The sequence below is a fragment of the Perca flavescens genome, chromosome 1 (genome assembly GCF_004354835.1).
Source record: "Perca flavescens isolate YP-PL-M2 chromosome 1, PFLA_1.0, whole genome shotgun sequence".
Classification (NCBI taxonomy): domain Eukaryota; kingdom Metazoa; phylum Chordata; class Actinopteri; order Perciformes; family Percidae; genus Perca; species Perca flavescens.
This window is the reverse complement of record NC_041331.1, coordinates 26,050,635-26,111,582: the sequence shown is the minus strand read 5'-3', so window position 1 is coordinate 26,111,582 and position 60,948 is coordinate 26,050,635. Positions and strand designations below refer to the sequence as shown.

At 39.1% G+C, this 60,948-nt stretch overlaps 3 protein-coding genes across 5 annotated transcripts in view; all 3 read right to left on the bottom strand.

The window, feature by feature from the left end:
- Positions 1–17,442: 17,442 nt before the first annotated feature.
- rhcga (Rh family, C glycoprotein a) lies at positions 17,443–22,800 on the bottom strand. Its single transcript, XM_028572912.1, has 11 exons — positions 22,572–22,800; positions 21,747–21,939; positions 21,046–21,196; positions 20,813–20,960; positions 20,489–20,655; positions 20,258–20,395; positions 19,337–19,473; positions 18,953–19,077; positions 18,418–18,491; positions 18,226–18,299; positions 17,443–18,133 (listed from the first exon to the last, which is right to left on the bottom strand). The coding sequence occupies exons 1-11, from the start codon at positions 22,798–22,800 to the stop codon at positions 18,100–18,102; spliced, it is 1,470 nt and encodes a 489-aa protein (XP_028428713.1). The 3' UTR covers positions 17,443–18,099.
- A 9,092-nt stretch (positions 22,801–31,892) lies between these two features.
- fes (FES proto-oncogene, tyrosine kinase) lies at positions 31,893–49,251 on the bottom strand. Of its 2 annotated transcripts, none has more exons than XM_028585487.1 (18): positions 48,865–49,251; positions 46,406–46,579; positions 44,997–45,093; positions 44,717–44,900; positions 43,516–43,653; positions 43,291–43,410; positions 42,989–43,111; positions 41,592–41,787; positions 40,706–40,786; positions 39,723–39,932; positions 39,189–39,311; positions 38,872–38,925; positions 35,991–36,109; positions 35,760–35,854; positions 35,478–35,601; positions 32,580–32,737; positions 32,330–32,452; positions 31,893–32,152 (listed from the first exon to the last, which is right to left on the bottom strand). In XM_028585487.1, the coding sequence occupies exons 1-18, from the start codon at positions 49,087–49,089 to the stop codon at positions 32,010–32,012; spliced, it is 2,487 nt and encodes an 828-aa protein (XP_028441288.1). In that variant the 5' UTR covers positions 49,090–49,251; the 3' UTR covers positions 31,893–32,009. The 2 variants fall into 2 exon arrangements, with proteins under 2 accessions (XP_028441288.1, XP_028441296.1); XM_028585495.1 differs by lacking the exon at positions 48,865–49,251 and adding an exon at positions 48,772–48,832.
- A 7,404-nt stretch (positions 49,252–56,655) lies between these two features.
- The window catches only part of furina (furin (paired basic amino acid cleaving enzyme) a), a 77,967-nt gene continuing 73,674 nt past the window's right edge, over positions 56,656–60,948 (bottom strand). For both annotated transcript variants that reach the window (XM_028575945.1, XM_028575954.1), the window contains exons 15-16: positions 59,899–60,021; positions 56,656–58,761 (exon numbers count right to left, since the gene is read on the bottom strand). In XM_028575945.1, coding sequence (XP_028431746.1) covers positions 58,175–58,761; positions 59,899–60,021 — 710 coding nt within the window. In that variant the 3' untranslated portion in view covers positions 56,656–58,174. The remainder of the gene's footprint in view (positions 58,762–59,898; positions 60,022–60,948) is intronic.

The window sequence follows — 60,948 nt, the reverse complement described above, 5'->3', positions numbered from 1 at the left end:
AGTCAGTGATACAGTTGCTTATTATTTGCATTGTAGGGCTGTTTAAAACTTCAATAAAAAAGACCTTCGCTACTTTTTAATAAACCCCAGATTATGTATGCGAGAAGTAAGGAAACAATTTTCTTACATTCATCCATCTCTCCCTATAATATCAAAATAAATTAGACCAGTGAAGAGGAAGAAAAATGCCTCAGCTTACATAAAAGACAAAGAGCACAAAATATTAATGATTAAATGAAATCTTTTGAGTCACGCCTTGGTGAATATAATGTGTTCTTCCAAATGGGTTGACAAGACAGTGACGTAACAGCATCTCACCTTACAGGGTTTTTAAGCTTAATTGTGGGCAAAAAGTCAAGTTCTAGTGTGTTGCCCTAACTTGCTCAGATCAGCCAAATTTAGTCGAGTAGAGAATTTGAGTAAAAATGTGATCGTTATAATTTTCTGTGTGTGTGTGTGTGTGTGTGTGTGTGTGTGTGTGTGTGTGTGTGTGTGTGTGTGTGTGTGTGTGTGTGTGTGTGTGTGCTTGTGTGTGTGTGTGTATGTGTGTGTGTGAGAATTTATAGAATAATAATTAAGTAGATAAACAAACAAAATATAAGACTAATTTAAGAATGAATCCAGTCATTTTTACTTCTCTTCTCATGGCATCTAATAATGAAAGAGATTATGTAATCTCACACAATGCTATTATAAACCAACTGAGGTGTTGTAAAGCTCACTATTGATGCAGCCTGTCTGTGGTGTTTAGCTACAGATTAGTAAACGGCCTCCCACAATGTGATGACCTTGTGTCCGAATAGCGGCAGTCAGCTGTTGGACAGAGGGAGTCGTGACCTTTCACTCTCCTGGGACACAACTTGACCCGGCACAAGCCGACAGACACGTGTGTGTTCCTCTGATGACCCATCACACAGATTCAGGTGTTACATCTGACCCGGTGTTGTTAAATAAATAGCATGTAGGTCTATATTTATACTGTCTAATAGAAGAATATTTTATTGCAGTATCTCATAGAATGAGAGAAAGAAAGAATCGTGTTGTGAGAAAAGTGATGTATAAGTGTGTCCCCAGGGCCTCTTAGAGGAGGCAAAGGTCATGCTCAGTTTTGCTCTCTCTTTTTGACTCACAAACGGTCATATACACAAATGCATGTATTCAATATCAGAATTTTTCGAAATGCTATAAACATAAAGAAACATTTCTTGGTGACAGTAACACAAAGAGTTTAACATTTTTAAACCTGTATTAATTATATTCAAACAAATAACATCAGACATTTTTTCATCTATCATCTATTTGATATTTGACATTGATAAATACATTGTATGGCTAAAAATATGTAGTCCACTTTGGACCTATTTTGGCTGTTATTCATGGTTTGGCCAGTTCCAGTTAGAGTAAAGCTTCCTGCAATGTACAGTGATATTTTAGACTATTGCTGGATTCTAACTTCATGGCAAAACATTTTCAGGATGGATCTTTCCTGTTTCAATATCACAATGCATTTACATGCAATTCTGTTTTATTCAAAACACTTTATTTGTCCCTGGGGGGGTCATTTGAAGCATGTAGAGTAGTTACAGTAGGCACAATTTAAATACAAAGTGAATTTTTTTTTAAACGACGTAAAATCCTCAACCCATGGCAGGCCTTATCATCCAGCATCAGTGTTTGACCTCACTGCAAATCCCTTCAGCTAGGATCCAAAATATTGAGAGTGGAGAGTGAAGAGTAAAGGCTGGTATAGGAGCATATTAAAGTCCATGGCTTTGCAATGAGATGTTCAACATTCACATCCGGGTGTCAGGATACTTTTGGTTGTTTAAGGCATCTTCCTTTTTATCACATTTGAGCATCAAAGCCTGATTTGTCTTTCACCGTATAGAAACTCATGAGCTGCTGGCTGCAGGTGTTCTATCTTACGGCACTCAGTAGTGTGTATTCATTCATGAATTCTGCTCAGATTTTCTACTTGTCAACAGATAGAGGTACATGTTCTCTATTGTGGTATGAGTCACCAGAGGTCTCATAACTCACTAAAGCTGAGAAATAAATTTTCAGGCTGCACTTCAAAGAGACAAAGTGCTTTTATGTGGTGTTATTATAAGTAAATAAACTAATCCTTATTATGACATCCCATTCTTTACACTGTTTAAAACTAAAATATGGATTACAGGCAACATTTTCCATGAGACGGGACTGGATTTAATACTTCTTGTTTATCATAGCTTTCATGTGAAATTGCCAAAATGTGGCTCTCAGTAACATCATCATGTCCATTTCATTTTCAGAGTAGAAAGTGACGTTGTCGCTCAACCTCATAAATGACGAGTAGGCAGCTGTAGACCAGGTTGGTGTCTATGGAGGGCTGCAGATGATTATCCAGTCATTTATAACTTCCAACTCAGTGAGCTTTAGGTCTTGTACTCTGCGTTTGCATAAGAATAGAATCAGGTCCTGTGAACTTCCCCAACCTATTGACCCAGCTCCCCAGACATGAATAGCTCTGCTATGAGGCTCCCCAGCCTCTCAAACAGGCTTTAACCATGCCTTAAGTCCCAATCATGGTAATTTAATATATCTTAAGCCCCTGGCTGTTTTGCTGGAGCCCCTCTACAGTTTGTTTTAGGCATTCTCTGCTTCTCACCTCATCAGCACTACTCTTTATTTGACAAATTTAAGGGGCTGCTGTGGCACTACAAGTTCCTTTTCAGCAGTCAAATAAGCCCAGATTCCATATAATTAGAAAAGGGTTTTTCTTATTATTATTCAGTCTTTTGATTTAGAAGAAAGAGGAAAATCTCACCAAGAATATACAGCTGAAGAACAACATGATTAAGACTGAGACTGAAGCTGCCTCAAATGCATCCCTGGCTCACATGTGGCAGCTCTATGTCCACTAATCTGACAGAGTCTGTCATCAGTGAATCTATATTAACAGAACTATATTTACACATCATGTAGAGACAATATGAGGAACGAGTTGAAAGTGCTAATGTGGGTCTGTAAACTGGCTAACTTAGACTATCAATGAAAATGGACAAAAACAAGTTGGGATAAAAATTACTTTACATGTAAATGCATTTTAGTTTTATTTCTGTTGAATTTGATTTAATTTAAAGTGTCTACTCCTCAACATCCCAGTTACCTTTTCAGGAGAGTAGAAACACTATAATAAGACTTTAACTGTGACTATTGACAGGTATGCAGGTGTTATAACATTAGATGCATGGCAAAATCAGTCCAGATCTAAATTTGGCAAGCACAGAAAAGCAAACTTTTACTAGAAAGGTAACCAGGTTTAAGGCCCTTATGCAACACTGGGTACAATGTAGATGTTTAAAGAACTTGTGACTGTATGTTTTACATCCTCAAAAACAATATCTTCATGCGGTTATAGAAGATGCATAGTTAGTGCTTGTATTGTGTCCAATCAAGAATTTTTAAATACTGGAATTTGTAGATTTTCCTTCTGTTCAGTCGCTGAATGACACAAGTTTCTGGTAGTGATAACGCTCATTGGTTTGCTAATTAAAATGCCATTAAACTGACTCATCATTTACTGAAATAGACAATTAAAGTGGTTGTCCAAAACATGTAAGTGGGCTTCTGATACATATTAAAGTTTCGTGAAATTAAAGAGGCGCTATGTAGTTTTGGCCATTCCTTCGCTGTTTCTAGCTTTTGGCTTGCAGGTTTCTCTATAGAGCTCCCCCTACAGCTTCGGATAGATAATTGGCAGCTCCTATGTTTACTTGTGTCTGACTCCTTTCTCAATCAGTCTGCCGTTTCCTCTTTCTCTGTTCATCCGACAATGCTTTCCTAGCTCTTTGCTTCTTTTTTGCCGGCTCAGCCATGACAATAGTGTGAAAAACTCCATCGCTACCTTGTTAGCCAGTTCCTGAAGGGGCGTATGTGTGCAGTGCCTTGAAGCAATTTGTTACATCGCGAGACCTGATATCACGCGATACTTCCTGACGCTGAGGCCAGCTGCTCGCCGGCCGAAAGTTGCAAGGGTGGTTTTTCCACTCACAGGCACTAGGGGAGCGAGACGACCACCATTCAACTCGAAAAAAGTCATATAACCATTCCAATGACTCCGAAGCTGTTCAGTTATGGTAAATTAAGCTTAAAAAACTGCATAGTTTCCCTTTAAGCAACAAAAGTAATTAAACATAAAAGCCATGACAGTACAAACAGTGACAAAGTGCCACTTTGTTTCCACTTATTGTTTCATAGGGAACACTTTCTTCACTGTTGAAGACATTCACTGTGCCTTGTATGCATTTAAGTAAAAAGGTTCAAATTAAATGTTTACACTTGGGTTAGGGTTAGTAAATACAGTGTTTTCCATATATCAGATGGATGGATGGATGGATGGATCTGAAGTCATGAAGTTACACTTTGCTTCTTTTAATCTGTGCTAATAGCCTAAAGCATGAGCATTTTTTAAAATATATTTTAAATTAAACGTCATTATGCTATTTCCATAATGATTAGATTTTCTTTCAGCTCAAGAAGCATGCAATTCCCCATAGGTTAATATGATGTCCATACATTTTTTATCCATAAAACGTGTTGAATTATTTGCAACTGTTCTAATTTAAAGTGAGCGTCCGTTTAATTCATATGACACAAGAGAGCTATTGCTGTGAATTTCTTCAATGTGTGTTTGTCCTAAGTAAAATTTATATACCTTTATATTAGTACAATGAGAACATTTTAATCTATGTATTGAGTAATATTTATATAAAAATACTGGACAGCATAGTTCATTCAAATTTGGCCAGATTTTACTTTCTAGTACATTTTGAAGTGGGCAATATTTTTCCTATATTGCAGGTCGTTGAACTCACAGTTCAAGAAAAAGTACTTTATATTCTGGTACCGAAAAAATCCAAGACAGCAAAAATAACAGTGAGCCCAATTTGTAGTCAGAGTCATGGTGTGGAGTCCACAGGGGAGTCCATTCAGCAACATGAATGAGATGAAGCTTGAGTTGTTTAGTGAGAAAGAGGAAGTGAGACTTCTAACTCCCACTAATACTCCCTGCGAATAGAATATGTACTATAAACCACCAATGTGACCAGTTGCCTCTGAGCAATACATCTCCTGTTTCTCTTTAATATTGTCATAGACAAGAAAACGTGGAGCTGTTCAGTGATGAACTGTGGCTGTAACCACAGCAGAGTGTTGTGAATGGATGGGAGTACAAAGAGCACCATGACAGAAAGACCTTATCCGGATATATATAAAGGAAAAAAAGGGAAGACACACTCATTGTTACTTCTAACAGATAACCTGAATAAATTGAGTGAAATAAAATAAAATAAATTGTGTGTAAAGACATGTGTATGACAGAGTAAATGACCAGCCTGTGTCATTGTGGCACCACCTGCTGGAAGCTTCAAGTTCTTTCACGGCCATCTCACCTGCATTCACCTCCTCACACATTCAGACCACACACACACACACACACACAAACATGCAGCCGACACTAACTCCACATGTTAAGGTTATGTTTGTGTCTGCTTCAATTGAAGCCACAGAACAGAAATATGTTTGTGAAGGATCTTTTGATGTTTCTCTATTAACACACAACTTTATGTCTTAACTTAAAAGTGATAGTAATGAAATATATTTTTGCTTGATTGGTAACACACAAGACGAATATGGATGCATTATGTATTATGAATAAATATATAAGATAATGAAAAGAGACAAATAAAAAAATAATTTTGGTTCACGTAAGGAGATGTGTATCCCTTGTAACCCTTAACCTTTTAATCTTTTCTATCACACAGAGGATGGAATATTTTTTCACCCAGATTGACAGAAGAGTGTTTGAGGATTATGGAAATACATTTGAAAAACAAACAAGTTTCTATATTTTCTAAAGAACACCAGGGATTTATCTTTCAGAAGAATGGGTGCTTAGCTATTTGACTCAAATAGAAAAATAATATATGAAAGGGACAAACTCATTTCTTGTCACATAACATTATTTTGTATATTTTAAAGTCTCGTCAGAACCTTTTAGAAAACAAGATATTGCATCCATGCAAACAGCAAATTATACATATAAGTAATGCACTTTCAACCCTCCACCTCATGTCTTCAATACAGTGCATTGTTTCAGTTAACTGGGATGACTGATGAGCTTGGAGGATAGGGCACACATGGATATTTTCTCAAATACTGGGATGGGACTGGTCACAGGACCTCATCAAAGTTTGGGACACAAAAACCTACCAGCTCTGCAGATACATAAACCCCTGAGAGAAGAAATGTGTACAAGACAACAAAGCACACATTTGTTTCTCTTCTCTTCACATCCCAATCAAAGCTTCTAATTAACACAGTGTCTTTTCAGATAGTGGAGTTTAAATAGTAGCAATTATCTGTGCAAACTTTGATGAGGTGGAATCCCATGCGTTCATGGCTGCACATTCGACAATAATCTTGGCCCACGGCCTGGTTCACTGCACAACCAGAGCTCAGTGAGGCCCATTCTGCAACAAAACTAATGATCTCTAATGAAGGTCCATACAATGATCTATGCCGTGCCAAAAAACACACACACACACACACACACACACACACACACACACACACACACACACACACACACTTTGGATTCAGTTATCACTGTGATTTTTAATATTCACTAGGTTAGAGAAAATAAAAGATGTATACAGCAACCTACACTCTGTAGCAGGATGTTTGGAGAGTTGTGTTTTTTCACTTGAAATGCAGAATTGTACCGTTCTCTGCTCTCCCGTTTCAACAACCAAGCCACATCTCTGCTGTATTTCAGCCAAACCAGAAAAAAGCCACTCAGGATGGTCATCTCTGTGCTTTAGAAAAGTCGTTGGTCGGTCCAACCCGTTGGATCCAGACTGAAATCTCTCAACAACTATTTTATGGCTTGCCACGACATTTTGAACGGACATTCATGGTTCCCAGAGGATGAATCCTACTGCCTTAGGTGATCCCCTGACTTTTCCTCTAGTGCCACCATGAGGTTCACATTTGTAGTTTTGTGTAGACAAACTGAATGAATTTCTATGAAATTTGTTGGACAAAGTCACACAACCCCTCAGGATGAATTGCAATAACTTCTACCTTTATGTCTTATCGCTGCAATAACCAAGGACCTTAAAAATTACCAATTTTAAGATTGTTAATTGTTGTTAATTGTTGATGTTTGTTGTACAAAAAAAAAGCTTACACACATGCAAGATCCACACATACACATGTGGACACACATACACAAAGACACAGAGTGTTAATAAAACCAGGATCCATGTGCCTGTGAGGCTGGGAGGGAAAATACTGAATTTCATCAGGAGAGCACACAATCACAGGGCCACAGTGCATCTCTGTAGCCAGGCAGGGCAATGTGTGCACATCAGGTTTTGTGAGGCCCTGACGAGATGTGACAGCCCAGCTCTCACTCAAAGATCCCCAAATTTGGTCCATTTTTCTGCCTTTTCCATTTACAATGCTTCAGTGGAGATTTCTTTATTTCAGAATGGACAATGGTCTCTTTCTTTCTCATTCCCTACATCTCCCTCTCTCTCTCTCTCTCTCTCTCTCTCTCTCTCTCTCTCTCTCTCTCACACACACACACACACACACACACACACAAAGCTTCGCTGGCAGACACACACACACACACACACACACACACTCACACTTGCTTGCTGTCATGCTCATTTTGATGGTAATTAATGACATCACCACTGTGTGCGGGTGCATGGTGGTGTGTGGTGTGGCGTGGTGTGTGTGTGTGTGTGTGTGTGTGTGTGTGTGGGGGGGGGGGTGCATTTGTTTGTTGAGCAAACCGTGGGAACAGGGAGCTCTCCAGGGTGGCGAGTCAGGGCCTCCAACAATACATATGCTGTTGCTTTTCACCCAAACACCCTCCCTTCCCAAGAGAATAATTCTTCTCCCCTCCTTTCCTGTCTCCATCTTTCCCTCCTTTTTTTCTATGACTTTCCCTGCTTCATTTGCACTTGATTACTGCCCCCTCTCTGTCAGTGGGTCTCATCAGCTTTAACTTGGAGCTGATGGTCTCTATTGAAGATACAGTATTTTAGCTGCAAGTCTTATGTTGTGCCCTTGAAGTGTGTAAATATATTGGCCCCTGGCACACAGTCAACGTGCATGTTGAATTTGGTAAAGAGAGGATTTTGTGCAGCTCGTACAGTCTCTGTATCACATGGAGCAGGAGTGTAAAATAACTATTTACGTCCACTGCATTGCTGTAAAGAGATGTGAGAGATTGTGTACTTTCACTTCCAAAATCAATAATTCTGCTTTCACAATGGTACATTTTTTCTGTTTTAAACATCTCCTTCTTCTTAAGGCTATCTTTGACTAAGCTCTTCTTTACAAAAAATATAACTACTGCAGGCCTACCACATTGCATGCCATCACTCGATGGTAGAAAGATTTGTTGGTGGGATGTATTTATTTTCAGGATTATATATAATTACTGACAGGATGCTACATTGGCCCTTTTTACCCTGAGTCACTTAGAAAAAGAAGAGTGAATAGGCCAAGTACTTAGTCAGTTTCACATACAGTAAGGGAAACTTGAAGATAAATATGTAGGCTAAACATTGCTTACAAAAACATCTTAAATCAAAAATGGTGTATAACCTGACCAATTTAGTGTGTGTATTAACAGTATGTCTGTGTGTGCATGTGTCTGTTCATGCATCTCTGTATGTGTTTGCAAAAGAGCACTAAAGCACATACTGTAAAAGCCCTTTCAATCACAAATTCCAAGAGGATGGCAATGCTGATAAACTTACTACATGCACTTTTTTTTTAAAGATTATTTTTTGGGCATTTTTAGGCCTTTATTGACAGGTGAAGAAATGAAAGGGGAGAGAGAGGGGGGAATGACATGCAGCAAAAGGCCGCAGGTTGGAGTCAAACCCAGGCCCGCTGCTTCGAGGAGTGAACCTCTATATATGGGCCCCAACTGAGCCAACTGAGCTATCCGGGCACCCTACTACATGCACTTTTCAGCACACTGTCTTGCCTAGCGACCAACCTGCAGTGAGACACCAGCAGCAACATAGTAATGAGAATGCCTTAAAACTTTGTCAAAGCAGTCCAGTATAGGCCTTTCTGTGTCCAGATGACAACATACTTTTGCGTCAAATTCATCGGATATTCCTGAGAAAATAAACAAATAACCCTAAGTGTCTGTCTCTGTTCTAATTATACCAAAAAGAGACAAATACAAAGGAGAGCATGTGTTTCTGAGGCATGTGTTAGTGGTTCTATTGAAAGGACAGACCCAAAAAGTGTAATAATTTGTTGTACCTGCTCACACCTGATGGTAGAGGATTTCTCTGAGCAGGTTTCCATAAGAGTCCTACTTCTTATTGTCTCTTTTAATTAAATTCAGATGATTTCAAAGGGGCTTCATTAGCATGAAAGTTTCAACAAAAAAGTTTCCAAAGCATCAAAAAACAATTTGTCCAAATATTCAGACAGAACACAATAAACAGTATTATGAGCATTAACATAACATAACATAACATCATCTCTCTCTCTCTCTCTCTCTCTCTCTCTCTCTCTCTCTCTCTCTCTCTCTCTCTCTCTCTCTTATTGTGGCCTGTCTTTATTTTTACTTTATGTTATTTCCATTACTATTCAACCCATCTCTTTTCTTATTAGCCTCTGTCAGTACCATAACATGTTTTAAGGTTCACCAGGGCACTGGTACAAAGGATATAAAATGTCCCTCTTTTGGGACAAAATTATTACCGTTAGAGTGAAAACTCTGGCATTCAAGTTTACAGCAGTTGTAGAGTAAACTTCATGGGCCAGAAACAGAGATTCCAATTTCAAACCGGGTTTAATATTTCCCCTTCCCAGAATCATGTGTCTCTTTACACTGAGCTAAAACACAGCAGACTGTCAATTTGCTGCTATTTTGCATGTGAACCATTAAGCAAAGAAAATGTGAAATGTTACAGTCGTGTTTAATTGTATGAAAATATTGGCAATAAGCAATTAACAAGCAGTTTTTATTTATTTTATAATAATCAGATACTATTTCTTAAGCACTAATTAGGGCTCGAGGGCAGGTGGAGCTGCTAATTAGCTAAACCATTCAGTTTGAAATCCTTGCACATGTTTTAATGCAGCTCTGATTTCTACTTCTTTCAATTAAGGCGGGGAACTAGTGGCCTTTGTGCCCGAATCAAAGCACTCCCCTGCTATGAATAGTGATTTTTCTGCTTCTCCTGCTCACTAGTGCTGGCAGAGAGGTCTTCCCCCCTGAGACTTTCCCCTTTGACCCAGACAAATGGACTCTTGTCAACTGAATAAAAAAAAATAATGACTGGCCTTTAGTTATGCCTGTTGTTCGGGCAATGGACGTTTGATGAGTAATTACAATGACAGAAAGGATCCTACAGAGAGATTGGTGGAGTTCTGCACTCAGTGGAATATCTTGTGATAGGACATCGCCAGTGAGGGGGATAATGCTAATGGTTAGAATTAAGGGTTTTATTGCATCAACAACAAACTTCCCCTTCAGCCTTGTGTGTTTCAAATGAGATAACACAATGAAATAGTCTGAGAGAGAGCATGGAGATGTCACTAATGATTGTCAAGATCATGTGGCAGTTAGGTATTATGTAGTCTCACTTTGCCAGACCATCCTCCAAGGTGCCGGCTAGTCCACACAGCATTCCAGGATGGGAGAAAAACGTGCTTTGGTTTATTGGCATTTCTTTAAACAAACCACAATCGTCATGGGCAACACTAAACCCCGCACGGAGCCGCTGCAAAATAGCCTTGGGAAGGAACTTGTTTTGGTGGAACGTGTACGTTCAAAAAGTTGTTTTAGTCATGCAAGAGAAAACTCAGATTGGACAGATAGTCTAGCTAGCTGTCTCAATTTACCCTGCAGAGATATGAGGAGCAGTTAACCATAGTCCTCATAAATCCACCAGAGTTTAAAATTCCAACACAAAGAAAGCGGAAGGAAACAGACATTGGCGAAAAAACATGCATCCGGCAGAATTTCCTGCTGCACTGGAGCAATCCTTGAAGTAGTACGTTGTGGATATAGACTAGGTATTATGGACCTTTAGAAGGGCAGGAGCTTTTCAGGAGTGTGCTGATGAGCTTCATTTAGACCACAATCCTGCCCTTGATCTCTCGCTGAGTGGCCCGGTGAGACCGCCTGGCGAGGACAGTGAGAAAATGTAGGTTTGTACGTCCATCTAAAAGCCCAGATGGACTCTGCAGCCTGCTCCAATCAGCTCACAAAGGTGATATAATTGCAAGGGCAGGATGGGACAAGGCCACCGCCTTTGGAGTTCTTCAGTCTCCTCCTTTTCCCATTGCACCTATTCTCCCCCACTCTATACTCACTGATTATACTCCCCTCCCTCATTGTCCCATTATCCCCCTCCAACAACAGGCCAATTTGTCCCTCCAGCTTGGCTCCCGCCTCCCCTCCTGCTGCGTTATTTAGCCCCTCTTCTGCACTTCAATGGCAGGTACTGAATCGAGAACTTCCACGACCTCTTCACTATTCCTCAAAAATCCCTCCTCCCTTTCCCAGCAACCTTTAATCTGATTACAGGCTTTCTGCAGCTTTTCAAAGGAGGCCAGTCCCAGGAGGACAATAGCAGACCAAGTGGTTTCACAAACACTCTCCCCAGGGTCATATGATTCACAAGACAAGCTGCATCCACTCTCCTCTGGCATCAGGTCGCTGCAAGGCCTGTTTGCACAGTGATTTAAGAGAAACATCTCTGTTACAATGGTTCTATTGCTATCTCTATTTAAAAGAAAACTTCCACATTTCCTGAAAAGACTGGATTTGTTTATTTTATAAAGGGTAATATATAGATTTGATTACACAGATTGATTTGTAGCCTTTGCAGCCTTGACAGTGCAAGCAAAAAAACATCTTGAAACAACTGAGTCTTTGTCAGAGTCACATTCTGATCATTTTGGTTTTTGAGTGAAAGGACTTTGATGAAGGTACAGCTGTGCCAAACGTAGTTCTTGTAATAATGTAAAATGTAAAAGTACCAGAGATATTGTCTTTTTTATTTTGCTCATTCTACTTCCTTGTCAAAATCTTGCACATTACCAACAATACAACTTAACCACCCAGGAGATTTGGGTGTGTTATGGTCGGACGTGTATAAAGTACTAGAGACCCATACTTGAGTAAAAGTACAAGTGCTCTATTAAAAAAGTGACTTGAGTAAAAGTAGGAGTGCTCTTTAAGCACCACACTTAAGTAGAAGTACTAAAGTGTTCAACATTTTTTGTACTTCAGTATTGCAAGTAGTTTATTTTAAAATGTACTACTCAAGTACTGAAAGTAAAAGTAGAAGTATTGTGTTATTTAGTTATTAAAGAAAGCAGTCAAAAGTTTGAATATATTGTTTATATTATGTCAAATGTTTACCCTACACTTACATTGTCTCTGACGCGATCTCGGGGATTTCTTACGTAAATTAGCGTACGTAACTAACGTACACACACTGTGACCTACACAGTCTCCGTAGCGTGAGGAATATACAACAGTAACAGTAACGATGCAGCACATAAAAAATGTATTGGAGTAAAAGTATTTCATTCATCAAAAATATGTACTCAAGTAAAAGTGGAAGTAGGAGAAAAAAATAATACTCCAGTAGAGTACAGATACAGCCTTTTAGTACTTAAGTACTTATGCAGCTGCTCGAGTCCTCACTAACACAAGGAAAGCGGATCACATCACTCCAATTTTAAAGTCTCTACATTGGCTTCCTATGCCCCAAAAAATAGATTTTAAAATTCTTCTGCTGGTTTATAAGTCGCTAAATGGTTTAGGGCCAAATTACCTTTCGGACCTACTTGTGAACTATGAACCGCAGAGGCCTCTAAGATCATCTGGGACAGGTTTGCTTGCTATCCCCAGAATCAGAACAAAAAAGGGGGAAGCAGCATTCAGTTTCTATGCACCAGGTATCTGGAACAAACTTCCAGTAAACTGTAGATTGGCACCCACGCTCAGCTCTTTTAAATCAAGGCTGAAGACCTTTCTTTTTGATACTGCCTGTGTTTAATTCTTTGCACTGCACTGTATTGGGAATTTTATTTTTTTGTTTCTGTATTTAATCTATTTTTAATTAATTGTTTTAATTTTGTATGAATTGTTTTAATTCTGTATTAACTATTTCTTATTCTGTATTTATTTTAATTAATTTCTAACTGTGTTTTAATGTTTTATGTAAAGCACATTGAGTTGCACCGCTGCTGAAATGTGCTATACAAATAAAATTGCCTTGCCTTGCCTTAAGTAGAGTAGGGAAGTAGTTCTACTTTGTTACTATACAGCTCTGGTTATGGTAGTTGTGGCTAATGTCGCCTTGAGCCACTGTCCTCAAGGGGACTACAGAGGTCTGGTAAAGTCATTTCTTTTTAACTGTAAACCCCCAGATGTTTCATTTTCAAACTTGAAATCTTCAGCCCCTTTTTTAACTTCTCTGTAAAGCTCCTTGAACCTACCTCTATGTACTAAACGTGCTTTATAAATAAAACTGCCTTGCTTCTGTGTGTCAGTATTCGTTTCATGAATCTATTAGTGGTTATGCAATACAAGTTCAAGAAGACTGAACAGACAGAAGACAACCACACAAGCTGGTACACCGCTGTTGCTACCAATCAGAAGTTTGGTGGTTCGATTCCTGGCCCTGCAGTCAGTCAAAGTGTCCTTGGGCAAGACACTGAACCTCCAATTGCTCCTGAATGCCATCGGTGTGTGAATGAGTGTAAATGTATTGGAAGTCGCTTTGAATAAAAGCGTCAGCTAAATGTAATCATAATGTAATTATAAAGACGTGAATCTTTAAAACAGATCCGTAGATGGTCAAAAGCAGTGCATCTATAGTAAGGTACATGTCTGAAACAACGTAATTGTTGTGTTTGATTGTACTAACAACACAGACTCTGAGGTATTGGACCCCAGCAGTGTTATAACAGTTAACTTGTTTAACCCCATCAGGCCTTTTTAGAGACCTTCACTCAATAAAGCTTCTACCACCAGCCAAACTGACAAGACTAGCACAAAGCATATGTCCACCCTGTGTATTTAGAGTTCATTAATGGCACAGTGAATGGTCAGGAAATGACCCTATTGACCGGCCTGTCCAAGCCTCATTACCATCAGAATAAAGGGAGCAGAGGGACCAGAGCCCTGGAGGCAACAAACAAGCCCACAATGACCTGAAGGAGCCAGACGTCCACTTCCTCTGGCTCCTGGTTTAGACTCTCCACACTTATGCCTTCAGTCAAAATGAAGCTGTAGACAGCTGTCATACAGATGAGGATTTTTCTCCACTCATTCAAGCAGCATCAGTTCACAGACATTTAAATCTGATGCTACTTGAGTCCTTGAGTTGTCAGAGTCACATGAATTATAAGTTGTCACTATTGAAACTGTGCTGGAAACAGTGTCAGAATTCACAAAGGGTTATAGGTAAATCATTTTTCCAATTTAAGTTTATCTAAATAAAAAAATAAAAAAGATTTACAATTATCGGCTGGGTATTTACCAAAATAAGCACTGTGGTAATGAAAGGTTAATTAAGGCAAATTTTAGAGAATTATTGTTTAGTAATTTAGTATATATTTTACTGTCATGCCAGGTGGTAATTTGATTTGTGTTGTTGTAAAAAATTCATACAAACAATTAGTACAAACAGTAAATTGTTTATTATGAAATGTTAGAATTGTCTTTTGCTAATACTGCAACATAACTGTAAGTGTAGATGAGTCCAGTAGGTGTCCTCATGAGAACAAAAAATAGAAACTCGCTGGCACCCAGCTGGAGAGAAATATTCATGTGTACTGCTGAAACAAAATATATCCATCACAGTTTTTGTAGACTGCATGCAACTTATCTTGTTTGTTCTATTAAAGGAACACACCGACTTATTGGGAATTTAGCTTATTCACAGTAACCCCCAGAGTAAAACAAGTCGATACATACCCTTCTCATCTCCGTGCGTGCTGTAACGCTGTCTGACGGTTCCAGCATTAGCTTAGCCTAGCACAGATCCTGGAGGTAACTGGTTCCAACTAGCCTACTGCTCCAAATTGTGACAAAAGTGACAAAATAACGCCAACATGTTCGTATTAACTTGTTGTGATTTGTATAGTCACAGCGTGTACAAAAAACAACGTAACATGAGACACAGCTATCTTCTAACAGTAAACAAACCGGGAACTATATTCTCAGACAGGCTTGCTGCGAGCATATCACTACGCCCAAGTACCAGTGTTGGGAGTAACGCGTTACAAAAGTAACACAATTACAGTAATGTATTCCTTTTTGCTGTAACGCAGTAATATAACGCATTACTAATTAAATTTCGGTAATATTATTACCCGTTACAATCTCAGTAACTAAAATTTAAAAAACCGCGAAGCATTTGTTCACAGGAAAAAAAAAGCTGTGAGTAGCCTATTTCAGGTGCGTCAGCTCAGACAGCAGTGTGTCCGAGCCGCTGACAGATAGGCTTGCTTACACGTAAATCATTGCAGTTTATCAGCCGTGGAGAGTAACTCTGTAGTGGAATGGCTTGGCGGCCAAAAACGCTTGTCCTCTACTGTGACCATTTACTGTTCAATATGTTTCTGTCATGAACGGTAATAATTATTACAGTTGCAGTTTTACAAACAAGAAAGTGAGCAACTTAACTTGACGGACATGTTGCATCCATAGGTTGCATCCATAGACAGTATTTGTTGCATCAACAACATGCATAACAGTTACATCAGCCATTTTATTTATTTTACAAACAGCCATGAAAAGCAACGTTGGTAGGCAGGGCATGAATTTTGACGGTGACCAGGTGCCTCTTCAGTTTAGCCTTATTCTGCCCCTCAAAAAAAAAACACGCTGATTTTGCTGTTTAGTCATCTGCCTCTTTCCTGTCAATACAGTTTTTGGACAATTGTCGTTTGTCGAGATTCTGATTTCTTGTTGGGTAACACTGTGAAGTGAAACCCTGAGCACATAAGTTGAATTCATACTACGACTACTAAGTAGTCCAACCAGATCTTGCCTCAATCTGTCAATCTCTCTTAGCCAATCATATCCTTGTTGTCAAACTTCCAAATCCTGTCTCCTCTTTGCTGCTGTCATTTGTCACTTCAGTACGAGCGGATGCGACCCTCATTCACCTTCACCTCCAGTCTTCATCATATCAACGCCCAGTCCTGCTCCAGATTCCAGATTCATCCACCTTCATCCAGGTTTTTGGCAACTCTCTTCACCACCACCAGTGTCTAGACCCCGGAGGGAACTATCCTCAGCTAATTACGGCATCGCTACCCTCCTAAATATACCATGTCACGATGGGGTCTAATCGTCTAAGACTTTTCTCAAATTGTTTTTATCATGCACTTCAATAAATGTATTGTTTACAATTAATGAAGTCTCTCCTTATTGACATTTTTTTTTCAGTCAATAAATGTTCACTTGATGACAACATGTCAGTCTTCAGTAATTAGGTATACTTTATAATTCTTCTTATGCTTCATTAGAAAGTGGTACCAAAGAGTGACATAATACATAATAAATAGACACAGGTGGCACAGTGATTAGTTGCTCTCGTGCAGGTCTGCATGTGTGATGTATTTTTGAGTTAAAACTAACCAACGTCATTCAACTTAGGTCAAACAAACAAGTCAATTCAAACAATATTTTACTGTGTGCAAACTGTGTTCTTGAGGTTGGTTCAATTGGTTTGTGGTAATGTCTTAAGTTGCATTTTTGTCAATACTGCATGCACCACACTAAAGCTTGTTGTAAACTAATGTTTACAGAATTTAAACTAATGTTTACAATTGCATTCACATCGGCAGAGGAGAGATGGTGGGGAGATATGAAAGTGCATGAAACTGACCAACAATGCCAGAATGTGTCGAGGGGGATATTGTGGGACACTGAGGGGAATATGATTGACCAACTAAACTAAACTTAATGCTTTTTATGCAGGCCTGTTCATTTTTTAGGCTACTTTTGTATGCATAGAGGAAAATTCTCACATCATGATTGTTATTTATTCTAGTTAAAGGCACATGAGGGCGGCTATCACAGTTGTGGCAGTAATATCAGTATTGTAATAATTTTACTATGATATTATTGCATTTTCATCATAAGTACTTGAACAAATGTGGTGTAAAGACAATAATATAACTTTATTGTTTAATTTCAGTTACGTGATTTAATGAATGTGCACATCTGAAAATATGTCAATAACAAAACAAGCTGATTATCACATAAAATCACATATGTATTGGAAAATACTTGTATTGGAAAATACAAACATTGGAAATTGTATCATAGTTACAGTAGTTACTCAAAACTTCCAAACAAATAATGGGGTTAAAATACGTACATGCAGCTTACAAAGACCTATACATTATTTGAAAGAAATAACTAAGTAAGACATACAATAAAAAAAATTGCCTAATTTGGCTGCACAAAAAACATTGATTATTCACTTAACGCCTTCTTATTTGCATGCACAACTAAATAAACTGTATGTTAATAGACTTTTCATTTATAACAAATAAAATGGCAAACATTATCAATAAAAATGTAATAATACATTAAATTATCCTTAAAGATAAAAGATGTACAATAAGATATCTACAAACTTTTCTCAGTTCTTCTGTGCATTATAACCAGTTGACTTCTCATGATATCATTATGCATCTGCAAATAATATAACGTTTCAATCAAAGTGAAAGAGAAAGCAAATATAGTTTAAAATTTCCTTCTAAAATAATAACAGTTTTGATTCAGGATAACTTTTCGATTAATGAGATATTTGGTCTCCATCGTTGTAACATTAAGCTTCCAATCAATGGCAAAGGTGTTAGACAAATGTATCATGTGTAAATGGTGCAAGACGAGTGGCAGAGGACCTGTGTGTCAAAAATATTGTTCCTTTCTTGTAAAATTGAATTTCAGCGTTGCTCCTTCATGAATTAGTGTTGTATAACAGTTGTATTAAGTTCCATGTGATATGAGGGTGTTGACCTTTAACTTTGCTCCACAGAGAAGTTTGACTCAGATCTGTCAAACAAAAAGAATAAATCACATTTAATGTAATGAGAATTCAAGAGAGCAAGTAGTAAATGAGGATGTGTAAGTGTGAGTTAGCTTACATGTCTTGGTGCTTGTGTATCATGTGGTTGTTGTACTCCAAAACAGGAGGGATGGTCTCCTCATCCTCAGGAACCTGAAACAGATACATGGGATCAGATCATGAGCCAGAAATCCATTGGAATAATTTAATAGTGTGCTCACTCTTAAAAAAGGGGCAAGAACACCATCTAGTGGTTGAAAAGCACTCTTACCTCCCAGTAAACTTCATCATCATAGCAGTTGTCATCAGCAGGGTCACCCCAAATGGGGAACTTCAGAATTAAACCTTTGAAGAGAGAAGGAAACGGCATTAAGCAAGACTTCTCACTTCAGTTTCAATACCTTTTTCTTGGCCATGATGCAGTTAAAACCTATTTTGCACTTAAAATAATATAATCAAATAACTTTTAATCCTCAGGGTAGTCAGTGCTAAAATCTCAGGAAACTTGTATTTGATTATTCCTGGGCTGCTAAACAAGCAATTTGGGACTCAAGGAATATGTTTTTTTTTTTTTTTAAAGACATCATCAATAAATAACTAAATGTTACCTAACTGTAACACACAGAAACACTGACATTGAAATATACTATTTTACTGTAAGTGACATCCCACTACATGTGGAGAGAAATAAACATTGCCATGCCTCTGGATCTCTTTATCATAATTATTGAAACAGACTGCTTTATATTGAACTGTTTCCCTGCGTGTTTTATTACTGTAATACACAAAACATTTTACAAACTCACCAACAACTGCTCCTCCAACAAGTCCAAATGCAATAGCCACACATGTGCCAGCAGCCTGGAAGCCTCCCTGGGTTAACACAGATCTGGTTGCAAAATCGCCTTCAAAGCCAAATGTATCGATCAACCTAGGAACAAAAAATAACTTTTAATCCGAGCAATCAGCGCTTAATCTGCACAACCAGAAATTTGGGTGTGTGCTTCCATGTCAGTGAGTGCTTTCATTCACTATGTCAGAGTTAACAAAAAGGGAAGGTCAGTTCTTTCAAGCTGTGTGTGTGTGTGTGTGTGTGTGTGTGTGTGTGTGTGTGTGTGTGTGTGTGTGTGTGTGTGTGTGTGTGTGTGTCTATGTGTGTGTGTGTGTGTGTGTGTGTGCCAGTGCCTCACCCCTGTTTGCCATAGACCTCTACACTGGCGGCTGCAGCAACAATGGCACCTGTAAATCCGCCGAGCATCCCTGGCATAGCATGCAGGTTGTGGACACCACATGTATCATGGATCTTGAGGTATTTCTCCAAAAAGGGCTGAGAATGAGAAAAAACATGATGTGTTGTAGTGATGTAGTTGTAGTTGTAGTCACCAATTAAAAAATACAGAGGTCATGATTATTCTTGACCATTGCAAAAAAACTGTAATTTCTCATATTGTTTCTTGTTTCTTCAAAGTTTATATTTTCACTTAACTGTTCAAATTAAATATGCTATACGTTATATATCACCATCATGGACTGCATGTATTTAGAAATCCTTCTCCACAATGGCATAGGAACATAATTGTGGTATAGAAATTCTTTTAATTTCATCCAAGTTACTGACTCTAAAACATCAGAATAAGCCTTTAAAAACTCAAAACATGTAATTTGTATGTACTTATGGCATGTAAAATCCTCATCAGGTTTTTAAAACCACAGAATCAATATTTAATTTTTTTAATTAAAATTTAATTTGGGTCATGTTTTAAATACATTTAATGTGAAGTGTCTCATTACAAAATCCATTTGAAAACACAGACATGTCTCCTCTAACTAAATAATGGTCGAAAGTCATCAGTACTGCCACTAACTTTTTGAAGTGTGCCACAACACCTTGCATCAGTTCATTGGACTTTTTCTATCTTATATTTAATTGTAGTGCCTTCTCCTAAACTGAGTCATTACTTCTTATAATCCTGTTATTTTCCTGTAATACAACCCACAACTGATGGCTTCATTTTACTTTTTTATTATGCCTCTTTTTTTAAAGTTTCCATTTCCAGTATTCAAGTGTTCTCTCAGATTAAAAGTTAGGAAGTGAAAGATTGCATTCTCACCGTGATAAATATGTAGCCAAAGGTGGAGATGATGCCACAGCAGAAACCCACGATTAGTGAACCATAAGGCGTGATCATGAACTCTCCTGATGTTCCCATGGCAACACCACCTGCCAGAGTGGCATTTTGGATATGCTCCTGTCAGGTACAACAGCATGTTAGTCATGAGAAAATGAGAAATAAATAGATGATTGGTTGTAGATTTGTTGTTTTTCAGTGACATGGCATTACCATGTCCAGTTTTCCTCTTTTCTGAGACATGCTAGAGATGGCCACTGCAGTGAGAACAGAGGCAGCGAGGGAGAGGTAAGTGTTGATGACTGTTCTGAGCTGTCCGTCGCCATGGTGTGTGATGGCCGAGTTGAAACTGGGCCAGAACATCCACAGAAACAGTGTACCTGTGAGACAAAGTCAATCAAACCACAGTTAGATTAGCACATTTACAACCAAGTGAGCAGGTTTAAGAATGATGAATATAAATTATTATATATGCCAAATGAACTAAAGAAAACACTGACATGTGAGGTTTAAAACTGTCAAATATAAATCACTCACCTATCATGGCAAAGACATCAGAGTGGTAGACCGATCCATTGAGGCGTTTGCTTTGGTGTAGGTTTGGTCGGTAGAGGACCCTGGAGATGGCCAAACCATAGTACCCTCCGAAGGCGTGAATGGTCATGGAGCCACCAGCATCTCTGCACTGTAGGAATAAGCAGCATAAAAAAGATCTAGATAAATAACGTTTGAAAGTTTCCTGTGGGATGATTGTGTTTGGTGAGACTCACATGAAGAAGGTCGAGGATGATGTATTCCTCCACAGCAAATAGCGTGACGCCAAATAAGGTGACAACCATCAGCTGGACGGGGCTTACTTTTCCCAGGATGGCACCGTAGGCAATCAGAGAGCTGGCGACGCAGAAGTCTGCGTTAATCAGACTATGGGGGACAAGGAAAAGAACAAGGTCAGAATGAGTGGAAACATTAATGACCAAACAAGCAATAAATTATGCACCGAATTATTGTGAGGAGTCAAAGCAAGGTTGGATTACCAACTGGGCAAAGTGGACAACTACCCTTCGGTCCCAGACCCGCATGGCCCCCAAAAGTCTAAGGTTCAGTGCATGTCAGATGGTTTTGGTAATTTGATTTGAATCACAAATTTGTTAGGGATTTGGCACCACTAAACTACAATATCAGTGAATTCATTATTACCTAATGATGTGGCCCTGTCTTGTAGAGAGAGTGTATTCCTATATTAGGTTGTGTTCACACCAGTTTGTTCTCTGGGTGAGTGTATAATAAAGCTGCCATGTTTTATCTGCTGTGTTCACTGTATTTAAAAGAGTACTCCACAGATTTAGCATTGCACTTCTATACCATAGTTTGCACGATACACAGTTTATAAAAAAAAGGCCCCTAAAAGTGAATTAAGGGTCTCCAAACAAGTGAATGTACTGTACATATATAATATGCAGTAAAAATTTACCTTTCTATTCCGATATAGATTTTCCCGGTGTTGGGGTCAAGCGTGTGGAACCAGCCTTGCATGAGAAGAGCCCACTGCACACCAAAGGCAGCGATCAGGAAGTTGAAGCCCACAGCACTGAAGCTGTAGCGTTTCAGGAAGGTCATGAGGAAACCAAATCCAACAAAGATCATGACGTGGACGTCCTGAAAGCCTGGAGAGAAGAAAGTTGACATATTTGTGTAATTGCATTCAATGAGAAAAAGAAACAGAAATATTTTTCTCTCTAGCACTTTCATTTTCTACTTCACATTAATTAACATAGGGTAATTATAGACTGAATTTAAGTTTCTAATAGACATATAATTATAGATTTGCAATAAATGTTGCATGTTGAGATTGCAACCATTTCGTTTAAACTGAATGCTGTCTTGAAGATATCTTTGCAAATGGAGAATTTCATGACAAGGTTACAACATATTGGGAATACAATTGCTGCCAAATTGCCAGAGTGTCACAAGCCAAGAAAAGTGATATTCTAATATTTTAATCTTAGATGCAAGTAGAAGAGAGGGCCTGTGTCAATATCTTGCAATGAACACAAAACAAAGACAGAGACAGGAGAGTGAAATTAAAACTGTTGCAGCTTTAAGAAATATGTTAAATTTGAAAATTTATATTTTTGAAATGGCTAAGAAGGCAATCATAGCCAACCATTCGCCATCAGTGGAAAAAAAAAAAAAAACATTGTTGGTCCATGGCCAACATCACAGGATCACTGTAACAACACCTACATTTAACTTTTATTACAAGGTGAATTTCTTTACAGTCTTATGTTGTACTTACTGGGATATCTGAAGTAGAAGTCATTTTCAATATCGCTGGTGATGTTGTGACTTTGTTTGTACGCTATCCATTTCTGTACATCTGACTCATGATCATACCGGACGAAAACTCCAAATAGTATAATCATAGCAATCTGCCAGATGAAGCAGACTGCCGGCAGACGAACACGAATATTGGTGTTCTTTTGACGGCCAAAAAAATTTCCTACGCCTTCACAACAGTTCTCCATGTTGACAACTCTTTGCTGATGATGCTCTTATCACATTTCTCAGCCAGGCTGCCTGCTCAGCTGTGACTGCCAGCTTCTCAGCAGGTATTTATATGTATGGACCAATGGAGGTGGTGTGCTCCAATTCTCCATTCACACACAGGGGGTGGACACGCCTTACCTGTTAGCAGGAAAACCACTCCTTTCTGTACAACACTCCTCCTGAAAAGGTATGTACACACCACAGGGAATAATGTAATCACTGCCGAAATGTGTGATAGAAATGATTCAGTACAGATTGAGTTGATACGCCATCATTTTGTGATGTGGCAACTTCTAGCCATAATTACAAATTGACCAGGCCAGAAGGTCAACGTAATACATTTCAGGCCTTAGTGTAATGGTAAATATATCCAACACCTGTAACTGCAGGTGACATAATGACTTGTTAAGACTGTTCACTCAATTGGAAATGATTTTTGAGAATCAGCCATCTGCTCTGGGAAAACATTAAATTGGTCCTGGGTAAACACACCTGTCAGTCAGGCTTACATAACATCACCAGAGTTGTCAACTAATTATAGGTGTGTGTTACTTTAAACTTTATCTGTATCTGTCTCAGTCTGATTCTCTCTTTGTGTTGTGCATGTATGTATGTAACAACAATAAATAATAAACTAAGTGGGAAGACAGAGAAAAGGAGCGCTTCTTTTTGGTGGTGGTTGAAAAAACAAGGTGCTCTTTGATGCAGGGGTAATCCAATAGTACCAGAACAACTTGAAAACCAAGGCACTCCTGTTGAAAAAATATTAAAAATTCTTCATTGATGCGGCTAATGCATAGCAAAAGGTAAAGAATACGCACCAACCCATTGCGGCACACAGGTACTAAATAATTAACTAACTTTAATGTTTTACACTGCTGCTAACCACTGATAGTACAGCAGAGGTCTACTAAGCAACTAACTAAGAAGTTGGCCCCTCCTTTTTGGGTTGCTTGAGAACACAATGCAAATGATGGATCACAAGCATAAGACACTTCGCTATCTTGAGAACACAAATCCAGGACCAAAAGAAAAAGCAGATTACTGTTAAACACTCAACCACCACAAAACATTTAGCAGTTTCCAAGGAAAAGTTAAAGCAAAAGAACATATCCAGGGCTCCATTGCTGTATTCAATGTGTGACTTTCTGAAAGTTGAAAAAAGGTTTAAGGTCATTTGAAAGTCATCGAATGTCAAATTCAAAATGCCTCCACACTGGAAAATAATCCCTATGGAGATGCACTTGTAGAAATGTCATGCATCTTTTACAAGATTGGTACTATCGGTCTCTCCACCGGAGAAGCTGGGGGTAAAGTGCCTTGTTTAGGGACCCTTTAAGAACATGTACTGGGGAATCCAGTTTCATAAGCAATTAAAAAGCATACCATCAATATCAGTACCATTCACATAGTCACTTCTGTTCTACCCTTCAGGTCGCTCTCTTTATTTAGTCCACCACTGCCTGAAGATGAAAAAAGGCGTGATATCAGTCAGTGACAGACAATAAATATCAGTATGACTCAAAATGAGTGATGGCTCAATAGAAACAAATCTGTATTTATTATTTTGTTTTATTAAAGCACACCGAGCTCTGCATCTCTATAATGTACAACGAACAAAGAAATGATGTCTACTAGGCGCATGACTTGCCCACTGGTTATTCATGTTCTCCTTCTACAGCTCATGTGTACTTTGTGTTCTGGTTGTTTATTCCAAACTCGATACTTATCTGACAGATTAGATTCCAGTTTAAGGGTTCATCACATGTGTCACTACAGTTAAGAACATTCCAGATGAGATCTGCTTGCCTTCTTCAAGTCATTCAACTTCTTTAACTCATTATGTAACACAATGTGTAGGCTATAACTGACGAGATTCTGCTCTTTGTAAATAATGCAGCGTGTGCTCCAGAGTCAAACAATGATTTACAATATTTACTCCAGCTCTACTTTAATAGACAATTTTTCTTTGTAATGGTTTATTGTATTTGTAAGTATTTCCCAAATATCATATGCAATGTATCACTGGATTTAACAGGTTTTACAAGCCCACATGATGAAGAGTGGGTCTGCAAAGAAAAATACAAAAGAGGTTGAAGCTTATTTGAGTTACTTATATTACCCTAGTATTACCTTGGGTTTAATCATAAATCCTAATAATAAATTAATGCAAAAGCATTTTATGACAGACTGACTTCTGGTGTTGTGTTTTCAGGATGTTTGCACTTTATTATGTTGTACTGCATAGTCTTGTGTAGTTTAGCCACGGATTCACTGCTGTAACCAGTAAAAGTCTAGAACACCAGCAATGAGTAAACTAAACAAGTGGTCTATAAACAATCACCTTGATGAATAAAACAAAAATGTAGGCTAAATGAGTATAACGTGATTCTACGTAACTATCATAAGGGACAATGGTGGTGTAACAGTAAATGCTAAAATGTAGTGGCACAAATAAGGTCAGTAATAGAAATGGTTGCAGAAACAAGATACAATATCTATATAAAGGTTCTTAACTATTTTGCCTGAGACTCCTTTTCACTGGTTACATACCTGTATAGAATGTGGTCTAGACCTACTCTATTTAAAGTATCCTGAAATAACTTTAAAAATAAAAATTGAATTGAGCAGTTGTCACCAGTTTAACTGAAAAATATTTGTTTTTTTTGTATTCAAATAATGTTAAGAGAAGAAGAAAAAAGAGCACAAATTGGAGGCGGAAAAATGAGCATGACTTTGCGTGAAAGAAATGTGCTTTTTTTTCTTTTTCCTCCTCTTTAAATTAACTTGCAGCACTTTCAATGTATCTTGTGAACCCTTCTGTGGGTCCCAACTGCCAGACTGAGTACTGACTAATGTACTGAACTATGCAACAGAGCATTTTATTGTGTGCCAATTCAAGTTTTTATTTTAATGTTAACAGTATTTCCTTCTAAATCCTGCCCCTAATGTGTACAGTGTAACAAATTTTGTTGTGGATCAGGGTAGTTTGTTTTCTGGTATCATACAACAGCAATAATCCTGTGATGCGTATTGACAATGAAGACCCTTAGTTCGTCATTACACATCATCTATCAGCTACAGTACATGTAAAATAGAATTAGGGATCAGTTTTGCCTTTCTCAGATGATGTAAAACATGTCAAAGCTTCTGATACACCGAGCCTCGGCAGCAGGGTGGCATCGAGAGGAGGAAGAGTGTTGTTCAATCACGAGGTCACGTTTACTGCATTGTCACATGAGGCATCCGCTCTGAGCAAAAAGAGATTCTGTCGTTGGGGAATATCTAACAAATGGTCATAGATCAATGCTGCAGAGAGTACAGCAGGAAGTAAGCTTCTGTATCATGCTGTTTTGTTGTCATTTCCAAAATATGTTTTATAACAAGTTGGGGCAGTTGAAATGTTTATCATTCAACTTAACCGCTGTTGTCCTTAAACATCTCAGCCCTGGATTGGTCAAACATGTGACTGAGGGACTGTATGAAAATTTCAGATTGTATCTGTTGAAGGCATTACAGTTATGTTCCGTGTCACATGCTTAGCCGCAGAAAGCCCTGGAATGATGCCGAGAGATTATAAGTACCTGTCAATCTACAGGTAAGTGAGACACATATCATTGCCAAGCTTATCTTTATTTAAGCCTAAGTTACTGTGGCATCCTATCAAGCCTGTCAATTGGCATCACTTGCAACTAAAAGGTTTACAAAAGCAGGCACATTCAGAGAAATGAATGCTAGGTGCTGGACAGAAGAACATTTCAAAGACGGAAAATGGAGTCTGCACACTATGAACATATAGGCCTATTGAATTACCACCAAGTAATGTTTCAAACTGTTGATTGTAAAAACTCTATGTGCATATTTTTTTTTCGCATTATGTGCACAGTTTTAGTCGCTTTGTCACAAACATCCACACACACAAGCTGTTGACCACTTCTATCAGAGTGTGCAAATATTGTGACACCAACAACTTCTAACGCTCAAAAAGTGAGAAGGCATCAAATGATTGCTTCCTTTCATGAGATGCATTATCGTTCCAGCAAAACAAGACTTATTATTATAATAGATACCTTGTATTCATTCCAGGAAATCAAATGGCATTAATGCATTTTGCGCTTTGATATGATCTGTGTGGGAGTGTGACTAACCAGAGAAGAATTTCAGAGAACAAAATAGCACGCGCTGCCAGATGTCACACAGATATGAGAGCGTCAGGGAGTCGGCTGTTTCTTGGTGACAGAAAACTCCTTTACACTCTACGATCTGACACTCAGATAACCCCCAGCTATAGTGTTATGATTTGTAGAGGAGACACAAGTTTACATTGTCAGACAACATCTTTGTCTCTCACATGGTCTATTACACAACTTTACCCACATGCAAATTGCCTCGTGTGCCTCAGTCAGTTGCACAGGCGACAATGGACACATGTAACTGGTGTAAACAGCCATTTTCATCTGTTATTCTTCTTATTCTTATTCTTTTAATTTTAATTATGCTTAATGAATGTGTAATTTCTTTTGTAAAATGTTATGTACATTTTTGTATTTTAGCTTATTTTGTTTGTATTTTGTGCATTACTGAAAAGAATACTTACAACCTTGGAATTATCTTTTTATCCAAAATTAAGTCTAAGTTTAATTTGAAAAACAAGCTGTTACAAAACAACTAAGCTTCTTATACAATCATAAGATGAAGACGTAGTGCTTTGGTATAATTAACTGAACTCTTAATGCAGCAATTGTGACATCACAGATCTTTTAATCCTTAATATCCCGTTTTCTTGAATTCCCCTTAAAGCAGATTTTATTCCACACTCTCTGACAATATTACACGTATATGTTCCTTATATATTCTTTATTATCTTGATCCAGCTCCTGACTGAAACCATATGATATTTACATTTAGTTAAATATTGTATCATTCCATTGAAGTAAAATCTTTTATCACACCTTTCCCCAAATTCGGCCTGACATATTTTGTATTTTTGATGATGTTATGATTCATTGCCTGAGTTCCCTTGGCAGGTTTCTACTGTTTTCATTTAGGGTTTGAAATTACATGTTTAAGGAGCCCAGGGCGGTCTAAATTGTGTGGTGGCAAATTTTATTTTAACCATTTGTTTAATGATATTAACCATTTGTTTAAAGATTGTTTTTATAACGCCACAAGATTTAGCTTCTTCATGTGTTGATTCAAAAGACTCCAAGTGAAATAGTTGGTAACCGTGAACAATAGCCTAGAGAGTTATTTGGTTTTACTAGCTTGGAGCTCCTCACATTGTTGTCTTTTTGCTTAGATAGAAGTGGAGAAGGCCGAAAACTGTTTACGACAGTGAGAACTACGTAGGTTTCTGTCTCCTGAGATAAAACTGTTGTTTAGGCTAATGTTAAGAACAGAGAGCAGAGGGGAAGGTGAGACAATGGTTTGACTGTTAATAATGTCCTCTTTTCAACTATGAGCATGCTAAAGACATTTAGAGGGGTAGCTTAACAGAGGTCTTCACTATATGATGTTTTGATGTTTAGATTTTAGGTTAGAAAGACAGTTTCAGTTGTGCTGCGTGTACCTTTGAAACTGTTTTCTCCATTTGCAAATGTAAATAAATACTCAAAGACCAAACTTTGGTTTAATTCTCAAACAGTCGTTATTCGTTTTGATTTTATCATGAATATCACTAACGCTGCTGCTTCAAGGAAAACTTCCACCACAATTGTATAATCATCAATTTAATAATAATAATTTAGTAATCAAAACATCATATTCATCTCATTTCTCTTCGCACAGCAGCTGGCCTGTCGAAGCTCCTGTTGCTGTCCTGTTAGTTAGACCTCATTTAATTTTATAGATGGCACACTTCTGACATATCTTTATATGAAGGAAAGTTGTCAAATTAAATCAATAATGGAAACCAATAATGTCAAAGCATCAAATTAATTGTGACATTTGGGATACTTTTTTCAGTAGTTTTTGCCATTTTATTTTTAAATTGAATCATTAATTCATCATTTATGATACAATAAGGAAGTAGAAGAATTTAAATTTTTGTTTTCTTTTAGTTTTTTTGATTAAAAAAAGTAAATTCAAGTTAAATCAACCAATTCATATTTGTGTTTTTTCAATGTGTCAACTTGTTAATTTGAAACACTGTAAGAAATATAGAATTATTTAAGTTGCACACTCTAGACTCCATACTACTATTACTAATACTAGTTTTTATCTCTATTGCGTCACTGCACAGGAACAAAAGTAGAAGCAGCTCACAGCAAGCGATATCGGGAAACTATGAAGCAAAAACAAGGCTAAAATCATAACTACAGTTTTGAAAACACTGTTTTACCATTTTTCTTTGAGTTCCTTTAACTTTCCTAGTATTGTGAGGTCCTTGGGAGCTCTAATCAGAGTCAGTTGTGTTTGTGTGTTGAAGATGTGGGTGAAATAAATGCATAGACTACACACACTTCATATGACACTTGACAGGTAAAATTGTGTCACAGTCTGTAAACTACTGAATGAATTACAATTGCATCAACAACAGATACTCAACATCTGACAGTTAAAAGACAATGCATATGTAGGTAAAATAAATATTGTGGTCAGTATGTATCCAGAATGCGACTCAAATTCAATATTAATTGGGGTTGAATTACTTTCCAAATCAGCCCATTAATTGGTCAAATTCTCCAACTAAAATTAAAATTAGTTTCTTTTAGGTACATCTATTCTTTATGCAATGTCTCCAATATATAAATCTGTATGATTTGTTACCTTGGAGCTAAATAAACACAAATGCTGGCCTCAACGTCAGGTGACAACTAAAAGCTACAGAACATGCTCGACCGGTGCAGGCGTTTTAGTTACAAAACAGTTGAGCTCTTACTTTCAGAAAATACAAAAAATGAATCACTCATGCCAGTCATACCTTTAACAACATGTGTGATGAGTTATAGGCGCCACACCTTCCTCACTGCAGGAATTTCTCATTTTAGAAAAGACTGTGAGGCCTCATCAAAGCCTTACTGGGTGTGTCTGACATATTTATTTGACATGTTTCACTTTGGTAGGTTGTTGTGCCGTGCCGTCTAATCTTCAATTTCTTCGGTCAGTCCCACAATGGCTGAGGCAGCTGCTGATACATTCAACTTGCAAGAACACTGTACATAGGTGATCAGTCCATGGAGACGTTGTTAATGCACTACGCTGCCTTTTTTGTATGTAGTTCTGAAGAAACTTTTATTTGGTGAACTTTAATACAGAAGTTAAGCAACTTGTTACTGCAATATGAAAAGGATTATCCGTGCTAATGATACTAATCCATTTCAAGTTAGGCTTGAATGACTGCAAAACATTTCAAGAACAATTATAATAATCTCCCAGCACAACTGACACTGAGTCAATGATATTCAGGCCCAGACAGTAGCTCCAGGCTGCAACATAGAGATGTGTATCAATTCACTGTAACCTCTCCATGACATCACACACCCTCACAGACATCATGAGACATGTCAGTGTCATTAAACAATGTCATCTGCCTTGTCTCAACTGAAGCCCGAGACTCAAGATTAGCGTCAGGGTTTATTGTTCTCTTGCCACGGTTGTAAAAAATAAGAGAGAATTAAGTTTTCGTCAAATGACCAAACAAGACTTTTTTGCCAGATTTTATCTATTTCTAGTCCAGTCATGGCCTCTTCCAGTTTTCATTTTATTTTAATACTACTACTACTAACACAAGCTAAGAGATGTAGCAAGGGCTGTTTATCTTATTATATTAAGTCTGGCAACCCAAATGAGTCCCCATTAGCAGCCTTTTTTTTTGGGTGGGTTCTGCCTTTAATTTTTTAACAGTACAGCTAGGTGAGAAAGGGGAAAGAGAGGAGGAAGACATGCAGGAAATTGTCACAGGTCAGATTCAAACCATGACCTCTGTGTTGAGGCATAAACCTCTCAGTACATGTGCGCCTGCTCTACCCACTGAGCCATCCTGAACAACTGAACAATCCTTGTGATCTAACCAAAGAGGCTTTTTACTGAACTGTTAACCAGATGAACAGCAATTCCTGGACGGGTATAATATCCTTATTTTGTATTTGTGAAGTCTGACAAAATAAACATAATTACAGGTAAAACAAGTGCTGTGTAATGGGCTATTCTGACGTTTAAAGCAGAACAGTCCCAGGAGAATAAACAGTCCAGCATTCCCATTCCATATTCCCCCGTAAAACCACAACTTTAAATCAAAGAAATTAGATATAAGGTGTTAATTAATGAGCTTTTAAGGTGCTCGTAGGTGGATTTTGTTTCCTTCAGACAGAGCCAGGCTAGCTGTTTCTGCCTGTTTCCAGTCTTTATGCCAAGCTAAGCTAACCAGCTGCTTATGAGAAAGAGTGGTACCAATCTTCTCCTCTTACTCCTGGGAAGAAAACAAATATGCATATTTCCCAACATGAACTATTACAGTAAAATGGTCACAGAGGTGACAGTAAGCTTTGTAAATGTACTGACACAAATCCCTCGACCAGGCTTACATCAACACAACACTAAAACATGCTAGCAGAATGTTAAGATTGATCCCCACTAGCAGCTTTCAGTTAACGTCCTGTGAAAAAAAGATTTAAAAGGACTTAAACAGGCCTGCACTTTTATTTTAGATATTTTTGTGTAATCAAAGGTAGTCATGTTACACCTACATGCTTCCCATTGACTTTGGGACGTCTGCAGTTGGATCCTAAAAACCCAACAGGCGACACAAACGCCTACAAGGCTGTGTTGATTTAAACCAAAGAATTTCTAATATTGTTTAAACCTTATTGTCCCTATGACAGTGATGGCAGCCTCTAGGAGGAAGTGTCAGTTTGTCTCTGTGGTGTCTTTCAGACAAACCACATGTTTACACACAACAACAGTTACAGTAATAATATACAGCACAGTGGTACGTTGTGTTCATAGCACACATTTGTGTTATCTCAGAAGAGACAGATGTGTTGCAGACTTCTGTTCTTAAGAGGAGGAATTAAAAAACAGACACACAAGGCAAGAAGTTAAGAAACAAGAATGCTGCCATCCACTGGTCGACTGATATTTTACAAGTCAGAAACACAATTCCAAGTTTATTTCCACAACAAAAGGGGTCCAATATTAGTTATTGTTCACTTTGTTTCTATTTGCATGTCAAATAATCAGGCTTGTATTATGTTATTTTGTTGTATATGGCACTAAGCTCAGCCCGAAGTTTCTTGAAAGACGGTCTATTTCTGGGGTTGTACTGCCAGCAGCTGTTCATAATCCTGGAGATTTCCACAGGGCAGCCGTGTGGAGCGGGCATACGGTATCCTGCAACATAACAAAGACAGGTATTGACATCATCTTAGCACACTGTACACATTTTTTAAACATGGAGTTCAGAAAAGGCATCAGTGTCAGAATCATCGAAGGAGCAGGGGTTTTCCTCAATGGCATCTGAACACAAACACATTGGCACTTGGCTTATTTAGCCTGATGAGTCTTTACCTTTCTCCACCTCGTCTCGAGTCTGTTGGTTAGTCATGCTCGTGTAGGGCGTCATTCCCATGGAGAAGATCTCCCACAGTAAGACTCCAAAGCTCCAGACGTCACTCTCTTTGGTATAACGACCTAAAAACACCACCAGGGGGCAACATTAGCAAAGGCATGTCTGTCAGGTTTTAATTGAGTACTGGCAGAGAGGAACAGGAGACATGTTTCTGGTTGTGACTGCAGGGCAGAAAAAGTTGTGGCGTACCATAGTTCAGGGCCTCAGGAGCCGTCCATTTGACAGGGATCTGTCTCAGGCTGCCCTCTGCAGAGTAGACACCATCATCTTGCTGACGGGACATCCCAAAGTCGCTGATCTTCACCACATTTTGCTCTGCAACCAGACAGTTTCTTGCTGCCAGGTCCCTTAAAAAAAGACAACAAGACAGAGGGATAAAGATGTACGTGGCATGTATGCATGAAAAATGGATATGAATAGACACAAAGTCATCATGCTCTGTATGTAAAAAATGAGAAACAGCAAGAGAACAGACTAAAAGGAGTGAGAGAACAGGCATTCTTCTCATGTCTCTAGTGTTGCGTGAGGCAGTTTGACATGCAGCGTTAGAGGCTGAGCATCTGCCAGCAGTCTGCTCTCTAATCGGTCCCCGCTGGGCAAATCGCACAGTGCTCCTGTAATGAGCCGGGTGTCACAACCTCATGTCTTCCCCGGAACACAGACATCCTCCACTGATGCCTTATCTAAAGTACCGCAATTGCTCCCACTCACTGATCCCTTAAAACTTCCACGTTCCATTTGAGGTTGCATCATTTCAAATGCACAGCATATTCTTGATCTCCGCTTTTCCCCACTTTTTACTTTTAATAATATTTTGAAAGCAAGACTTTATGTTTGTAGATTACGTACAAAACCACGTTTGATCTTTATAATCAGTTCCTGCTCACTTTGAGATCCACATTCTTTAGAAGTTGTGAACCAGTTTTCCTCTGGGCTCGAACAAAATGTTCAAAATGAATCATCACAGCCATGTCAGCATCCTTGCATTTCCTCCTTTATAGTTGATTTTAAAATCATATTAGGCAAGGCAAGGCAAGGCTTGTATTACCGGTAAACAAGAATGTACGAGGCTCTAAATGGGTTTACCCCTTCATATTAAGTTGACTGTCTCTTCTACCATTATACTACCAACAGTTAGGACAAAAAAGTATAGAGGCACAGCCTGTTCTTGTTATGGACCTGTGGAATAACATATATTATCATATTACTAGGACAGTCAAGGTGTTTTAAGCCCCTAATGTCTCCTTCCAGGCAGCGCTGCTTGAAAGGCACTAGGATTAGGCAATGGTTATGGTTAGGGTTAGGGTTAGGGTTAAGGTTAAGATTAGGGTTAGGTGCCTTGAAGTCAACGGTCGCAGCGCTGCCTGGAAGGAGACGTCGGGGGCCTAAAACACCATCGAGCGTCAAGGTGCTTTTCTGTGGACTAAAATCCAACAGAAGTCAGGACAGCAGTCACTACTCATCTTCCACCACACATTGGCGCTTATTAAGCTATGTCTAATATTTTTTTATAGTGTTTTTTAAACACAACTGCGCCGTAGCTCTCTGAACATGCTATAAGGTAATGTTATGCGCTGCTAAACTAATGGTTGTTCTGTCTTTGTTATTCAAGTGGAAAAAAATTGAAGGTCAGCCAGGAGAGCATGTTTTCTGCTTCCTCTTCAAGGACACAACAGCTATCAATTAATCAAGAAAACGTTTAATTCCTTACTTTAAATTGACTGTTTAGCTGCTAAATCAACATGTAGTGCTGCGGGAAAAGTGCAGGTGGATAACAACAATGTTAGGGAAGTAAATTATGTTCCGTATTATGTAGGCCTACCATAAATGCTTTAATATCCATCTGCCTGCAGCTTGATTCACATTTGTTCTTGTGGAAATTACATCATACTTTATGTAACATGAACATGTTTATACATGCAACTAATGCATTTTACACACTGCTCTGCTGTGCTTTATGTTGTCTTTCCTGCGTGTTATATTCTTGGTGGCTTCACCACATAGTTAAGACATAAAGTACACTGTTCTCTGATCTAACGATGCTTCTATGTGTTAGTTTGTATGTTGGTTTTGTTATAAATATCTTTGTTATGTATTAGATTGTATAATACATTTTCAATATTGAGCATTGTGTTAGTTCAAGTGAAGCACTGAAATTGTGATCAGCATTACTTGTTTCAATCATGCTTCGCCATCTGTGGCTCATTCATTCGCTGTTTAGCTACCAGTTAATAACGTACAATCATAGTCATTCAGACAGTCCAGAACCAGAAACTCCCCACTTTAAAGCATCAGTCACACCAAAAACTGACATTAGCTCGTCCACAAAACATTGGTGGGGCTGGTGACATAGTGACTATTTGCAGGGATAGTTTGTAAGTTGCTGGGGCTGGTGAGCCAACTGTTAACCCGCTAGCCAGCCCAGCCGGGCTAGCGCTAGTGGGTCACAATCTCTATCTATGTTTTACTGTTGTGTTTTCTTCCCGCTGGCATTTTGTTTATTGCACACCATTTTGTTCAATAAAAAGTAATCAGGAGGGCAAGAATAAAAATAAAGCTCTTCAAGCGAACAAGACTGTGTAGGTCTATCTCTGACTGTAGGTGCACAGTACTTCAGGACATGCCTACTACATGATACACCCTTGAAACGGTCGCAGTTTGGTTAGGTTTAGGCACCAAAACTACTTGGTTAGGTTAAGGAAAAGATCATGGTTTGGGTTAAAATAACGTATTAATCGAGGAAGTTATACTTTAGTGTATATTTTTGGTGAACTTTGGAGAAGAATGCAGGACATTCATATGGATTAATTTAGCTGGGTGGGGATCCTTGTTGCTGCTCTGACTCAGATCTTTCAGTTGCCAAATCTAACTGCACAACCGTAACACTATAAATGGTGAAAACCTTGATGTGTCTCTGACTTAAATTATACAAAGTCACAATATTACCTGTTCCTAATTTAATGATTATACCTTAACACAAATGCAATATTATACAAGGCCAATATTTTATACAACTATTATATTTGTATGAAATATTGTATAAAATCATATCATATTGTACAAATATTGATTAACGGATTGACAAACCTGTGGATGCATTTGTTGCTCTCCAGGAACTCCATGCCAGATGCTACATTTTCTGTCATTTTGACCATCATCTTAGGCTTCAGATTGTGACCCTCATGCCGTAAGAAGGATAGAAAATCCCCACCTTATGAAATGTGCACACACACGCACAAATACATACATATAAAGAGAGTGATGATAGAGAAACAAAGCAGGGAAACAATAATAGTAGAATAACGCTTGAAGGTGTTGGGTAAACAAGCTGAGAGATATAAAGCTAGAGTCTAACAGGATCATATTTACCTTGAACGAGCTCCATGATGATGTAGATGGGCTGTTTCTGAGTGCACACTCCTATCAGCTTCACAATGTTAGGATGGTCATATTGCTTCAGGATCCTGGACAGCATAGGAGAAGTATGTGTGTGTGTGTGTGTGTGTGTGTGTGTGTGTGTGTGTGTGTGTGTGTGTGTGTGTGTGTGTGTGTGTGTGTGTGTGTGTGCGTGCGCACGTGCGTCTGTGGGTGTGTACTTACCTGGCTTCCATCAGGAACTTACTCTTGTGCTCTGGGGCCAGGTTCTCTTTACAGGATTTCACTGCTACAGGAGTGTTATCAGAGCGTAAACGACCACTGTACACTTCTCCAAAATTACCCTGTGTAGTACGAACGTGATTAGTTACAGTTTTTTTTTTAACACTCTTTTCTAATCCAAAGTTAACAATTTTTCTTGACGAATTGTTACCATATGTGCACAATTTTATGACAATTTAAGATGAAAGAGGAGATAAACGTGTACATCAATTATAACTACTTTTATGTAGAAACTTGGCAGGGGGGGGGGAATTTGTAGGATAGGTTAAAAGAAAGGGTTATCAGTTGCTGTAACTGTTCCTCCTGCCCATACCGGACAGGAAGAAAGCCCTCCTTAAAGTGATTTCAATGTGAGTGATGTAGGACTAAATATACAGCTCTCCTTCAGTGGAAAAATTACTTCCTGTTGAGCTTCAGCTAATATAATATATCAGGACTCCTTATTACACAGGATTTCTTCCACAGTTTATAAATTCCCTCTTTTGTATTTCCAAGGATGGTGTTTGCTTGCTGAGCCACAGCTGAAAATAGGAAGTTTGTACTAAAAAGACTGATTAAGATATGGAACAAGGTAATAGTCAATCACATCAATTCGACCATCATTTGTCTAAAGTGGATTTTTGTGTCCTTTTTTGTCTGCTTTTATTTTCTCTGTGTGGAGGGCTTTATGTGTCATTGAGGTTTACCCCAACATGTTTGTTTATTTAGTTCATGTTCTTATTTTACTATATTTAAAAATGTATGTAATGTATGTACAGTGGTGTGAAAAAGTGTTTGCCCCCTTCCTCATTTCCTGTTCCTTTGCATGTGTGTCACACTTAAGTGTTTCGGAACATCAAACCAATTTAAACAAAAGTCAAGGACAACACAAGTAAACACAAAATGCAATTTGTAAATGAAGGTGTTTATTATTAAAGGAGAAAAAAAATCCAAACCATCATGGCCCTGTGTGAAAAAGTGATTGCCCCCCTTGTTAAAACATACTATAACTGTGGTTGTCCACACCTGAGTTCAATTTCTCTAGCCACACCCAGGCCTGATTATTGCCACACCTGTTCACAATCAAGGCATCACTTAAATAGGAGCTGCTTGACACAGTAAGGTCCACCAGAAGATCCTTAAAAGCTACACATCATGCCGAGACCCAAAGAAATTCAGGAACAATTGAGAAAGAAAGTAATTGAGATCTATCAGTCTGGAAAGGGTTATAAAGCCATTTCCAAAGCTTTGGGAATCCAGCGAACCACAGTGAGAGCCATTATCCACAAATGGCGAAGACATGGAACAGTGGTGAACCTTCCCAGGAGTGGCCGGCCGCCCAAAATTACCCCAAGAGCGCAGCGACGACTCATCCAAGAGGTCACAAAAGACCCCACAACAACGTCCAAAGAACTGCAGGCCTCACTTGCCTCAGTTAAGGTCAGCGTTCATGCCTCCACCATCAGGAAAAGACTGGGCAAAAATGGCCTGCATGGCAGAGTTCCAAGGAGAAAACCACTGCTGAGCAAAAAGAACATCAAAGCTCGTCTCAATTTCTCCAGAACACATCTTGATGATCCCCAAGACTTTTGGGACAACATTCTGTGGACCGATGAGACAAAAGTGGAACTCTTTGGAAGGTGTGTGTCCAAGTATATCTGGCGTAGAAGGAACACTGCATTTCATAAAAAGAACATTATACCAACTGTAAAATATGGTGGTGGCAGTGTGATGGTCTGGGGCTGTTTTGCTGCTTCAGGACCTGGAAGACTTGCCGTGATAAAAGGAACTATGAATTCTGCTGTCTACCAAGAGATCCTGAAGGAGAATGTCCGACCATCTGTTCGTGTACTCAAGCTGAAACGAACTTGGGTTCTGCAGCAGGACAATGATCCTAAACACACCAGCAAGTCCACCACCGAATGGCTGAAGAAAAACAAAATGAAGACTTTGGAGTGGCCTAGCCAAAGTCCTGACCTGAATCCTATTGAGATGTTGTGGTATGACCTTAAAAAGGCCGTTCATGCTCGAAAACCCTCTAATGTAACTGAATTAGGACAATTCTGCAAAGATGAGTGGGCCAAAATTCCTCCAGGACGCTGTAAAAGCCTCATTGCACGTTATCGCAAACGCTTGGTTGCAGTTGTTGCTGCTAAGGGTGGCCCAACCAGTTATTAGGTTTAGGGGGCAATCACTTTTTCACACAGGGCCATGATGGTTTGGATTTTTTTTCTCCTTTTAATGATAAACACCTTCATTTACAAATTGCATTTTGTGTTTACTTGTGTTGTCCTTGACTATTGTTTAAATTGGTTTGATGTTCCGAAACACTTAAGTGTGACAAACATGCAAAGGAACAGGAAATGAGGAAGGGGGCAAACACTTTTTCACACCACTGTAATATAGTATGAATGCCTAATGGGTCCTTGCTCACTTTTGTTCTACTTACGTAGCCTGTGATGCTTTTCTGGGGGCTATTAATTTACAGATGGCGTAATGAGAACTATGATAGGTATTATCAGTGACTGTAATGTATGGACCTGGAAAACCATAATAAAATAAAGAATAAAAAAGACTAACTTTGGAAGATATTGAATTTAAATTTTAAAGAAAATTATTGTGACTCATTAAGCAGGTCTTCCTTGCACCTTAACCATACTTCCCATTAAGGTTCATGCAAATATGTTCACAACATTTTGAGAGATCTGACTCAGATACAGGCAAATACTTAGACACGCTACTCATGGATAATTCCGCTAATAGGCGTAATAAAAAGCAATAAATAAAAAAATGTTTTTCTCACTTCACTTTTATGTTTCTGTCAACAGATGTTAAGTTTACCCACCCGTCCAATGAGGGGTCCCAAGATAATATCATCATGTTCCAGGACCCACTTGTCCTAATGGGGTTAGAAATTAACTATAAGAGATGCATAGTAGTGCTGTTTTAAACTGTGACACCAGCAAGGGTTGAGGGAAACTATGAGGGAAGAGAACTTGAAGGAAAGATCATAATAATAATAATAATAAGAAGAAGAAGAAGAAGTAGTTTCCATGTATGCTCATCTGTGACGACTATAGGAAGCACTTTAATAGTATGTTTAATTGTGTGTTACAGCCTTTTTATGGGCAGTGCATTTGTGTGTGTGTGTTACAGGAGTACCTTCAGTACAGGTTTATTCAGCACAATGTCACACTTCTTGGTGACGTGTTGATGTGAGGACAGCAGATGATGGATCAGGTGTGGGATACTGTGGAAGCATTCTCCATCCAGACGGTACAAATTCTACTGACACGGATGGAAAAGCATTTACAAGAGTGAACCAATGTGCAAACATACAGGAAACAGAAAATCTCGACGACATAATGAAAAAAACATATTTAACAAAATAGACTTTAAATTGTTAGATTGTTTAAATACTTGATGTTTTTTTAATTCGAAACATCTAAACTTCTATTTAATTCACAGAATAAAACATAGCCGCATGCTCACATAACGTCCTCTTAAATAAACCAAATTTGGAAGGAAACAGTACATGTAACTTATTTATTGTTTTGCAGTATCAGTGGTCTGATTCAACTTAAAATGTGCTTACATATTCAAAATGTGATGTAAAACGCACACAGAAACATTATAAATGTAAAATGTTCTTCTACAACTCTATACAAAAGTGTTTTGGTCTATTCATTTACTTACATCCGTGTTCTGAATGAGGAAATGCTTGCAGGATCTTTCCCATTGCACAGAGAGCACATAACCCTCTTTTTCTTGACTCTTCCTCACCAAGAAATCGCCGTCATTCTTCAGCAGCTGCTGGACCTCCAGTCTGGGAATGGCTCCGTGGTACCAGTCCTGCTGCCCCAGAGGTCGATCCACCTCCTGCACCGGGGTGAGGGCGGGGAGCACCTGGAGAAAGAGAAAAGCAGAATCTTTAAAGCTGACATGAAAAATAAAACAATAAGAAGTGATGGAAGGATGGATTTTTAGGGTGATTCTGCAGAGAATATACGGAGATTCTTCAAAGAATACTTTAAAGTGTAACCGCACCACTTTCCATTCCTCCAGGGAAGGTTGGGATTCGGAGAGCAAGAAGTAGTTCACACTTAAAGAAAAAACAGCAGATAATTTAGACTTGAAGTCCGGACACTAACTTGCTCAAGATGATCTTTTACAGCATGAACACAGTGATTTTATCTTTCTGAAATTAAAAACTGAAAGATTGATTGCACATTGATGGCCCTTTCCTGTAGAGAGTTTGTGGGCAGCACAGCTGGCTCATGGCTCCATCTGTCAGCGATGATAAAACAATGAAATGTAAACTTTTAGTAAAGTTTTAGGTCAGGGAAAGTAGTGACTTCCAAGTCCAAGAGTGCTTTCAGGAGCACAGACCCCAAACAAAGATATAAGGTGCCTGAGTGTGCTCAGCTGTGCAGTGGATACACTTTCTCCAAAACATGATGAATTGCTTGTTTTGTGGTAAGAGCTTTGAGTGCACAAAAACACACTGCAGTTAAAGTGTCCTTCAACTGGAACAAGTGTCCTTCCTTTTAAAATGTCTTCAACAACATACTGAGAAACAGATATTGTTCCGTGTGTGATGCAAAACAATTTAGTATCACCACTTGTACTCTATCTGTCATTGTTTCGTTGACTTGATTGTAAATCAGTGTGTAACCTACCTCCCATTTGGGTTTAAACAGGCCACTCAGATTGTTTATGATCCCGTCCATGAGGGGTTTGGAAAACGATGGGCTATGATCCTGATAAAAAGACAAGATCCAAAGCACATCATGTTGGTCAATAAAAATATATCATTATTGGCAAAACAATTATTTTATCTCTCTGTTACTATCTGTTATGCGCTCCCCCTTGTTTTTCTTCTCCCTCTTCAGATTGCAAAAAATGCAGAATACGTACTTAAAAGACTTGTAAGGCTATTATGAAATAGTTGCCAAATTCTTTTTTAAAGATAATTTGGTGGCCACACCTGCAGTAACTCTGAGGACCCCCAGGGGTCACAGACCCCCTGTTGAAGATCTCTGGTCTGTGGAGGCGGTGCTTTGAGCTAAATGTTAATGTCAGCAAACATGATAGCATGCTCACGATGACAAGGTTAACATGCTGGTTAAGCAGATATAATATTTATAATAATAATAATAATAATACATTTTCTTTGGAGGACGCCTGTCTAGGTACACAAGGACATCTTACATACCATGCCATACCTATTTTCACCATCTTAGTTTAACGTGTTAGCATGCTAACATTAGCTAATTAGCTCAAGTACAGCTGAGACTGATGGCATTGTCATTCATTTTGGAGGTATTTGTTCATAAACCCAAATATTGGACAATTCCATTCAACATGAATATCTATACCAAATATCTTGGTAATCCATCCAATAGTTGTCGAGACATGTCACTAAAAACCAAAATGGTCAAACTGCTGGTGACGCTAGAGGAAAAGTGATAGGATCACCAAAGTCAGTATGGCTTCATTCTCTAATTAGATTAGGAGCTTTAAAAAAAGGCAAAAGTTACAAAGACTCCTGCAGAGAGAACATACGTTGCATGTGTTGGATAAAAGTGTGATGGTGTCTGGGTCCAGCTTCAGAGCACAGGGAGGGTCTTTGGAGCCCAGCTGGTCCATTTTCTCCTTCAGAATAAGCCTCTGAACCTCCAGCTTGGCTCTCACACCCTGAGACAGAGCAACCTGCTGCCGGCACTCCTCCATCGCATGTCTCTTGCTGAACTGGTAGACTCTGGACAAAGCAGAGAGCAACAGTACATCAAGGAGGGTGAATTATATTTGTGTGGGCCTTTTCAGTGTGAGCAACACAATGTGTTGCACAAGTCAATAAAGCAACACAAGTGACAGAATAGACAGTATGGCCACACAGACATCAATAAGAGGTCTGTCTGTGAAAATAGGTTTGCAGATGCTTCCTGTTGACTTATGCAGTCAATAAGAAGACTTCTCTTGTAACAGTTAGTCTGCCCTGGATTTCAGCATGTAATACCAGTAAATCTTCAAATGACCCAAGAGTTCTGCTAGTGAGGTGAAACAATACTTTTTTTAAATGCTGATATCCTTATATGCTGCAAAAATACTATTTGCCCAATGTGTTCAGTGAGTCAGTGAGTTTGGGATAATTTGATTAGAGCTGAAATGATGAATTGATTGAAAGGCAATTATTCAGCAACTATTCGGATAATAATTACTTGTTGCAGTAATTTTTCAAGCAAAACTGCCAAAGCTTTTTAAACGTGAGGATTTGCTGCTTTACGTACATACACTATATGATAAGTTAACTGAATATATATAAAGCATTCATTTTTTATGATCTCAGAGTGATGGTTAGTAGGAACTACAGAAGCATTCATTCTTCAACTTCCTCAAGTTAACAGATTCTCAGCTACAAAAGGTCACGCTAGTTCAACCTCATACAGCATGTCACTGTTGATTTACAAAATATTTCTTCAAAAAACAGACCAAAGGGCAGCATAACCTCTACTCACCTCACGAACACCACCACCACCATATGTGCTCCCCAGCTGCTCCTTGAAAGGTATTAACCTTTTGCTTATAAACACATTGTTTCCAGTTGTCCTCCAGGAGCTTGTTAATGACTATATCACTCCCTCAGGACACCTTCAGACAACCTCATCAACCAAGACAGATGAGAGAATCGAGCTCCATAACTCTGACCATATCGCTGCATGGTATTGTAATTCATAAGGCAGGTACAGCCCCCTGAGACCACACTGGTTATTACTGTTGCCCAGCCAAGAGCACACTAAGTTCTCCCGATGGGAAGGACTGCCTGCAGATGCAAACTACAGTCATTTGTTTTCATGGCTAAAGTGTTTGTGTGTGTTTTTATTTTAAAATCCTCCTCTGTGACCTCTGAAGACAACATAAGAGCATCATTGATTCTATGTTTATGACTTTCGTCCGCTCACCTCTGGCCCTTTTTGACACCTTCCCACTCTGCGTCCAGCTCCAGCTCCAGCTGATCGACCGAGGACTGCTGGGAGCCCAGAGTCCGAGCCAGATCCAGCAGCTCCTCCTCTACCGCAGTCAGTCTGGAGAAAGGAGATGGAGAAATAAAGTGAAGGGAGGAAGTAATTAATGCTAAACATACAGTCAGAGGCAATAGGAGGTAAAAAAAGAACATGGAGGGTGAGGAGGAGGAAGTAGTTGAGACAATACAAAGAAAAGTAGAGTTCACTCATCTGGATGAAAATGTGTTGTTTGTTCTCACTTGTGCTGGACTGTCTCAAGCGTGAGGTCATTCAGTTCAATCTCTCTGGGATGTAGCTGCTCAGTATCTTCTAGAAGACTACAATCAAACTCTGCACAAGCAGGAGTCTCGCCTACAGATCTACAAACACACACACACACACACACACACAGTATCATCGCTCTGCAGGGTTAGCTTTCATGACTGCATTGTTGCCTTCTGAGGGGAAGTTTTTCCTCAGTCTACCTGTTCTGTTGGATGAAGCTCTCATATTCTCTTTGAGGATCGATGGCCGTGAGAGCAGAAGATATCTCCCTGTGGATCCGCACCACTTCATGATCGAGGAGAGTGGAGATGTCGAAATACTCTTGCAGGATCTCCTTTCTGGTTCATAAGTCAGGGGTGTCACATGAAAACGGAATAATCCAAAGTCATTGTTTTCAAGGACCATCTTTGCAAGTCTAAGACCAATTTAAATCACATACATTGCATTTTTCCAAAGCGCAGCATAAGAATTTACAGGTTGGTTGGAGGCAGGTTGATTCATATCATGAAACTCTATTTTGGGAGACTTGCCTGAAGTAAGCAGTCCATCACAGTAAACATTTTGATGTTTGAATTCTTTGAATTCTTGTCATATTTGTGTTGTTTCAAGCAGGGCCTGTTTAGCAAACTCTGTGTTCAGCAGACTGTCATTTATTCAATGCATGAAACTACTAAATTCAGATAATTTCCATTTTGATCTTCAAACCTTATTAAAGTAATGTTTTGGGGGTTTTATATCTAAGTTTTATGAATGCACAAACAAGGAAAAACTGTCAAAACATTTACTACTCTCAACTGCATGACCAAATGTTAACATATTAGTCTATATCCTTCGCGTTCCACTTCTGGGATTGCTCCGGTGCTGCAGGAAATTCCGCCGGATGCATGTATTTTCCGTTTCCTTCCGCTATCTTTGTGTTGGAATTTTAAATTCGGTGGATTAATGAGTACTATTGTTGACTGCTCCTCAGATCTCTGCAGGGTAAATTGAGACAGCTAGTTAGACTATCTGTCCAATCTCTCTTGCACTATTTTGCAGCGGCTCTGTGCGGAGCGGAGCGCCGCCCATGACAAATCTGATTGGTTTAAATAAATGCCATTAAACCAGAGCACGTTTTCCTCCCATCCCCAAATGCTATGTGGAGTAGCCAGACTCTGGCAAAGCGAAACTAACATATTATTAATGCTGATTTAAAAAAAAATACAACTTATTGTGCAGTGTTCATTTAATAGGGGAAAACATGTGCATGAACTGTGGTATTTAATTAATTAAAATGTGCTTTTGAAGTTGGCATTGCTCTTATATGTATTGTGTATGTATGAATGGAAATCATACAACTAAATGGAAACAGAAAAACAGTAAATAGAACCACTGTAAAATAATGTAGTAGGTGCATCTTACAGTATGAGCACCATCTCCTGCTGCAGAGTCTGCAGTGCACTGAGCAGCGCGGGCTGGATCTGACTGTAGTGGTGCTGATGGTAAACTTGAGCAGCTCGCACAGACAGCACATACTCATTATGCAGCTCGTAGAGTTTAAGTGAAGCCTTTACATAACGCTCTTTAGCCTTGTCTCGCTCTTTATCTGCAGACACACATACAGAAGGGGGAAAACACATTTCGTCATGATGGATATTACACACATCAGTGTGAAACTGATGTTCAGATAAGTGATTCTCACCTTTATTGGCCTCCTGGTACTTCCTCTTAGCCTGAGTTACCTCTCTCACTGCCTGTCTGTAGCTGCTCTTCAGCCTCTCCAACTCTGTCTGGGTCACCTGAAGCAGCACACAGACACACACACAGATGGAAAATATTTGGTTCAAAAATGTCTGTTATTCAGACGACCTATTTGTGTAGTTAAAAGCTGCCTCACAGAGTCGGAGCTCTACGTGAGACAGGAAGTGGACAATGGCTCTGTTAGGTTTCACTGCAGAGGAACATGAAACATAAGAGAAGTAAGAGGAAATGATCTGTCCTTTGTGGGTTGCTGGTGCCAATACTTCAAAATTCCACCTCTGACATTGTTTATTCACAATCACAACATAAAATATATCTGCTGTACCACACAGCAATTCACACAAAACTAAAGTTGCCGTCTGCACAATAAAAATTAAGCTGTCTGCTAGACGGCCAAATTGCAACCCAGTATGGATCACTGAAAATGAACACATCATTTTCCTGATGTAATTGGGTAATAAAAACAGTTGGGGCAGCCAACAGTTTGAGATTGCATCCAAATGCATTTGCAGGCACTCTTTCCAGTCTATTGAACCTCATTTCATTTGACTGCTATCTATAATGCTGCAATGCGCTTCTGCATGTTAAGATGATATCAAGAAACAACTTCTGCGTTTTTTCTTATAAGAATGATGTCATGTTGAGTTTCTACACACCCAAGCAGCACTCCATGTAGACTGCATTGTGACTAAGAATCATGTCATATTCGCAAATAGCCTACTATGACTTTTTTTGTACACATAATGGCCGTTAGATATGTTTGCTGTCCTTTGAAAATGCCAGAGCGTCAAGAAAAAGGACCAGATGGCGGTGTGATGATTACATTGACCATGACATAACATTAAACTCTTCAACACAATAACCGCTCTGCTGCTCAACGTGTTATTTCAAAAGTCCAAGAGTGGTTGCAACATAAATGAAGTATTTCTTCACAACAACTGAGATATGGATGATCATTTCATAAGTAATCCTATGTTAATGCTTAAAATGCAAAATAGTAAATGTACAAAAGTGAAATAAACCTTTAAGCAGTATCAGTTCATGGACCACAGTAAATATGTATGCACCAACACTATCTTCCTTTAAATATACATGCAAGGCATTTTTGTTTAGTTTGGCTTTTTGTGTGTGTGTGTGTGTTGTCTGTCTGTGTCAATTTAGATGGTCGACCAAAAGGACAAAAAAGCAACAATAATCAAAGTTCAATACCTAAAAAGTTAACTCTGTGTGTGTGTGTGTGTGTGTGTGTGTGTGTGTGTGTGTGTGTGTGTGTGTGTATGTGTGTGTGTGTTTGTGTGCGTGCGTGTACATGCGTGTGCATGTGCGTGTTCATGTATGTTAGTCACGTACCTTGCTGAGCTCCTGCCTCAGCAGGTTCCACTGCTCTGCGTAGGTTTTGCGGAGCTGCTGTTTGTCTCTAATGAGCAGCGTCAGTTTGCTGATGGGACCATTCAGCAGCTCCTCAGAGCGCTTCTTCATCACCTGACTGAAGTAGTCCGTCTGAGAGACCAGCACTCCCCACGACTGACAGACACAAAGGTCAGGGAGACAGGTCATTCAAACAAAAGATCAACAGTCCTTTACACGTTTAACCTCCATTTGGACTTGTTTGTTTCTGATTTAGCATGTATCTCAAAAATACTCACTTTCAATAAAATTCGATGAAAGTCAGTCAATGGGCCGAAACAAGTGGCTTATTTAAAAAGCAATTTATGTATTTTGCTCATAACTCCTGCACTTTAAGGTGCAGAATTGAAACAGTTTTCCGGGATCTTGTTGGTCCAACCTGCACCTAAAATTTATTTTTTAATTTATTATTATTATTATTACGGAGTGTCTATTTGCACCCCCGGTACGAATAGCCTCGGCCAAACAGCTGAGCTATTCACACCCTGTGACGTAACAAAAACAAAAACGTTGCTTGCGTGCACCGAAATCATGGCGGACGTTCATCTTCCATGAACGCAGAAACTGGCATATTAGGAAAGTTTTGTCTCTAAAGTTTATAACAATTGAATTTCTAGCGGAAAATGGATACTACAGTTGCGCTTTCTGTCTTCAGTGAAAGCATACAACCGTTAGTTTGTTAGTTAGTACCATAGGTTAGTACCTATTTTTTTGTATACAGTATGGTTACCTAGCAACCAAGGCTTGAAGACACCAAGTGGTAAACAGTTATACCATATCCTGTAAGAATTGTTAGGTGGGTGGTTAGAACACTGAGCTTTGGTCTGGCAGTCTTTAGTTTGATTCCTCAGTGAGGCGATCTTGTTTTTTTCATTTTGGATTAGATAATTTGCATGCCATTGCGCAAGGCAGGGCCCGCGAATTAGTTTTTGGTTTGGTTCGAACTAACCTTTAGAAAACAAAAAACTAACGTTCCCCAACGTCCCCTAAACGTTCTCTGTTAATGGGGAACACGAAATTTCTTTTGCAGGGTGGTAGCATAGATATTTATATCTATGGGTGGTAGGGGAAGACTCATGAATATGCCTGCTCTGGTTGGGTTGGTTAGGTTTAGGCAAGAGGAGTGGGATTGGTTATGGTTAGGGTAAGAATGTCAGGGCGATAATATTCCAAAAAGGTGTAATACATGAGTAGTATGGATAACTGTGTGTAAATATATGCCACGGTAATGTAAATGCACAGGGGTGCAAATAGCATACATTGATATTTGTACCAGACGGGGTATTACTAGAACACATTACTGTGTGCACCGGCGGGGTACGAATAGCATTCATTTCTAATTGCGCAGGGTATGAATAGCATACACTGCTAATTGTACCAGGGGTGCAAATAGCCTCACCCTATTATTATTATTATTATTATTATTATTATTATCAACCATCTTTGATTTGATTTTTTACAAACTCTTTGTTACCATTTCTCGATATTTGGTGACCACAAAAAACTTCTGCATTTTTCTTTTTCATTTTCTGTTAATAATGCTTTCTATAACTGGTTGCATTTATAGGCATGACCTATTTAACATAGTTTGCAAAAATTCATGAAAGCATTGTGAAATTACAAAACATTTGTATTATTATAAAACTTTGGCATTTCACACACAGGTAGCACTACAGCATCATGACACATTTTACTGGTTGTAACTTAAAGGTCATGAGTCTGACATCCATGTAGATGTGATGATCAGATATAGCTCTGAATCCATGCAGATGAAAAAACAAGCATTTTCTTTTTAGGATCAAATTCAAAGGATTGTGCAGCTCTAGTGATGGTACTATCTGTGCTCCCTAAGTATTCTCTTATTTGGATTTGATCTAGATAAACTAGAACAAGGAAAAAAGGTTTAGGTCAGATGTATTGGTAACTACTGTATACTATAACTACAGTCCATTTACTATATGTAAGCAAAACCTCTCTTAGTTTTATTAGTACCTCAAAGAAATCAAGAAAAATTACTTTTAAAGATTTATTTTGGGATACATTGGGCCATCACAGACAGTGCACTTTGCATATTGCACCCACATGCACACAATGACATTAGAATATATGGGTGTTTTTTGGACAGTTAAATAAAACACATTCGTGTTGACAGGTAAAAAAAAAACCACTTCTAATTAGGGAAGTATTTTTGTCCCAATATGACCATCTATCTGCACTTTTTGTTGCACAAATAATTAAATACAAATATTTTTTGGAGGGATGGCGACAAATCGATTTCAATTAATTATATGGGAAGCACTATACCTCACCTTAATTATATGAAAACGTCTTCCACTTAAATGACTGGTGGTCAGTGATGCTCAGTTGATGATTGAGCTGCAGAGTGATCTTTAAGACCTCACCTTGTTGAGCTGGCTGATGTAGTCCTGTCCTGCACCAGGCTGAGACCGGTCCAGCTTCTCCGCCATGGCAGCCATGTGGTGTAGCTGCACTGAAAACTCCCGCTCACTCTTAGCCCGCTGACCCATCCACTTCTTCATGACCTCCATCAGGTGAAGCTCTGAGTCCAGCAGCCGCATGACAGCTGCATGTGCCTGGGGGCACCGCAGGTCCTCTCCAAAACCCATCTCTGAATATTTCAACTTTCCTCTCTGCCGAGGATTTGACGTCAGCAGTAAGTCCTTTAACACCTTTTCGTTCTCATGAGTGGGACAGAAAATGGAGGAGCAGTGAGCAGCAGCAGCAGCTAATGACCAAGAGTCGTAGTTATTATTTCTCTGTGGCCAAAGGCAGCTTTCACTTCCCTGTGAGAACCAAAAAAAAGTACAGCGGTTCATAAAAGGCAGCACTTCCTCATGTCTGTGTGAATGTGTTTGTGCTGGTAATTCTAAAACTCTAACCACTGTTGCAAATGTATAAAATATCCAACTAAAATGCATAAACAATGCATTTTAGCACTGAGCTCATGTTACATTATGGCCACTATTGTTCATCTTTAGCTACGTACACTACTGGTCAAACATTTTAGAACACCCCAATTCTTTTTGTTTTTTATTGAAATTTTAGCAGTTCAAGTCCAATGAATAGCTTAAAATGGTACAAAGGTAAGTGGTGAACTGCATGATGTTAAAAATAATAATAATAAAAAATAATGTACATTTCAGTATTTTACAAAAAGGCCTTTTTTAGGGAACAAGAAATGGGTAAACAATGTAAAGCTGTTCTGCAGCAATGGAGGTTGATCAAGCTTTGAAAGTTGGTGCTCCCAATTCCCACAGGTGTTCCAACTTGTCTGGATTACTTACAACCCCCTCTGTTTGTATAAAAGTATTGTTGGAACACACTGTGGTACCATACCCTCGTGAGCATTATTTGAACAGTATCGTACTGCAGAAAGTAGTGTGCTGCTATAAAAATGGCGGGAAAAAGGCAAGTAACAATGGAAGAGAGACAGACCATCATAATACTTAAGAATGTTGGTCTTTCCTACAGAGAAATTGCGAAGAAAGTCAAGGTGTCAGTGAGTACAGTATTCTTCACCATCAAAAAGCACTTAGAAACTGGGGGAAACTCTGACAGGAAGAGGTCTGGCAGACCCAAAGCCACAACAGAATCAGAAGACAAGTTTCTGAGTGTCAACAGCTTGCGTGATAGGCGGCTCACAGGACAACAGCTTCAAGCTCAGCTTAATAGTAGTCGTAATAAAAAAGTCTCAGTTTCAACTGTAAAGAAAAGACTTTGAGCTGCAGGTTTGATAGGTCGAGTTGCAGCAAGAAAGCCATTGCTAAGACGTCAGAATAAGAAAAAGAGGCTTGCCTGGGCCAAGAAACATCATCAATGGACTACTGAAGACTGGAAGAAGGTGTTATGGACTGATGAATCAAAATTTGAAATCTTCGGTTCATCACGCAGGATTTTTGTACGCCGTCAAGTAGGCGAAAGGATGGTTCCTCAGTGTGTGACATCAACTGTCAAACATGGAGGAGGAAGCGTGATGGTCTGGGGCTGTTTAGCTGGATCCAGGGTCGGTGAAAGGCACCCTGAACCAAAACGGCTACCACAGCATTTTGCAACGCCATGCAGTACCCTCTGGTATGCGCCTAGTTGGTCAGGGGTTCATCATACAGCAAGATAATGACCCAAAACATAAGTCCAAGCTATGCCAGAACTACCTTAGGAAAAAAGAACAAGATGGTAAGCTTAAAAACATGGAGTGGCCAGCACAGTCACCAGACTTAAACCCCATTGAGCTGGTTTGGGATGACCTGGACAGAAAAGTGAAAGCAAAACAACCTACAAGTGCCACACATTTATGGGAACTTCTGCAACAGAGTTGGGAAGAACTTTCTGAAGAATATTTTGATTTCCATTGTAGAAAGAATGCCATGAGTGTGTTCAGCTGTTATATCTGCCAAAGGGGGCTACTTTGATGACTCAAAAATTTAGAATACATTTTGGTTTAGAAATTGATTCCATGATTTCTTTTTTAACTTAAATTGTTCATTTGTTCTATTCTTTAATTTCAGAGTACAATAAGACATTGAACTGCATGAATTTCAATAAAAACCTAGAAAAAGTTCTAAAACTTTTGACCAGTAGTGTATATGTGTGCATCAGAAACAAGAGATCCTTATAGTATAGTATAACGTAACAAAGGACTTTACTTACTTATTTTACTTACTAAATTTCCATTTTATGTTACTTTATATTTGTACTTCATTGCATTTTAGTGGCAAATATTGCACTTTTTAACACATACTTTTATTTCTAGTTTTTAGCTGTAGTTAGTTTGCTGATTCTGAATTGTATGTACATAGCCTCACCCTACAACAGTAAAGTTATGCTTACACTTCAGTGCAACAGTAAAAATAATTCAGGACAATGCATTATAGGAGCCATTTTACTTTTAATGCTTTAAGAACATCTTGCTGTAAATGAGTAAAGTTTTGAACGCAGGACTTTAACTTGTAATGAGTATTTCAAGGTCAAGGTGAAGGATACTGAATTCTTCTTGAATATTTGTATTTTTCATGTATCAAGGGGCTTTTAATGTCTTCACGTTATAAATGTCCATATGAACAGCTGGTGAGCAGGTTATTGTATGGCAGTGTGGCATCAAGATTTCCCATCAGTGACCTGAAAGTCTGTTGCGGGCAGGTGCAGGTTTATGCTACTGTACATAAAATGGGGAGAAAATAAATTAAATATATTTCCCAAAGCTATTTAACTTTGAGCAAATGACCAGTGTGATAAAACCTTCTTTGGGTGTTTTTGTTTTTTTAAGTATACTGCTTATTGCTTTTAGGCCACAGTAGACTGTGAAAACTGAGGGTGTTTGTTGCATAAAATAAATACGGTCACACTTCATTACTTGTATCTATGACTTGGTTGGTGTTGGATGCATCCTCAATGCCGTAAACTCATTGGTTTAATTACACCAGCCATAAATCATCAAATACACTTATTACACAGAACAGGGAGAAGAAGGGACAGAAATACACTGAACAACGTAGTGCAGTTCAGACTGGTTTTACAGACCACAGAGGAAATGTCTGCCTTTATGTTTATGTGCAGTATGTACAAAACAGTTGCAGGTGACCTTTTAGCTAGTACAGTCTATGGTAACAGCCACACACCGTGTAGAAGCAACAGAGAATCATGCTGTGGGCTGCTGGTCGATGTCCAAATGTCACCGTTAGTTGACTAAATGATTTATGTGTTGTCACTTCAATGGCAGCATTCATGTTGACGAAAACTATTTTCCATAACTACAGTTTGTGGGATGCAACTAGCCTACATTTACTCAGGTACTTTACTTAAATACAATTTTGAGTAACCTATACAGTACTTAACTTTGCTATTTCCATTTTCTGCTACTTTAGTCTTCTGTTCTTTACTACTAAATTTTTCTCACCTCTATTGTTACCTTTCAAATTAGGATTTAACATGTAAAAAAACATATGATAAACTTTAAAAAACATTTTTTTGTTAAAGATTAAACCAGTGGCTTTTGGTTTATGAAGAATCTACAGCCATGTTAGCGGCTCTGTGAGGCTGTACTTAGGCACAACACTGCTTTGAACTAAATTCTAAGCATGCTAACATGCTGATGCTGAACAAGTACTACGTTTAACAGGTTCAGCATTCTAGTTTAGTGTGTGAGCATGCTTGAAAAAGCACATTAGAACCCACACAGGAGAGCAACATATGCTTGCAAAACATGCAGGAAATGTTTCAAATGTAGCTGTATCTTGAAATAAGATATGAGGACTCACACAGGTTAAAAGCCATATAACTGCGGCATTTGGAGAAAAGGTTTTTTAAAGTCATATCTCGGAAAATACACCAGTAGTATTTATAAAATATTTTTATTTTTATTTACTTACTGCAGACTGAAATCTGTCTCAAGAATGAAAGGTTTGTACACACATTAATTTCCCCTTCAGGATAAATCATAATCTCTATGGCAGGGATCTTCAACAGGAACCCGGGACCCCTAGGGGGGCCTCCAAAGTATTACGTTTTTTCAAAAATTAAAAAATCTTAACATGAGTCCAACATATTATTAGCAAATAGAACTCCCCACTGATGATAGGCTTACTGGCCTATAGGTAAGGTAGTCACTAAGGCCATCCACAGATACAGTTTATCCCAAGGCTTCACTGTGCCACATGTATGTTTAACATTAAAACATGATTTATAAAATCATGCAAACAAATATTAGGCTATTTTAATAGCTTAAGATTCTATGCAAAAAAGGTATGCATAAAGGCTTTAGGCTGCTCTACATGTTATTGTAGGCCCAGTTTAACATGCGACTTTATTTTATACAATGTATGTAGTAGGGGGGGTCCCTGATCTGTCTCTCTTTCAGTTAAGGGCTCCTTGGCTTAAAAAAACATTGAAGACCCCTGCTCTATAGTGATCCCTTAACTCTTAACTAGCGCCATCATCAGGTCAAAATACTTTGGTTTATGACCAAATACAAGCAAAAGACTAAGCAAAAGCCTACAGCCTAAGCTGTACTTTGTTTTTAGCAAAACCCCATTTTAACATGCTAACACTAAACTAAAATGGTGAACATTTATTTATTTAAGTAATGGATTAGAGTACCACTATGTAGTTTTTATACACCAAGCTACACCAAAGCATAATTACTTGAAGAGCATTAGTAAAAACACATTCAAATTTGCATAGATCTTTATTATTTTAGTAGAATCTATAATTGACATCAATTAAATAAAAAGGAAAAAAACAAGAGCAAAATAATCTTTAAATTACAAGAAAATTACACTGCACCATTCATATAGTACAAAAATAGGCCTTATTTTAGAGTTACGTCCCATGTAAGATAGTCATTCTTGTACATTATTCATAGGTCACAAATCTGCAAGGTACTGTGTGCAGCAACAGGCCAGGAACCTCACAAAGAGGCGGGAGGAGGTCGGCAGAGTCGTCTGAGGGGGCTCCTCCACTATCTGCCCCCCTCCCCCTCCTCCATCACAAAGTGTTTCATTTATACTTAAACAAGTATGTGCACACACAGACACACACAGATCTGATTCAGCCCTTAAGTTAATGGAGATGGGATACATTCTACCTCCTCCCTCCACAGCTGCTGAACATACAGGGTGTCGCTGCAGATCTTGACAGAATGACGTCAACAAAAGACTTTGAACACGAGTGAAGGGGGGGTCAATGGACTGGGACAACCTGAAAGCAGCACGTCGTAACACTAAACAGACAGCATTAAAATGATTGTCTTTGGTTATGCCAAAGATATTGCTCCTATTAACTTCATCCGACTTCATATTGATCACTTAAGACTACATCCTAAGGCAGGACTGAAGCAACATTGAGCTCCATGTGAAAGAAATCAGCTGTATGAAGAAAAAAGCCTCCATCATTTCCATGAGCGAGTCTTTTCTTTATAGCCAGAGGAGACAATTTGCGAGCAGCTGATTTTTTTTGTAACGTTCCTGTTACTTTCTATATTAAAAGGCTTCACACTTAAGGGCCGGTGAAGTGGCAGCCTTATGATCATGAGCTGCTTTCTGGCACAATTAGAGAACCTCTTTTTTTTAACCTTTTTTTTTGTGCGTAATTTTCATCACATTCTTGCAGTGTAAGGAGCTAATGGGTTTTTTGCAGCCCCCTGTGCTTTAGAAGCACTAGCTATTTAATGCTGCGAGCATTCATGATTTTCTTAAATGTTGAACACTTGAATGCACAAAGTTTTCTGAGTTTTCAAGCTGTAGTGAGTACAACATCAAGCTAATATGAATAAATCAATTTGTGTGTGCACTCAAGGGGCCACCGAAACTTGTCTGAACACCCCCAAAATGTTGAACTTGAGAAGAAACTATTCTTTCTGGAAGAAATATAAATCTTTTGTAAGGGAAGAAGCACAATGGATAATTGTTGAGAAGACTGAGCATCAATACTAATTGCATTGCTCAGAGTTCCACATTATAGTTCTTCTAAAGAAGCAAACTCTTAGCATCCAGACTTTAAGAAAATAGTTTATGGAAGCAATTTTGGGGCTGCTTTAGCCCATTATCTGTTGTTTGCACACTTCCCACCAAGCTGGGAAAACGATTTTCTGAGGGTGTAGTTATTACATTTTTAAATTAGCAACCTTCTTAAAATGGGACTAATCGAAGCCTAAATGGCAGTAGGCACTAATGTACATCACACAAAGCGATGCTGCACACGTTCGTTATTCTGCAGCAACATTAGCTTTGTTCCTTTTTTAGGTCACTTTCTCTAAATCCACATTCTCGGGTTGGTTTCCATTCCAGTTTAGTGTTTCCTGGATGAAACTGTAGCGATAAGCCAAATGTACACCTGCACTGGCCATCAGAGATGAATTAAGCTTCCTGGCTCAGTGCTGTGGTGTTTGAGAGCATACATACCTATCTTTTTTTCATGATTTTGAACAGGATGTTGGAAGGTACTGGTTTGAAACGCTTTATTCTCTGATGTTTATTTCCGCCTCTTTCTCTCTGAACAATTTGCAATTTAAATCACATTTAGTTCTGAATATTTATGAAGAATACCTACTGAGAAGGCCTTCCAACACCAGTGGTTAAATTAAAATCGATTAGTTTTGTGTGCTTGTGCACTCAAAACAAGGAAATTATTTGATTGTCAGTGACATGAACTTATGAACAAAAAGGTATTCACCCCTGACGGAGCCACTGAGTATAAGGAAAGAAAAAAAACCACCCCCAACAATTTCAAGTTGATTTAGCACTTAAACGCTATGGACAATCCTTCAACCAATTCTATTTTCAATAACAAGTTTTAAAGCCCAGGTGTGTCTGCCCATGAATGCTGATCCTAAAGGCAATACATTATAGGAGAGATAGGAGCTTCAGCGGACTAGAATTTACACAGCAGCTTTACAGTTTCTGAATCACAATTGCTTGTTTCTCTTCTTCTTCATACTTTTGACTTGGATGCCTATTCTCCTAAAATCTTTCCCGACAATCGTTTTCATATCTGATATACATATAATTTGACCTCTATAATCATTAAACAGCTCCTCTAACGGCGTATGAAACCTTGCTGAATGTTATGAGAGGTAGATAAAAAAAAATAAAAAAATGGATGAGCAGCTGCAGTTTTGTATGCATGTCATCACCATGACAACCTCTCTCAGCAAGCTCCACCGTTTTTGTACTGGAAATGAAAAAAAAAAAAAAAAAAAAATCATAATTTCAACAACGATCAATGTATTCAAAATTTCTGTGTGTGTGGGTTAAATCATGAGATGCACATTTTTAGATGATAACCAGCCCTGGAGAAAAAGAATCTCTTTAAAACAATCTTCCCTAAAGGAATGATTAAAATCTCTCAGAATAAATAGTTACGGAGTATCATTCAGAATATAATTAATTGGCAAGTATGCTGAAGACATAATCTGAAATTCAGATTAAATGAAGACTGGAGGGTAAGGGGGTGAGATGTGGAGTCTCGCACTCAATTTCTAAACAGCATTCAAGATTTGAAGAAGAGAGCGGCGACTGTGAGAAGAAGGAAACCTTCACTTCAGAGGGCAGATACATATTTCTAGACCTCATGAGCACTGAGCGACCTCTCTGAGAGAGACAGACACACACACACACACACACACACACACACACACACACACACACACACACACACACACACACACACACACACACACACACACACACACACACACACACACACACACACACACACACACACACACACACACAAAGTTTCAGTCATTATGATATGACGTGCGTCTGATGTACGTTTGTAGTGCTCTGACAAAAGTGAAAGCCTTGATGTATTGTTAACAGTGTCTGCTCTGTGAAGGAATCAATCACCGGTAACTGAACACCTGCCAGCTGCTTTTGAGAAGCTCTTGTGCTCAACAATCATATTGTTCTGGGTCCCATCAGCACTTTGGCTGCTTCTCTCTCAGCCCCTGGACTGTGAGCACATCAAACACAGAAATGAAATTAAATATTCCTGGAAGGGGTTGTGCCTCAGGGTTGATGGAGTAGCCTGACTGTGTGTGTGTTTTTTTATTTTGTTTTATCATTATCTTTATTTATCTGACTCTTTTGATACCCTTCCATGTGATGACTGGGGAGGTGATGAGTGCAGGGGAACTTATAGTTTCTAAAACAGGATAAATCGAGTCTATCTTGAATCCTGAGAGGCTGAAGAAGCTTTGCTAGTTGTGTGACTCAGTTTGTTCTGCCAGAGCTGAGAGAGATCTTTCCAGACTGAGTGTATAATAAGAGAACTAAAGCCCCCCCTTCACACCTAGAACTACAACTATACAGATAACAAAAAGACTGTATGAAAGATGGATTTTGTTGAAAGTAAATACAAAACAATGTCTCATACAGAGAAAGACGACAGAGAAGCTCTCAGACAGTCTGTTTTGTCTGACTGGTGACAGATGGCTATAAACCATTAAAGTCTGGACATTTCCTTGACAACCATTATGCTGTTGATTTGTGCATTTTTAAAATACACAGTGACTCGCCACGGATAAGTGGTACTTTAATGAACAGATTTTGGATGTTCGTGTCACTAAACGACACCTCAGAGCGGATCAATGTTTCTTAATCCGATTTCATGCCTCGTAATACAATTTTTTGCTATCACTTTTAAGTTAGAGTACTAAATGTGACAGGACCAGCTTTAGCTTCTCTATAAAGGGCAGTACACTGTTCATCAGATTTACACGCTCACATTCACACACACATCTTTACGCCGCACATTCAACAATCTCATCTGGCTACTGCACTGAGACTGATGGAAAGAGAGGGGAAAAAAGAAGCAAATAATAATCATTTGTTTACTTTAACAAAAATGAGCTGGAGGGGGAAATGGACTCTGTACACACAGACAGACACTGTTAGTGATTGAGGGCAAGAGGAGGGAGAGAGCCAGTTTAATAGAAAAGCGCCCAAGTGTGAACAGAGCCAAGCTCGGACCATCCCGAGCTCTGACAGACAACGGCTTCCCATCAGGTCTCCCACAGCAGATCCTGAAGCAGGAATTGGATGAGAACCCGGTTAGACAGAGCCAGGAAAAAAAGTGACGAGAAATAAAACTAGAAAGGATTGTGAGAGGGCAGTTACCACGGCCCTGAATTATCAGGCAAATGAGGGTTAGAAGACTTTAAAAGCAGGAGAAAGAGAAAGGGATGTGGGGGAGGCATTAAAGAGCACTTTGTGTTTTGATGAAGGCAGTCCTCTCATTTTGGACATCAAACTCTTCGTTATCAGAGTCTGTATTTACCCCATCATCCCCCCACACTGTCGGAATGCCGCGGTACGACACCACCCTATTTCCCCCGAGGCTGAAACTGCCCCTGAGGCTGCTGCCAGCCTCCAGAGAGGGAATCTTGAGGAGTGCGCCTGAGCGCAGCTGCAGCAGCAGGAAGGTGCCGGCGAAGGTAGCAATGATGGCCATGCAGCTTAGCACGGCGACGGTGATGGGCAGCCAGGAGCTGAGCTGGGGCTGCATTCCCGGGCTACCAGGGGACTCGCGCATGTACTGGTTAAGGTGCAGGCAGGTGCCAGAGATGGAGTCCAGGGAGCTGTGGGGGGGGCAGGATAGGCAGGCCTGAGGGCTGAGGCTGCTGCAGGTCAGGCAGGGCGGTGGGCAGGGCAGGCAGGCTGGGACGGATGCTGGTGGTATAAAGTTTCCCACTGTGTAGTTGAGCAGCTGGGAGCCCACTGAGAAGCCTGCTTGACATTCTTTCACACAGCCCTGCTTAAAGAGGTAGTAGCCGGCGTTACACTCTGTAATACAGAGAAACACAGGTTAAAAAAAATAAATGCCACTAACTTTTTTTACTCTTTATATGAGTCAGACAACCCAAAAAACAGGAAACCAGGATTCCTGCCCAGACAGCCGAAGCTCAGAGGGCACAGCTAACATGGGAGAGCACGTTATGTCTGACATTTCTGTATTAATTCACCCATGGGTTGTTTGGTATCTTGGAAAATGTGAGACAAAGTTTCGGGGCAATTTTACTTTCAAGTCCCCATTTTTATACTACTTCTACTTTTGCTTACTAAGAAAACTGATGATGAAAGAAGCTTTGCAATTATTATGCTGAGAGCAGCATGTTTAAGTCAACAGAGCTATTTCCATATGTAGCAGGTCCAGATGCAGACCATTGCCTATAATGGCAATTAACAAACTATGGGTGCTGGGGGTAACAGAGCTGAAAACAGGAGTGTGAGCCAACAGAAACAGGAAAATCTAATTTACTGCAGGATCTTGTCAACTTCAAAAACAAAGAAAACTATAGCTGTGATCCCCAAGTCAGAGAGCGTGGTTTACTATATGATACATGACAATCATAACATGTTATCAAATATATGAAAATTAAATTCAGTTCACCCTCTAAGGACTCTGTATATGATCTCGTCAGTCGGTATGTAAGTACCTCTGACAGCCTGTAGGGGTCAGACTGTACCTGTTTCAGAAAACATGTAGGTGGACTTCAGTCAGTATCTTGAGACCTTGTCTATAGCAGTATTTGGATTAGCTAAGAGACGGCAGTATGGACACCATTACATTTAAATGAGGTTATTAAAAAGGGGCCTGCAGTAAAATTTTATTTGATCTCATCAGAAGTTAGATCTTCATTTCAAATTAATAAGGATGCTGAAACTCCATAATGACATGATGTTTGCAGGAAGAGTTTAAATAAGATAATTATGTAAAAAGTATGCCCACAGTTGACATAGAGACATGGAATGCAAAGGGAGGAAGCTGAGCACACATGATATAATATTTTATCCTGTTGACCTCTCAATATCCCGGCTACTTCACATCTCATCATGACTAAGTAATTAGTCCACCCCCCAGCTGTTGTGACAGTGACTTTATATGAAGAACAAACTGGGGATAAGAGATACCAGTCTTACCGATGCATATCTGCCTCAGGTCCAAGGTCTTACAGTTGTCACTGCCAGCCTGAGCCTTGTCAGAGGAGCTGGAAGATGCTGAGCCGGTGCCATACAACACCAGGGTGAACTGGGTCAGAGTGCCTGAGTGGAGAGATAGAGGAGATAAAAAACTGAAATTAACCGGGAGACAAAGTAGGCCTGACAGTAAGGCTCCGGCACTCTCTAGGGTGGATTTCACAAATGTATCCTCTTCTCATTGCAGTCTCTTGGATATCTGCATAAAGTGACAGGAAATGACTCTTTGAAATGAGCCACAATTTAAAGACCGGATGATTTCACTGTGTGCCTAATACGAGTTATAAAAGTGCACATCTCTTAAAGGAACAGGCCGACTTATTGGGAATTTAGCTCATTCACCGTAACCCCCAGAGTAAGACAAGTCGATACATACCCTTCTCATCTCCGTGCGTGCTGTAACGCTGTCTGACGGTTCCAGCATTAGCTTAGCCCAGCACAGATCCTGTGACTCTACAAATCACAACATGTAAATGGGAACATGTTGGCGTTATTTTGTCACTTATTCGGAGCAGTAGGATTGCTGGAACCATTCACCTGCATGTTCTGTGCTGGCCTGATGCCGCTGGAGCCGTCAGACAGCGTTACAGCACGCACGGAGAGGAGAAGGGTATGTATCGACTTGTGAATAAGCTAAATTCCCAATAAGTCGGCGTGTTCCTTTAAGAATCACTCAAGTGTGGGGACTTATGAGGTTCAAACCACCTCCTGCTAAGGAGGGAGGTGTGAGGCGTCTATCTAGATCTGTTTTAGGGGTGCACCGATCAGATATTGGGATCGGATATCAGCCCCAATATTGACAAAACAGCTGGATCGGAAAAATTTACAGATCCACGGGCTGATCCAGTTTTATTTATTTTTTACCCTCCGTCACAGCACCGGGACCACTGTTAACTGCGTACCCTTCTCACTCATGGTACGGTAGTAACTTTATAACACAACAATTAATAACCCACAACTAACTCTTTTAAACAGGATAAAATACCATAGCAT

Bases quoted from the DNA above. Each gene is read 5' to 3' on its own strand.
- rhcga (XM_028572912.1), bottom strand. From the start codon at position 22,800: ATGGAGAACTGTTGTGAAGGCGTAGGAAATTTTTTTGGCCGTCAAAAG. The intron at 21,197-21,746 runs GTAAATTTTTAC...TGTCCCCCATAG, and splicing joins ATCTATATCGGAATAGAAAG to TCTGATTAACGCAGACTTCT. The intron at 20,656-20,812 runs GTGAGTGATTTA...TTTGTCTCACAG, and splicing joins TGATGTCTTTGCCATGATAG to GTACACTGTTTCTGTGGATG.
- fes (XM_028585487.1), bottom strand. From the start codon at position 49,089: ATGGGTTTTGGAGAGGACCTGCGGTGCCCCCAGGCACATGCAGCTGTC. The intron at 44,901-44,996 runs GTGAGAATCACT...GTGTGTCTGCAG, and splicing joins GTACCAGGAGGCCAATAAAG to ATAAAGAGCGAGACAAGGCT. The intron at 43,654-44,716 runs GTAAGATGCACC...CTTATGAACCAG, and splicing joins CAGGAGATGGTGCTCATACT to AAAGGAGATCCTGCAAGAGT.